The sequence below is a fragment of the Vanessa atalanta genome, chromosome 3 (genome assembly GCF_905147765.1).
Source record: "Vanessa atalanta chromosome 3, ilVanAtal1.2, whole genome shotgun sequence".
NCBI lineage: Eukaryota > Metazoa > Arthropoda > Insecta > Lepidoptera > Nymphalidae > Vanessa > Vanessa atalanta.
The window spans coordinates 10,001-62,722 of NC_061873.1; the positions used below are offsets into that span (position 1 = coordinate 10,001).

General features: G+C 37.8%; 5 protein-coding genes across 7 annotated transcripts; all 5 read right to left on the minus strand.

Moving 5' to 3' along the window:
* Positions 1-2,761: 2,761 nt before the first annotated feature.
* LOC125077066 (lipase 1-like) lies at positions 2,762-6,291 on the minus strand. Its single transcript, XM_047688859.1, has 5 exons — positions 6,125-6,291; positions 5,455-5,656; positions 4,970-5,340; positions 3,937-4,098; positions 2,762-3,756 (listed from the first exon to the last, which is right to left on the minus strand). The coding sequence occupies exons 1-5, from the start codon at positions 6,266-6,268 to the stop codon at positions 3,346-3,348; spliced, it is 1,290 nt and encodes a 429-aa protein (XP_047544815.1). The 5' UTR covers positions 6,269-6,291; the 3' UTR covers positions 2,762-3,345.
* A 10,111-nt stretch (positions 6,292-16,402) lies between these two features.
* Positions 16,403-21,835, minus strand: LOC125077356 (signal transducing adapter molecule 1). Its single transcript, XM_047689280.1, has 6 exons — positions 21,573-21,835; positions 18,940-19,364; positions 18,558-18,849; positions 17,982-18,092; positions 17,367-17,904; positions 16,403-16,528 (listed from the first exon to the last, which is right to left on the minus strand). The coding sequence occupies exons 1-6, from the start codon at positions 21,613-21,615 to the stop codon at positions 16,522-16,524; spliced, it is 1,416 nt and encodes a 471-aa protein (XP_047545236.1). The 5' UTR covers positions 21,616-21,835; the 3' UTR covers positions 16,403-16,521.
* A 4,665-nt stretch (positions 21,836-26,500) lies between these two features.
* Positions 26,501-33,219, minus strand: LOC125077328. 2 transcript variants are annotated; one of them, XM_047689244.1, is made up of 6 exons: positions 32,652-33,219; positions 31,170-31,350; positions 30,499-30,744; positions 28,415-29,854; positions 27,024-28,193; positions 26,501-26,934 (listed from the first exon to the last, which is right to left on the minus strand). In XM_047689244.1, exons 1-6 carry the CDS (start codon positions 32,761-32,763, stop codon positions 26,709-26,711), a joined length of 3,375 nt encoding a protein of 1,124 aa, XP_047545200.1. In that variant the 5' UTR covers positions 32,764-33,219; the 3' UTR covers positions 26,501-26,708. The 2 variants fall into 2 exon arrangements, with proteins under 2 accessions (XP_047545200.1, XP_047545201.1); XM_047689245.1 differs by having other exon boundaries at positions 31,256-31,350; positions 32,652-32,674.
* Positions 33,220-37,664: 4,445 nt separating this feature from the next.
* LOC125077426 lies at positions 37,665-50,909 on the minus strand. Of its 2 annotated transcripts, XM_047689380.1 has the most exons (10): positions 50,514-50,909; positions 46,394-46,485; positions 46,171-46,223; positions 45,537-46,014; positions 44,801-45,434; positions 44,302-44,709; positions 40,624-40,899; positions 40,240-40,454; positions 38,547-39,761; positions 37,665-38,216 (listed from the first exon to the last, which is right to left on the minus strand). In XM_047689380.1, the coding sequence occupies exons 2-10, from the start codon at positions 46,396-46,398 to the stop codon at positions 37,940-37,942; spliced, it is 3,561 nt and encodes a 1,186-aa protein (XP_047545336.1). In that variant the 5' UTR covers positions 46,399-46,485; positions 50,514-50,909; the 3' UTR covers positions 37,665-37,939. The 2 variants fall into 2 exon arrangements, with proteins under 2 accessions (XP_047545336.1, XP_047545335.1); XM_047689379.1 differs by lacking the exon at positions 46,394-46,485.
* LOC125077427 lies at positions 50,554-51,165 on the minus strand. The gene is made up of 2 exons (XM_047689382.1): positions 51,068-51,165; positions 50,554-50,993 (listed from the first exon to the last, which is right to left on the minus strand). Exons 1-2 carry the CDS (start codon positions 51,148-51,150, stop codon positions 50,657-50,659), a joined length of 420 nt encoding a protein of 139 aa, XP_047545338.1. The 5' UTR covers positions 51,151-51,165; the 3' UTR covers positions 50,554-50,656.
* Between the last annotated feature and the right edge of the window lie 1,557 nt (positions 51,166-52,722).

Genomic DNA, 52,722 nt, shown 5'->3' on the forward strand with positions numbered 1-52,722 from the left:
GTTGCCTGTTCCAGAGTCGGTACCCCCATTTGTTTATTCATACTCAAAATGGAAAATCCAAAAATATTGTTCATCCAAATGTTTTGAATCAATTTTTTGAATAGCTAGGAATTGAGTAAATATATTATTTTTTTTTTTAAGAAATGAATAGATGATTCTAACTCATTTTTTGTATTATATCACTTTATACGAAGCGAAGCACGTACCGGGCCGCTAATATATATATTTATTTTTTTATATGTTATTAATTAGTCACTTTTCTTGCAAAAACAAAAAGGTTTTAGGTAAGGAGTGTCAGTACTCCTAAAGATGTACATCATTCTTTATAAAATAAAATAATTTTCTAACAGATTTATCTTGTGTTAATCTACAGGGTGGGCCAAAACGTTTGCAAATAGCAACACTTGATTTCTCAAAAACAATGACAGTTACGGTCTTGCGGGTGACGATTAATTGTGCGTTACTTAATGCAATTTTAGTCACGATGAAGCGCTTCACGGAACAACAGCGTGCTTTTTGCGTAAAACAACGATTCCTACGTTACTGTACGACTTACTTTAGAGTAGAATACGGATTACAACGTGTAAGTAAGTGTCCAAGTGTTAATTTAATTAAAGCTTGGCTCTGGCAATACCAAGAACTAGTCTGCGGCGAATTTTGCATTTGGACCTTAAACTACACCCATATAAGCTTCATATTGTACAGGAGATGAAACCAAACGATTACATTCAGCGTAAATTATTGACTGTATTGTTTACAGAGGAGGCCCATTTTCACATTTATGGTCACGTAAATAAACACAATTGTCGATATTGGAGCACGGAAAATCCTCGCCTTAAGCACCAAAAGCCTCTTCATTCACCTAAAACGACAGTATGGGCTGCCATATCAGCAAAGGGCATAATCGGTCCATATTTCTTTGAAGATAATCAAGGAAATAACGTATCTGTAAACTCAGTGGAATACGTGAAGATATCGCGAGAGTTTTTGACACCACAGTTACTTGAATTTGATGGATATAACAGCAGGACTTGGACGCAACAAGATGGAGCAACATGCCATACCTCAAATGTAAGTATATCGGTGGTCAAAGAAATATTTCCTAACAAATTGATGTCTCGCAGAGGTGATATCCCATGGCCTTCAAGAAGCCTGGACCTCACACCTTGCGATTTTTTCTTGTGGGGATAACCTAAGAGTCAAGTGTACTTTAATAAACGAACGACTATATCCCAATCAAAAGAAAACATCCAAGAGGAGATAACCGCGATGTGTCAGCGAGTTTTCCATAATTTACGTAGTCAATTGAAGGAGTGCCAACGACGAGACGGAGCACATCTCGATGATATAATTTTTAAAAAATAAATTTCAATAAACGTTTATTTATTTATTAAGTTAAATAAATCATCAAAAAAATAACACGTGTACTTTTATTGCTACTCATACTTCAAAAGTGCAAAAATTTATGACCCACCCTGTTTTTTAGACTTAGCTCGAAGTCACGAAGAGATAAAATATTGAAACTTGCACTAGATGACAAAGAAAATGAAGTTAGAAGTAATGAAAGAAATGTCTCTGTTCCTAGGAGTAGCTCTTATCCTCAGCTTATGTCACTGCAAGTTATCGCTGAACAACGGGCAAGAGTGATCATTGAGTAAGAAAACACCATAGAAAACAAAGAAACGTTTCGGGTGATATCATTCAAAGTACAAGTCACATTGAATCCATACTGCTAATAGAACGTCATAATTTAAGAAAACAGACAAGTAGGGAATATATCGATAGGGGAAATAGCTTGGCGAATTTGCTTAGAGACTACAAAAAGAAATGTGAGGAAGGAGTTTGTATAAAACACCACTCGTTCCCAAGACAAAGACAGTTTATTAACTTGTATTCCGAGTCTTATATAATTTCCTTTGACAAAGGATAGCGTGATTCAGAAATATGAATAAAATGAACCACGACATCTATTGATATATAACATAAACTAAATATATGAAAATTAAAAATTAAACACAGTTAAAGCAGGCGAAAACCTTGCTTACAGAAGAGTTTTCAATCAGAATTTTAAAATCAGTTTCTTTGTTCCTAAAAGGGATGTGTAAATTATGCTCCATTTATAAGAACTTAAATGCATCGGAAACAGAAGCAATTGAAAAACATATAAAGAACATCATGATGAAAACGGCTAAGTAGATTGGAGAAAGAAGAAAGTTAAGAAAATAATTAATGCTAAGTTTGTGGTAGCATAGTACGATTTGCAAGGGGTTTTGTCTCTTACTATGTGCAAAACATCAGTATTCTAATACAAGTCCAAATTGAATGTGTGCAACTTCGCAGTTTGTCATCTCGCAAGAGGTCATTGTGAATGTTACCTGTTTTATCGTATTTAGAAAATAAATCGGAATCTTTACATGATGTCAACCTGGAAATAGTATTTTATTCTGACAACTGTTTCGGTCGCTGAAAAATTAATACATGTTTTTAATGTACATATATGTACGCTGTCAGCAACTTTTAATTTAAGAGTATAACTCATAAGTTTTTTAATCATAGAGGCATGGGCATTGGAAGCAATGTTTAAGTGAGTAGCATTCCAATATTATTAGCTGATTGTTTTCTTAATTTCAAATAATCTCATTAATTAATATAGAACTAATTTTAAAACAGTAAAGTGTCAGTATAATTTAAAATATTGAATAACTAATCACTAAATTAAAGTACAAAAAACATTTATACGCCCCTTTATTAAGAATAATAGTCGTTATAAATAAAAAATACATTCGTTCGAGTAAAGTAAATATTATTTTTTATATTAAATATTGGTTTCTTCACACACAGTTTTCCTGTACAATTTACTTTTTTATGATAGTGACGATATTGCATATTAAGTTATACACACCAATTATTTCGATATTTGAAGTTAATTTCAAAAACAATACCTGTCGATAGTTATTGGTTATATCATAGACGACTAAAACAACTTTGGATTTAACGCCTCACTGGATGTGGGGCCTTACTTTCATAGCAATCCTCTGCGATTGGTAGTACACCGTATGAGAATATTAAATCGTTGTTGTTCCAGTGTACCACGAGACGGCAAAGCCAAATAAACAAATTCAGCAAGAGCAGTGCACTGTACGTAAAGCTGAGGCTTGTTTATCTTTATTCCTTTTCGATTGGAATAGACTACAGGTCTTACTTTCTTAGTTTAGGTCGACTGTACAAAGTATATTGTTAAAACTGCATTTGAATGACACTTCAATTTGATTCTTATTTTATTGTTGTACAAACGTACATACTCTACTTTTGATCCAGCACATTAATGTTGGAACCGATAAATATTTACACTTGTGAATCCCGATCCAGCGATCTCTCAGCGGATCTCATCAAGTCGACTAACTTGTCGTACAGCTGCGTCCTGACGTCCCCTCCCCATATAAAGTCAAAGTGATTGAACGTTTCTCGTTCGATGGGATAGACGCCGATCGTGTTGCCGAGTCGTTCGCCAAGAAGAAGTACGTCTCTGTAATCGCTCTGAACGTCGTTTTTGCCGAAATGCAAGTACGCCGGTGCCGATATTTTGGACAAGTCGTACTCGGGCGGTGTCAGGCTGCCGTACTGGGCGAGATTGGTGACGGGGTTGGCATTGTTGTAGCGAGCGAAGCGACCGAAGCGCAGCACTTGACTGTAGTGGACGATCTGGCGGAGGGCGGCCCCGGCCGGGTTGTGGCCCACGAACACGGGCAGCATCGTCTGCAAGCATACGCCCGCATTAAAGGAAACGAAGAAATCCGATACGAGAAACTTTTGTACTATCAATGTATGGCTTAGTAATGCACAAGACTCGCATAAAGCTGCATCTGATAGAAAACCTTTTATTATACTAGATAATTGTCAGTATATTATTGATGTAATTTGTAAAGAAATATGTACTTTGTTGAAATTCTCGATTTCTCCAGTGCCGAGAATAGCGGCGATGCAGAGCGGTTGGAGGAAAGACTGATCGTTGCAGAACGTTAACCCTAACGCGGTGAAAATCTGGCGCCAACCCTCTCCTCCCATTAGTTCTCCGAAGCCCAGGTTAAATGCTACGACCTATCAGAAAACAAGAAGAAAAGTCATTAGAAAAGAAATAACGCATTTGACTTAATTAAATCTGCAAATCGATTATTTTTACATGGCAATACTTTTATGTAACATAATTATTATTATTGAAAATATTTATACCTATTATAAATATTTTCAATAATGTGATGTCTATCCCTATTACTACTACATGCCTATCCTCGTCCAGTAGCTATACATTTTAAAAATTATATACCAAGGCGTATTGTAATCACAGATTTAGAGTGGGCTAGATACCGCACGTTCATTGTATAGTATGGAAACCGAGTGTGATGATTTTAAAATTTTCATGTTGTATGAACTAAAAGGAGCAAACGTTAATTAACATTCCAAAAAATATATATTTATAAGTCTGGTTTATATAAATAAATAATAATAATAAATATTGGACAACATCACATACATTACTCTGATCCCAATGTAAGTAGCTAAAGCACTTGTGTTATGGAAATCAGAAGTAACGACGGTACCACAGACACCCAGACCCAAGACAACATAGAAAACTAATGAACTTTTTCTACATCGACTCGGCCGGGAATCGAACCCGGGACCTCAGAGTGGTGTACCCATGAATACCGGTGTACACACTACTCGACCACGGAGGTCGTCTAAACTACAGCAGAAACTTCGAATACGCTCGGTTCAATGGCTGTGGTATCTATTAATAGTGGTAGTTACAAAATCAACAGTTTCGATTCTTGGCTAGGAATTTTGATTTTGCGAAAGAAAATCAAATGATGCAGTTTAGTTTTCATCAATCAATCAATCAATCGGGACTGAGACTCGTACGAACACCACGCTCAGTTAAAAGAAATAAAATATATACAGAATATAAAAATACCTCCAAAACATTCTCGAATTGGGCCATTATCTCTCGTAACTTATTTTGATTGTTCTCGACAAACGCAGACGGCGCAAGAGCTTGGAAAGATATAAATCTATCGTTGTATTCAGGCCTCAAAGAGTTCAGAACGAGGAATGTGGTCGTTCCCTGAGAATAACCGATGTAGTGCATTTTTTGCTGGCCGGTGTTTACGACGATGAAGTTAACGATAGCGGGAAGATCTAGATTGCCTATTTCGTCCCAGCTGAATTTCCAGAACTGGAGCCCCTCGCGGTCGTCGGGATCGAGGAACACATGTCGACGGGAGTAGTAGTTACCACGCGCGTTGGGGAGCCACACGTCGTAACCAGCCTCCGCGAGCACGTAAGCTTAGTGAAAAAATAACAGAGGTTACTCATCAACACCATCATCATTTATAAGATAATAACGATAAAGAATTATTCGAAAGAGTGTTTCCATACTGGTCGAACTGCGCAGCTTACCTAGGGCGTTACCAGGGCCGAGGACGAGGAAGTCGGCCGAGGAGCATAAGAGTCCGTGCATGATGAGCGCGACCGGGCGCGGCCCGGGCCGGTTGTTGGAGTCGCGGCCGTGCGGGATGCGGTGCGTCTGCAGGACGTACCCGTCCGCCGTTACTATGTTGTGCACCTCCACTGGGTAGCCGTACTTGCGGATAAGACCTGGCTACAACCATAATAACATTTGCCTTCATAATTGTAACAATCTACGACTTCTATTTTACTCGAATGAAATTAAATATAATGTCTACTAGGTTAACAAACGACATTAAAATTATAATTTAAAAAGAAAATTGGCCAAATGTTTTATATTTTCTAAATTTATAAGTTATGCCGGAATTTCTGTCCCGCCGATGCACGATCGAAATACCAACTTTGAAGTAATATACACGTACAAAATACAAATTAAATGTTTGGGTTACCATGAAATTGAATTATTTTCTTCATTTTATAAAATTCACGTACTCAACAGGTAGTACAGAAACAGCTTACACAGTTCGGTTTAATTAAAAGTAAGCGACCTTGTTTAATACTATGTAATGATTATAAAGATTTCTGTTAAATATTTGAAAGAAATATAAATTTCCTGTCTAATATCAAAGTAACATAACGATATTTAACGATAACAATTTACCGCATCGAGTAACGCATCCTGCACGATGTTGTCGGAATGGCGCGCTGCCGGGTCTGCCTGCAGTAGTTCCTTGACGAGCTGCGCGTTGGGCGAGGTCTGGGCGCTCGCCGCCACCGAAAATGCCAAAAGTAACACGTACAACATCGTGAAACGATCCCGCACAAAGGTGCTTTGAACTTGCTGTCGATAGTAAGACCCAATTTATTCAAACTTTATCGATTCAAAGAGATTAATTTATTATCTATTTTATAATTTAAAACATTTATTAGATTACATAGACGGGTATTTTAAAATGTTTTTATATTTTAGGTTCCGTAGATATCTCAATGATATCGTCATCCTAAAATTAAGTCATTATTTCCCCTTTTTGAATGAATATAATTTGATAAAATTTACTTACAAGTAAAGCTAAAACACCAGCCTTTGGAAAATAGTTCCCCAAAAAACTCGGCAGTTCCACGTTTTACTCATTAAACATATCGCAGAGTATTATTCTTATATATATTATTATTATTATTATTCTTCATATTTATTAAACATTTTTTTTATAAATTTAGTTGTTCTTTACTTGAAAACAATCGAAACATTTTATAGTTCTGCGTGTACATATCATTGTACAAGTTTTTATCGCTCTTTAAGGAGACGGTCTTTGGCTACGGTTTTCTATTAAATTAAATGTCATACGGGACGTCCGACTTCAGCATAAACTTCTGGATCGACCTCTCAACGACATAATTTTGAAACCTTGCCAAGGGCGTTCCTTTGATTTTAACACTAAGGGAAAGAGATAAATCGGTTAAAATGTCCTACGTACTGGAAATGTGGCAGATATTGTCCGAACACTTTCTCGGCATCTGTGTAACCAATACAAAACACATACGTGATATGATGGACAGAAAAATGATTTCTTCTTTGTCGAGTAGGATTGACTTCATAACGTACTTGTTAATTACGGGTAGCTGAACAGGTTTTATAAGTCTTCATACAATTAACCCAAATTCTATTTATATTAATACTATATTAATGAATCCAAATCTGATACGCATCAAGGAGCCTAGTACGTATTATTGTTATACTGATAAAGACACAGTACATAAACAATTGTAATCAAACTGATTAAAATTGTTTCGAATTTAGGGTTTTAGCTTGGCTATGTTTTCAAGTGTATAATAATTTAAATGTCACTTACATTTAAATTAGTCTACATAAATTTTTGGGGTTAAACCACTTCTTAACTTGGAATTGTATAGAAAATCGTTCAACATGATTAGAAGGCGATAATTAATGTATAACGCTAAAGATCTTACCCAGATGAAGGAATGAGCAAACTAAAAAAACATCTTCTCATTTATAATATTATAATGACATAGAATAATAGGTACTGTTTTGATTTATTTTCAAAAAATATGTGGTATTTTAACGTGCAATGTTTTCAAACATATTAAACTTTGGTACATACAACGCACAAGTACAGGTACGCGGGGAGAAGCGGAAAAAGTAATTATTGCTATTGAAAATTTAGTGTAGTAAAAAAGTTAAAATCGTTTACGAAAACTCTTAGAACAAGCTTTTTACAGAACCCATTAGGTACATTTTTATATAATACACTGATTTTTACGTTTTTGATTAAATACTAATTAACAAATCTTAATCTTACCGCGTACCTAAAACATTGCGTCCGACGTCACGGCTGTTAATAAATCATTTTTATCAGCTGGTTATTGTTATTAATGATTTTTCAATAATCGTGAAATTAATCAGTGCCAATATTGTAATAATTATAATAAATTTTAACCTAATTACTGCACTCTGCACATTATCAATCAATGAAAATAATATAGTTGGTTCGAATAGGTTTTCACGAGCACTTTTGCGCCTACATCTTATAAGAATATGTTTAAAATAGAATTAATTTGCCATTGCCATTTGGGCCATTAAAGCCGCATTTAAAAAAAATATTTAAATAAAACTACAAGAATAAAATATTTCTTTTATCGTTACCAACTTCTAACTTCCCTCCCTTTACCTTCTCCTCTTTCACTGAATGTGATGTTAAAAGGAACATACTGTCCGTGTCTTCGAATGCCGTTGGTACTGACTGCATAAGCCGTAACATGATCATGCCCATCCTAGATATTATTATCCATATCTTAGTCCATATCCTTAATTACTCCATCACCTGTAATAAATTCCCGGACACATGGAAAAATGCTCTAATCATCCCAATTCCGAAGAAGTCGAATGCAATTAACTATTGTGATTTCCGACCGATTTCCATCCTACCGTTCCTATCTAAAGTCCTTGAAAAGTTAGTATTCCACCAATTAAACCTCTTCCTTAATCAACATTCACTTCTTAATCCTTTACAATCCGGCTTCCGTGCAGGTCATAGTACGGTCTCTGCTCTCATTAAAGTTACTGACGATATTCGGTTAGCCATGGACAACAAACAACTCACTATTTTAACACTTTTAGATTTTAGCAACGCATTCAACCGCGTTGATCACGATATTTTACTGAGTTTGTTAAGTTCCTTTAACATATCTCCATCAGTGATTGAGTGGTTTCTGAGTTACCTCAAAGGCCGTCGACAACGTATACGCCTTAATGAGACGTTTTCCTCATGGTGTAATGTCCAGGCAGGGGTACCTCAAGGTGGCGTCTTATCTCCCTTGCTCTTTGCTATTTTCATTAATTCCATTTCTCAGTATATTTCTTCCTCCTACCATATGTATGCAGATGATATTCAAATTTATCGCCACACTACGCTTGAAAATCTTCACATTGCGATTGAGAGCATGAACTACGACCTACAGAAAATTCACGAATGGAGTAAACTGTACGGACTTGTTATAAACCCCGGGAAATCACAAGTCATTATTATTGGCAGTCCGGGCATGGTCTCTAAGGCTAATTACACTGATTTACCGTCTATTGAATACAATGGTACTTGTTTACCTTACTGTTCCGTTGTGAAAAATCTAGGGGTGTATTTAGATCAAACATTATCCTGGTCACATCATTTGAAAGAACTGAGCAGAAGAACCTACGCTTCACTGAACTCGCTACGACGGTTTCGATCCCTTCTACCAATTCCTACCAAAATTATGTTAGCAAATTCTCTCCTCCTACCTATTCTTGATTATGCCGATGCAAGCTATACTAATCTGAACGAGGACCAACTCAATAGGCTTGAGCTACTTCAAAATATCGCCATCCGGTTCATATTCTGCCTTCGCAAATATGACCACATTTCTGTATTTCGTTCAAAGCTCAAGTGGCTCCCTATTCGTTTTCGCCGGAACTTGCATATTTTGTTTCTTCTGTACTGTGGGCTATTTAATTCAAGGGCTCCTTCTTATTTAAAGGAGAAATTTAAATTTCTAGGCGATCCTTCTCTTTTGAGATCTTCCCGGAGTTTTACACTTAAAATACCGGCACATAATACAAAATTCTACAGTGACTCTTTTACCGTTCAGGCAATTAAGTTGTGGAATAATTTACCGTTTAATATAAAAAAAATCTAAAACATTATTAATTTTCAAAAATTCCCTAAAGAAATTTTATCTTGAATCTGCATAGAGACGATTTATATTAGTGCTTATTTATTAGTTTAGTTATAATTATTTATTAGTCTATAATATTGATATATATATATATATATATATGTGTGTGTGTAAGCGTGTGTGTGTATGTATATATATATATATGTATGTGTATATGTATATGTATATATATATAGTGTATATATGTACATTGTATAAGTATTTACATGTAGATATTTGTATGCAAGTGTAGTTATAATACCGCATTAGCACCACCTACCCAACTTCCATACAACCTCTCTCTTTATTGGGTTGTCTGGAAGAAATGGCTACTTAGCCATAAGGCCGCCCGTTGTACTCTACAATAATATTTAAATTCTTCTTGTAACATATTTTAATCTGTATCTTGTGGTGTACAATAAAGTATAAATAAATAAATAAATAAATAAATAATAAATAAATATTTCCTCGACTTTATTTTCGTAAAAAGTAGAGGAAATTTATTTCTTGAAAATAACATCACTGAGATGCGAACAATCCTCAATTCCTCGAACCTGAATCTTAAATTTGTGAAAACTTGCACAATGCTCGTGGGATAGAGGACATTTTTTATTTGCAGGAAAAAAGCCAAATAAACAACATTGGACAGCAAATTGACACGATATAATTATCTATGATATATACTATAAATTTGCAAAAAAAAATGCGTTTTAAACGTCGACGAAACTGTTATCGGAATTTTGGAAGTAAAATTAAAGTGGAAATAAGTGGTGATACCCTGTACAAGATAGCTTGATGTTTTTGACAAATGTAAATTTTTCTGATCGACATAATTTTGCAATGATGAACGTATTATTTTATTAATTTAATGATTTTAAAAATTGTAAAAATATTTTAAAAAATACATATAATACAAAAGTTCCTAAAGATTCAAACGTTATCCGAAAATTTTAAGACTTTTTCTATCTAGACACGCGGTAGCGTGTCAGCCAAGTTCTAGTAACAGAACTGGCTAGTAGCACCGTGTGTAATATTACACGAACCATTTGGAGCCACTTTTAACCTCCTCATAACTCAAAAACTATTTGACATAGATGTGTCAAATTTGGCTCATATATTAAGACTCGCGAGATACATATGTGTTCCAAATTTCATAAACGCATCTCAAATGGTTATTTAGATATTAACGTCTAAAAATCGTCATTTTTATCACTGACTGACCTATAGATCAAAACTATATCCTACTTCCAGGTGACCTAGAAAGTTCAAATTTGGCATGCAGGTAGATAATTAGGCCAATATAAAGGAAAAAATCTGAAACTGGTAATTTTTTATCATTTTATTATAATTTTTCATTTTGTTGGGTCTATAGGAACACTTATATACTTAGTTCCTGTAATAACTGTAATAATAAAAAAATGATGTAAGAACCAGCAATCAAAACTTATGACAGCCGGTCTTCAAGTGGATTTTAAGGTCTTCACGTGAATATATAACAAGTTGAATACCACCCTTAAGTTTTTTATTACTTATGAGTATAGCCGACTTTCGTATTTATTACGTTATTAACTAGCATTTAGCGCACATCAATGGTGCCAAATAATTATACTTAAAAAAATAATAATAATAGGCATTTCGGTACACGGCGCGCGACGCGACGCCGGAGCAGCGGGTTAGGAGCGTTGCGATTAAACCTTAACGCGGACGTGTCTGAGCGAGTGGCAACCGCGCTCATAAGAATTATTTCAATACCTTCCGATGGAAACTGCCTAGTCTATTCGACTGCATATTTTTTGTTTGAGTATACTAGTATACAACAATAAAAAAGGTTTCGTGAGATTGTAGTAGAGTATGTATATCGTAACTGGAATGATTTAAGTTTGTACTCTAGCGCTACAAACGGGGATCCTTATTGCTTGGAAGAACAGTATCGAGCAAGCATGCTGATGTCAGCAAAGGACTGATGAATAGGTCCAATGGAAAAATAGAGAAGGTACATTGGGGACGTCGATAACAGCAATAGCGCACGTAAAATAACAATTCAATTTAAACATAATTTAATTTGCGAACTAGAAGTCAAAACCAAGTTACAGATATTAAGTAATGTACATATATGTTCAAAGGAAATAATTCTCTATTTGCTTAGCATATTCTACTATTATACACAAATTACAAGGCGTTCGCCTTGACGGTGCTCTTTTCGACATAGGCTCCTCTATATTAAGTAAAGAGCAGGCTTACGTTGGCCTCTCTAGAGTTAAAACCTCAGATGGAGTACATCTTATCAATTTAGGTCCAATTCAAATCAAGACACAAGAGAGCTCTATTGTAGAGTACAACCGTCTGCGCACGTTATACCACCCCTACTTGGCCAAATTAAGTATAAACAGAAAACGCGTAAAAAAAAATCCGGACACTGAATGGGCAATTCACTCGAACATTTCAGAGGTACCTACAAGAAAAATAAGAACGTATCAAAAAAAAGACAATTATACCCCGTAAACGTAGGAAAATAGAATAGCTTAACAAAAACCATTTGGTATTAATTTTGTTATTAATAAGTACCTATTAATAATTTATATACAAAAAGTAGTGATATCCCATCAAAAACATAAATGTAAAAATGAGAGCCAAGTTAAATATTATGATATATACCTTGGTTGTTGACTTCAACGACAAAAGAAGTGAGATCTAAATTTTTGCCAAGTTAAATAGCCCTTCTGAAATTTATTTATAACTACATAAAATAGCATTTCTTCTTATAACTTGGGATAATATATTGTTGCCTAAGGTCTGACTTGGCTAGTTCTTATATGTTTATAAACACAACTTGTAGTTTGTGTTTAGAATAACAAATTATAACTCAGAACATCTAAGAAGAATGGAGGACAGCTCAGTATTGCTTAGTTAGTATATACGTACATTAAGAGCTGTGATGGTCCAGTCACTAGAAAACATTAATCTTAACCAGATATTGCGAGTTCATATCTAGACAAGTACCATTGAATATTTGCGTGCTTAATTTGTGTTTATAATTCATTTGTAAAGGCTTAGAACTTACGAAGGCTATAATATAATTCTTTTATGAGAACTAGCCAAGTCAGACCTTAGGCAACAATATATTATCCCAAGTTATAAGAAGAAATGCTATTTTATGTAGTTATAAATAAATTTCAGAAGGGCTATTTAACTTGGCAAAAATTTAGATCTCACTTCTTTTGTCGTTGAAGTCAACAACCAAGGTATATATCATAATATTTAACTTGGCTCTCATTTTTACATTTATGTTTTTGATGGGATTATATATTATTGCTTCAAAGTAAAATTTAAATAGAAACACTGAAAATAATAGACGCTTGTACAATGTTACATCAGTCGGACGGGAGAGACCGCGAATAACAGGCAGTAACTGCTACAAATATAGATTACAAAAATCCTTATTAAAGATCATTGTTAAGTTATTGTTACGAACGAGGTCTTTTTGGTTGGGGTCTCTTCGGCTAGTGGTTGGGGTCTCTTTAGCTCTTTATAGAAAATAAGTTAAAAAAAATTGAATTCTAATTTGAATTACGCATTCCATCGTTCCAACGACTGTTATATATGTTATATATATGTTACATATTATATTTTCTGTTTCTCATCACTAGCCCGCCTGTTAAAATGATCAAGCTAACTTGAACAGAATACAAGTGCAATAGTGTTGAAATATAAATAAAGATATCTTAATCATAAATTCTTAGAAGTGCACAATATAGCTAAATTATTAGCAAATCGCATGTAAGACGCAAGGTTTGTTTATCTTTTTTCCTACTTCTATTGGAATAGACTATATGTAGGTGACGATTGACACGGCGGCGCGGTTAGTAAACTAATTTTGTCAATTTGTTTTAATTTCTGTGTGAAATAAAATAATTATTCGAAAATGTCATTTCATTTCGTTTATTTCTATGTTCGATAATTTTATGAGATCTTTTAATTTCATCCATTCTTACGAATCTCGCGCGACGAGACTGGAGACTGTGTGGATTTTATGATTATGGAAATATTTGGCTTTTTTGAGTAATTATTAACGAAACAATATTAAAGTAAATAACGTTGTTAAATGTAATCTTCTGCCATTTAAAAACCAAAAATAAATATAGTATAATAGAATATAAAGAGACAAGTGCTTCAGGTGGGGCCTTGTATGATGCGCAAACTAAAACCTTTATGAAATTTTAACTTAGTAAATACCATTGTATAATGTTTACAGAATTACAAGCTATTTCGAAGGCGTTGTCATACATTGACTCTATTAAATCCCAGAACTTCGTAATTTTAACAGACTCCAGAAGTGCTCTTGGAAATTTAACTAAATGCACTATCAATGTTCGGGGTACTTCAATAGCTTACACAATCCTAGATCAAATACATAAATTAAATAAACCTACAAAATCAGTTCCCCTTCATACTATACCATCTCATACTGGAATAACTGGCAATGAGATAGTGGACCTTGCAAAACAGGCCAGTGTCGTTGGTATATCAATATCTGCGGACCGAATTTTCTCTGATATGATTTGAATATATAAAGAAAAATATGTGTTCAAGTTGATATGGTATCGAACAATGCAGCCACAACCTCGAAATGAACCCTGAATAGATAAATGTGACCTTAGTCGCCAAGACCTCATTACGGCTTTAAGAATTCGCTCCGAACACCTTCCAATGAACTCATTTGCGTATTTAATTATTGATTATTGATGAATACGCAACGGATTTTGATGCGGTTTTTTAAAATAGATAGAGCGATTCAAGAGGAAGATTAGATTTCTAATGTGAAAAAATCTGCATAATTAGTTTTGATATAATATTATTTTGTTTGGATAGGCTTTCCTGATTATTATTATGTATCTTAAGAATAATTAGTTTTTTATTCTGGCTTTTATTAGTGCCAAAAAGGCACAGATAGTTTCGCCAATGTCACGTGCGATGGAGAAGATACGGTAGAGATTGATCGGTGCGGTCGAGATTACAGGCTCAATTTAATTTTGAAGGCATAATAGTAGTAGACGGAATAAAACCCACAACCTAAAACAATACAATACTAATAATTAGATAAAAAAAAACAATTAGTTTTATCTTATAAGGTAAAAGAACCACGGCGACAGTTAGTAGGAGTTATTTATTATGTAATGTAAGTACAAAAATAACGTAATACACCTATATTAATTACTTAAACTTTGATAGTTTTTTGACGACACGTTACTTTGTTTTGTTTTTTATTTATCTACGTGACATGAATTCAGATGTTAACAGATGTTAACGCGGCGCGGATGATTGTATGCTTATACCAACTTATTCCAAAAAACTTTTCGTTTACTTTAAGCCAGTCCAGTTTCCAGCATTATGTGTCTCTGTCGCGTGTTAGCAAAAACATCTGCTTTATTCCCCGTCGGCACTCCGCGTGATGTCGAGTACAGAGAAGCGTTGTAATTATGGTAATAGATTTATTTATTTATTTAATATTTGGGAAACAAACAGATATAAAATATAATCTAATTACATAATACAACTCAAAGTCAAAGTCAAAAATCTTTATTCAATATAGAAGTGTTTACACTTGCTTATTGATTGTCAAAAATCTACCACCGGTTCGGAATTTAGCACCTCGGACCTGAGAAGAACCGGCGAAAGAAACTCAGCGGGATATATATATATTTTTTTTTTACACAATTTAAATATCACATTATCCAGAAAACTTGGTCTCTCATAGATCGGCGTTTTGAAAGAGCTAATAAAGGTTCATGGGTAGAATCGCTAGATTTAAAAGACAAATATTTTAAAAATTTGTTTTGGATCTTCTCAATTTCATTTATATGAATATTGTACTGAGGATTCCATACCGTAGATGCATACTCGAGTATAGAACGGACGTACGCATTATAAAGCAGGTTAATAGTAGAAGTATTTTTAAATTCAGATCCTGTTCTCATGATGAATCCTAGCATGCGATAGGCTTTTGTTGGAATACTTCTAATATGAGAACCAAAAGAGAGCTTGCTATCCAGTGTCACACCTAAGTCTCTCACCTCGTTCTTCCTTGATATGTCGTTATTATTGACAGTATATTTATAAAGCAAAGTTTTACGCTTACGAGAAAAAGAAATTATAGCACATTTGTTTATGTTAAGATGTAGATATAGACATAATTTGCAGTATGTCTCTAACCTGTTTAAGTCAGATTGTAGAGCATGACAATCATCTAAAGATTTAATAGATTTCAAAATTTTTGTGTCATCAGCATATAAAAGAAAATCTGAAGACACAAAAACACTATTTTTGTCATTTATAAATATATTGAAAAGTAAAGGACCGAGGTGAGAGCCCTGAGGAACCTGAAGGAAGATATGATAATATTTGTGATTTTAACGACAACTTTTTCCTACATATTTTCGTTCGGTTATCATAGTCATTTTAACTTAACTTTAAAATTGGTAAGCTGGTTTTTATTGTTGCCGAAGCTCTCAAGTAAATTATCTATCGATAAAAAATTCGTAATCGGTCCATTCATTCGGAAACTACGATGCCACGACAGACACACAAATGTGGTAACCATATCTATTGTTACCGATTGTTAAGTTGGACTCGAAGTGACGCGGAGGGGTCGCGGGCACCAGCCATTAAGTGATTGCTCAGTTTCATTTGTAACTTAAGAAACGAAATACGTGGTTTTAAATGAAAGATATTTTTGTAAATAATTTATATATTAATATACTAGGTACATACGCATCAATCACAATAGTTTATATTTAGAATTTGAAGGAATGAAGAATTTATTTACAGCTCGAAGAACTCATCTCCAGCTCGCGATCAGCACCTGCAACGGGATGACGCGAATGTAACACAAATGGTAACATATTCTAGCACTCTACTTTGGTTCGACCGTCAGAGTACCTCAAATTAAGTTAGAATACACTTCACTCAAGTGGGCGGTTACAAGCACTATTCTGATTGCGATTTAAGTTGATAACACGTAAAATTCATCAAACTAAGAAACATCGTCTCGATAGGTGTCGGATTTATGAGGATCGATGAGTCGGTGACCTTTCGATATTCGACTGTAATTCGAAGGTGAGAACTTAAATACACCTAATTGGTCGTTTCCAGCGTTTTGTGAGCGCAAAAGTAGTAAGCGTAATGCTAACGCGAACGCCAAATCTACGTTATAAATTAAAGTAGAATTCGGTAAAGATATTAGAGTGAGACCAATGCTTAATAGATAATTTTCATTTATTAGTGATGACAAAAATAAAAAAATCACGGTGAGACCGTATTTTCTTAGCTCGGAGGATGTTTGCGGTCGAAAGTGATTTCTGAGAAGAGCTCCACCGAGCCACGAGCGGAGCACTGCACGGGAGGGTTTCCCCCTTTCAGCGGTACGGTAAAAAAGTGTTCGGGCAGCTTACGACCCATTATTGTATCCACGGATATTAAATGTTCAAGTTCTTGAGAACAGCACTCGGTGAGACATGATCAAGTCTAAGGTTCAAGGGATTTAACACGATTTTTTTAACCATATAAAATGTTAGGTGTTAGATTTTCCCTTAAATGAAAACGAGACTATTTTAATTATTTTTTTTTTTCAGTAATCTACTGATCTCCGTAATACTCACTGATTTTTTTGTTTTTTACATCTGGATGAGAAGCATAAATACCTGGGTGGCTGAGACTGGTGCGGCATCTGTGGCGGCAGAGCGCCGAGCGGCATCGCGCCGGGGGGCAGCGCGCCGGGGGGCAGAGCGCCGGGGGGCAGAGCGCCGGGGGGCAGAGCGCCGGGGGGCAGAGCGCCGGGAGGCAGAGCGCCGACGGGCAGAGCGCCGACGGGCAGCGCGCCGTGGGGCAGGGCGGCGGGCGCGTAGGCGTGCGGCGCGTAGAGGCTGGGGGGCGGCTTGGGGTCGCGCATGAGCTCGTGGTAGAGGTTGAGCGCGTCCACCAGGTCGGCGCTGAGCTGCGTGAGGCGCGCGTGGCGGCGGTCGGCGCGCTCCAGCGCCGCGTCCACGAGCGGCCCCATGGCGTGCACGCGCGCCTCCAGCCGCGCCGCCTCGCCCTCCGCGCCCGCCTCGCCCGCCGGGTCCGCCTCGTGCAGCAGCGCGAGCGCCTCGTCCATGAGCGCCTCGTCGATGCGCGGCGCCGGCTCCGCCTCGGCCGCGAACTGCACGCGCTTCTCCGCGCCGCCGCTGCGACTCTCGCTCTCTGCGGGCCGACGGGCGCGGGTCAGAGAACGCCACGGAATCTGTGCAGCTGTCGCAGTGACTGGGAGGGGGTCTCACCGGTTCTCGGTTCGGTGAGATCGTAGGTGACGAAGTTGGCGGGAAACAGCCCCTCCCCGCGTTCGTTGTAACCTTTCCACCAGTTCGGGTCGCTCGAGTCCGTCACGTGAACTGAAATTCGAAAGTCATCATCATCATCTGTCAAAAACAAAAATATCTGGGAAAAAATTCATCCATCGATCGCTCGGGACACACAGACTTAAGTTAAAAAATAATTTTATCAAAATCAATTGGATGGCACTTAAAACCATGTTTATTATGTTATAACATAACATAATATTAAGAATAATAATAAACAAAAAAAATAATATAAATGATAATTTCAAAGTTTAAAATCGATTGGGAGGTGGCAGCACTTCAAAATCCACATACTGGGCCGTAATCATCCATATGCTAAGTTAGGGTTGAGTTTGAGGGGATTTTTTTCCTAAGTGACCGACATTCCATTCTTTCATGTCGGTGCCCTTGTTACACAGGAAGGCAAAAGTTTCATGTCGAATACGATCGTAGATATAAAGGGTACAAACTCATCGGTTACGGTAACAAGCGGACGAGGCGGATGACAACGGTTCTTACCAATCTCGCCGGCGAGGAAAGTCAACTCGTTGTCTTCTGCAGCCTCGAAGTCGTAAAGCGCACGCACTTTGCGCGCGGGCGGCGCGGGCGCCGGCGCGTCGGCGTCCACGCGCGGGTACAGCGCGCCCCCCGCGCCGCCCGCGCCCCCCGCGCCACCCGCGCCGCCCGCGCCCCCCGCGCCACCCGCGCCGCCCGCGCCCGCGCCCGCCGCCGCCGCCGCCGTCTCGCGCAGCGACAGCGCGATGGCGCGCGCCAGCTCCTCTTGCTCGCGCTTCTCCGCGGCGCTCGCGGCCTGTAATAATCATTTGTGATATTTAAAATGGGAACATTTTCGGACGGACTTACGTTTAGCTATATATATGTATAGCTTCGCGTCGAATACCTGAGCGTCGGCGGCGGCCACGGGAGCGGCGGTCGGTCTCTCGCCGGCTTCGGCGCATAGTTTTGCATGTAGCGAGGGAATGAGATCGAGCTGCGGATCGCTTCGGAACTCTCCCTCGGCCCACTTGCGGAGCATCGCGCGTAGTTTCTGCGCGACTGTGGGCTGCGCTCGCGCCACCAGACGGCGGAACTCGGCTTCGAAGTCGCGCGATGCTACCTCGAGATGAAAGAGGCGGCCGCAGTTGGAGACGCAGGCGTCGAGTAGCGTGGCGGCGTGCATCTGCACGTGCGGGTCGGCGTGGCCGAGGCGCCGCAGGACGGCGCGCAGGCAGTCGCGCGCGTTGGTGGCGTTAGCGCCCGCGCGGTCGCATATTTCCAAGATCAGACCCCATTCCTCACTTGTATTATTTTCGCTAGTCGCCCTCTCTGTTGAAATACGAGTTACGAGTGAGTCTATCACACTAGACTTAATTATTAATTATTACAACTACATATTAAGGTTATTTTTTATCACCCAAAATTGAGTAGCTTTAAAATATTGTAATGAAAATAAGTTAAATTCAGAGCAAGACATTTTCTTTTTTTTTTATTGTGCCGATGTATTATTCCGTGTCCGACACATCATCGCGATTTAATTCGATACCAACGCCATCTAGCGAAGCCATAGAACATGAACATACAATTATATGTGGTTTAATATTTCAAGCAAGTATTGAAACCAAATAGATATTGAACACTATGTTAACTGTTACTCACACTTACACCATCAACGTTAATTATTACGTATTTACGATTAATAGGTATCAAGTATTGATTTAAAGTAAAATAAATATTTAAGTAATTCTGGCAAATTTAGGTAATTAACGACTGCATAAAATCCTACCATTTTTAGGCATTGCTGGCCTTACCAAGTCATGAAACTTGTCAGTGCAACAAACTCTGTTGCCAAGTCATAAACGCATGCTTGTTTATTATACTTTTTTCTTATAAATAGCTATCCCCTTTAGATAATACTTAAAATATAAGTACAAAATAGTCTTTTCATAATAGAGTATGACAGCTATATTGTCGCTAATAAAAAACATAATGAAATGACTTGCTTAAATACTTTTTATTTGAAATTAATAACCAAAACCTGTAAATATTGTATTCCAATGTCAAAATCTTCTTTAGATAACTAAGACTGAAATCGTATTGCTAAAAGAAACTAAACAGATCAATTTTGTTAAACTATTTTTTCTACAACAAATTTATTTACATTGTGTTTAAACAATCTGGTGTCTCATGCGCATGGAGTGGTATCAGCTAATGTCTTTTTACTAATATTTACTGGGATCACAAAATAGCTATTACAGATGTAAACATTTGGGACTGAAAACTAGAATCGGTATTTGGTTATTAATCTCATGCTTGCTGGATGATGCATCAATAAATTAGTTGTTAGCATTAATCCGCAATCAGTAAATTAGCCTATTTAAAGATTTACATCTCAGGAAATTTCAAGTCTTAATAAAATTGAAATAATACAATGTTAATTTCTAAATTTGTACGAGTACAATTTATTTTAAAATAACTCGAAATACTAATTTTCTATTTAAGTCTACTCTAGTGTTAACATGCCCTGAAACATGCATGCTGCGTGTCCCACATGTGCTGTCCAATGTACTCTCTTCCAATGGAGCATCTTGAGACGTCATTTATTTTTAAAATCACTATCATCACACTCTTGGGTATGGGCCTCTCTGAGCATCCCATCTGCCTCTGCCCTGCGCAATCTGTTCAAGCCACTTTAACATTGCCATTCTAAATATATATATTTGATTACAAAATAGTATTTTATGATCTTTTTAGTGTGAACATAATACTTGAAAACATTCATTAAAATTTATGAAAAACAACACAAATTAAATATTTCGTTACTTTAGTCTTATAGCTTTTTTATAAATGGCTCTCAACTGTTTTCCATAATATCTTTTTCACCCTATGCCCTATCAGTTATACTGTATAAAATACAATACCTAAAAACTCGTTATTTTATACAGAAATAAGTTAGTTATTTTTTCAAAATTAAATCAATTTTATTTAAAAAACACTTCCATGATAAAAATGAAGATTTTTATTGTGTACTAAATTTTTTTATTATAATCTAACAGCCGAGGAATATGTTTTAGCCTTATTGTTTATAAAATAAAAAATCAAAGGAGCTCATTAATTTCACACAGAATTGAAGAAAGCAACACTTTATGGTATTTTATAAAAGCAAAAAATTTAAAAAGCCTAAAATAAGCTTAATAATTAAGCCATAAATAAAATTTGAACAAATGATAAGTTTGATGACTCACTTTAGTTAACATTACCACAAAATTTATGAAATTGTCATCTTAACTTTAGGTTTATAATATAATTTACTAACTTACTTGAATAATTCTGTAGATTATAATGTTCTCTGACGGATTTGAGATATTTAAAATCAAGTAAAGAAAAGTAAAAATGAATGAAACAAAAACAAAGCAAGATATACAGTCTACTCGTTACACGAGATAACGCGGTTATTGACATCAATATTTATCTTAAGAATATTTTCGTATTCAAGCTCAGCCCTTTGTAAACCATCTTAAATAGAAAAATACATACCCACATCCTGATCAAACGGTGATGAAGTTCCGAAAATTCCCATTGTTATGAACGTACTAATTATGAGCTGTTGATCCTAATAGTCCAAGTAAAAATAATATTTTCAAATTTCAGTTACATGGAAGGTGATTTTACATTGCATTTATTCCGTGTTATTTAAATTTTTACGCCACTATATACTATATCTCGGGCTGATTTGATTAATTATAATTAAAACCACTTTTACGCCACTGTTTGATAAAAAGTCAAGTAAATTGTCACGACTCACTGTCAAGTGTCAACTGTCATTTATATCGATACGTTCTGAATTACATATCAAATGAAGAAATTAACACTAAAACCCATGGCAAACGTAGTTCATTACAATTAATTTATTTATTCTTTAGTCGGGAAATAAATACTACAAATATAAAAAATAGCAAGTTGACATAAAGAAATCCCCGCTTCCCTTAAAAACTATCATAAATAAGAAGCAGAGAAAATAAATAAAATGTCAGCACCTGAGATTTTCGTTCCTTTGATTTGAAATGAAAACTGTAATATTTTGGCAAAGAAGTGGTAATTTTTATGTAAAAAATAGTAAAAAAAATCCAGCGTATACCAGGACTTTGGAAAGTCGATAGCACGATAGTGAGCTCTGGGGCTGACTTCTACCAACTCACGATCGTGAGTTTTTAAGTTTTGATGAGATTTTAATGCAATGATGGCGTCAGCTTTCCTAGAAATTATTTGTAATGAAATAAAAGGCATCTAGTTATTAGAAAGGACTTATTTAAACATTATAGTTTAGGTATAAAATTAAAGTTTTGTATTTTATTGTAATACAAATTATCTTTTGACAGACGACTTAGAAATTAAAAGAAAAGAACCAAAATTCAACAGTTTTACGAAATAAGCAAATTTAAATAAACTCATGTAACTTAGGAAACAAAAACTTAATAAAAAAAAAACAAAGAAATAAACTCAAAAGCCTTTCTGACTGGAAAAAAATAATATTAAACTTAATACTTAGATAATCTTTGAAATATACTTCTAAATCACAGTGTTATTATAGGAAACGTTGTAAAATTAGTAGACTAGTTTCTTTGGTGATACAAATAAAAACAGTCTTTATCACGACTCATGCACAAGTAAACATCACATTTACGGCACCTAATTTTAGAGCGAGATGAACAAATCTCTGAGCGACATTTGCGAGGAGCTTTCAAGTCGTCAAATACAGGAAAATGTTCATATCCATCAAACCTCTTTCCCACAGACGGATGATTAGCGGGTTTGTATCTGTCCGAAGTTTGTGCCCGCGTTTCAAGTAATGGGGATGAATCGCGCCGATCTCTGCCAGGAGTGCAGATGAGAGTCTCAGCTACTTCAAATCTGAATGAAAGGAGATCTTGAATTCGACTTTTTGGAAGGCCTTTAGCCAATAAGTCAGATCTGTAGAGACGCCACGAATTTACCATTGCTAGGTCTATAAAGTGGAGTATGACCTTGAGAGTCCATTTTCGGGTCTTCATGAATGTACGGTAATATTCCATAGATTGGTCCAAAACATCCACTCCACCCATAAAAGAGTTGTAGGATGTTACAATTTTTGGAGCATCAACATCAACGTAGCATTTTTCTGATTTATTGTAACGCTTTACTATGTCGATTGTCGTACCCCCAGTACAATTTGATGCTGTCAATACCGCCTTGCTGTCCTTCCATTTGACCAAAACTACGTCGTTAGCCACTCTTTGTTCAATTTCTCCTCGTATCATTTTTTTGTCATCTTTGAACTTAAGCTGCTGTCGATCTGGTACACGGTTAAGCATAATTGTTCCTGTGCCATGATAGCCCAATTTCGTCAAATTTTCCAACAAGGGAACCGTTGTGAAATATCGGTCAAAAAAAATGCAGCTCCCGCGTGGAACACTTTGACTCAGGCGAAGAACTACAGCCGGTCCAAGCCCCAAAGGATGGGAAAGTGCGGAATTGTTGCCGTAATAAATTTCAAAATCCACCATTAGCCCTTCACTGGTAGTAACCACGAAATTCTTAAGACCCACTGGGCGAGGCTTGTTCTTTACTAGCTGGCGAAGATGACACTTGCCTGTGAAAGGTATCATTTGTTCATCAATTGCATACCTGCCCGGTGTCTTTTGAATTTTGTTGCAGCCTTCTCTCACAATCGCGATTATTGGCTGAACCTTCCAGAGAGGATTTATTGCTTCCGAGATGGGTGGAGAGTCGGAATCCACGACGTGCAAACTGTTTCTTAAAGTTGTCAGTCTATCTCGTGTCATTGCAGAAACAATCATGTCAACTTTAATACTTCTGCGCCAGTACATTGCAATCCTGGGATATGAAAGTATACCCATCAGTAGATGGATACCAATCCATTTTTTTATTTCCTGTTTGGTGGTATTTAAGACTCGTCCAGTTTTTCTTAAATAGTACAAGTTTGTACACAATGCCATGCGCTCGTAAAAATCATCTTTATAATAATCATTATAATATTCCACCGGCGATCTTATTTCATTGGGTTGTGGATGACCTGAAAAGTTATGTAATTTATCGACGTAATCAATTTTCTTCCATAACCTTTGACGAGCAGGCAATTTCACTTTAATAGCCTTTGATTTTTTTGTTAATTTTGAACTAGGCGTCTGCTTTGACTTTTTCGAACAAGATAGGCCTGCTTCACTATCATCCATGTTTTTAGACGTAGACTTCCTTTTAGACACTTTACCTTTGTTTTTTTTCAATTGCCCAGTTGCCACTGATGGACGAGGCGAAGAGGATAACTCGACTTCACCTTCTTCATCATTTTCCAGCTGCGAAGGAATGAACTCTTCGTCGTCGTCTTCGAAGTCCAACTCGGAACAGTTACCATCATTGAGGATGCCCAAGATGAGATCGACGTTCAATTGCACGTCTGTCGTTAAAAAAAAAATCGAAAAATAACTTAAAAATGAATGAACTCACGATAATACGTTGGTACAATTGCAACCCAACAATTTTGTTGTAAATTAAGTCGGTATTTACAAGAAATATAGTGAAAACTTATAAATATTCAGATGTGTCATATACTTAATAATGTAATACAATCAAATATCAATGATTTCTTACAAAATTTGCAAAAAAATAAATATTACTTACGACGTCCAGTGACTGGGTCAAGAAACGCAGCCATCTTGCCGGCGCGCTCGCGGCTACTGATCGCGCTAGCCACCAAAACCGTTTCCTATTGGATAGATCGATGAGCGCACGACCATGCGAAGTCGGTTTGACGCGGAGAAACGAATTTCGCGCGAACATATAATATTTCAAACAAGAAACTCACGATCGTTTCATTCGGGTGCGAAAGGGTTATAATAAATATTATTCTTTCTTGTATATAAATATACTAAGTTCAAATAGTGTACTATTAATTAGGCATTTGTTTTTTTATTAAACTATTTGTTATACATTCTAATTGTGTAAATATGGTAAATAAAGTGAAACGCGTGAGGAAAACTAAAAAACGTTTATATAAATTAAGCGCCGAACATACATATGAACGATATTAAAAGGTAAGAGTATTTTATTAGTAAACATATATTTTTTTTATAAATTATGAATATTGAAAACATCTATTAGAAAAAATGTACAATAAGTTCGCATAGAATCAGATTTTTCGAGCTATTATTTAAACATTACAGTAGAGTATTTGGTCAAAGTGAGAATAACATCAATTGAGAGTATCTACATTCGATCCAATTTGACTCATTTACTCGAAGCAATTTGATATTTCTCATTAAGAGTACTATTTAGATTATTATTTATTATTACTAATAATTATTATTTATTACTATTAATATTTAGATACATATATTTTAAAAACATACCTTTATAATTAATAAAAATATATTTACTAACATATATTTATTTTTTACAGAATAAAGAAAGTCGAAAACAATAATACGGAAGCTATTTATATTGCGTAAGAGTTGATTTTATCGATTTTGTTTATAATAGGAATTAAAGTTATGTATGAACTAATTTTAATAATAAAAAAATAATTATGTGTAATGACCTCTACACTTTACACAAAATAATTCACTCGAAAATAGATTCTTCTACCTTTGTCATTTTATATTTATCTATTTTGTCTATTCTATGTATGTAATAAAATCGTAACTGATCGAAATCTGTACAAAGAAGATATTTGTGAAAAAATAGTACTGGGGATATTTGTTAATGCGAGAGATTACCAAAATATTATTTTTAGAATATTTGTCTGTTTGTCTGTTTATTTATTCGTTTGTTAGCGCTAATCTCGGAAAAGGCTTAAGCGATTTGGATGCGGTTTTCACTGAATTACTGTAGTAATAATAGTAAGTAAATACCTTGGAGTAACATATTATAGCGTTTGTTTTATTAAAATCGGGATGTTATGGAACCGGGGCTGTTGAGTGACTGGATAGCATTTGGACGTTGCAGCATATATTATTCAAAGATAAAAGTAGCCTAAGTTACTCCTTATTACATCAACATCGGCCAGTGAAAGTCCCGTCAAAATCGGTCTAGCCGTTTCAGAGATTAGCCGGAACAAACAGACAGACAGACAAAAAGGTTATTTTAGTATATGTACCGTGTATAAATTGCATTTAGTAAAAAGCGGTTATTTTAATATTACAAACATACACTCCAATTTTATTATACGTATGGATTCAATAATAGACTATAAATATTTAATAACTTATTGACAGATAATTCTGAATTTATTATCTTTTTTCGATAATTGTATTATTTAAATTTAATTTATTTTCTTAGACTAATAATTCAATTGGATGAATGTATTGTTATTAGTTTAATAGCTTTAAATATTCAATGTTATTCAGAGAATTTAAGTATTATTATTACATAATTTTAATTTATATATTTACTGTATTTTATTATTTTTTGATTATTATATTTAAAAAAAACCCCTCACTGTATTAATATAATTGTTAAGAGCATGCCGTGTTCACGTGGTTAGGAATGTAATCTAGCTCAAAATTCTGTGAGTCCGTAATTTTAATGTACATATTTTCTGATTGAAACAGAATAGTTTGTGTACCTATGAATAAATAAATAAACAGGTTACATAGAAGATATTGCTCTCTTAAATTTTTAAAAGTCTTTCGAGATAAAAGTACAAGAAGTATTTCGTCTGCTCCTTTCGATTTCTTCGAAAGTTCTGTCCCTTTTAATAAAATGTAAATTAGTTTCGGGCATATCAGGCGTCAGAAGAGCTGGAGATATTACGTGTGGGTTACGTGTTAAAAAATCATGAACAAAGGCTGCACTCGGTCGAGCTTTCACATCTTGCTGCCAGCATGCCAACAATAAGTTTCGTCTGAAAATATATAAACGTACAAATTTTGATGTTAAGCTGTTGCATCAATCAGATAAATATTAAAGGCATTTTTCGCTTTTGATACTCACGTATGTTTTGATGTGTCTGGAGGAAGTGGTGGATACCCACCCGATTTAACATAGGCAACTACTTGTTCGAGTGGCCAGTCACTATACGGACGAGCGCCGAGTGTAGACACCTCCAATATTAATACACCAAGTGACCATATATCTGATGCTGGTGAGAATACACCTTTGATTAGGCTCTCAGGAGGCATCCATAGTACAGGAAACAAGGTACGACGAGTCGTTATGTATAGAGTTGCTTCACTTTCTAGCTCGCGAGCCATTCCAAAATCAGCTAGTTTTAGTAATCGATTTTTGTCCACGAGACAATTCGCAGCACGCACATCCCTGTGCACTAGTCTTTTATGTGCAAGATATTCGAGTGCTCGAGCTGCTTCTCGTGCGAATCGGGTAAGTTCACCATCAGATACTTCCATTACTTCCTTAGCAGGGACTTCATGGCGTCGAGCACTTATAGCAAATTGTCGACGGAACGTTAAATATCTATGTAAGTCGTTGTAATGTGCATGTTCCATTAACACAATTGGAGGTCCTCCACCTATACAAACACCGACAAGGCGTATAACGTTTTCGTGGCGCAATGGCGCGAGGATGCATGCTTCACGTAAAAACTCATTTTCCTTGTAAAGTCCAATGCAACACTTCGGTTCTTTTGCAGCAACTAGGACTATTTTATCGGGTTTCCTTAATTCTGCAAATCGTACTTTCCCATTACTACCAGATCCAATAACGTGGAAAAGTGTGATCGAATTACGCTGTACTAAATACGTATCCAACCAAGATACGACTCGTTTACTTTCCTCTTTTTCACGACGGCTTATGCTTGACAGTCGAGCGCGTCTAGCAACATATATCGATATGATTGCAAATGTAAATATAGCGATAGTAATGCAAATCGTTAATAGATGACAGCGAGGTGCGAATGGATCCCCTGTTGTAAATGTTATACAGTAGTATCTGTCCATTGGCTGCATCCCAACAATTTGAGTACACGTAGTAGAGTTGTTAGGCCAAACGTCAACTATACCTTTGGGAGTGATATACCACAAAGCGACTGAAGAACCTGTGTTTCCGTGCCATTTTTCGATAAATACTAACTTTTCACCAGCTTTACTTTTAAGCTCTTGTGCGGTTCCATTTACTATTATTTTTTGCAGACTTTTTGAAAAATTCCTGAAATAATATATTATTAGTAGAATATTATGACGAAATTTTAAAATATAGTACACTTGATATTTAAAAAAAATGTCCCGCTTCAAGCCCAAGGTATCCTCTCCTTTTCATGAAAAGAGTTAAAAAAAATTATGAGCCAGTGAACGATTTTTTTCAACAAGCCTCATAGTACGTAAATATGGATTACAAAGCGCTAAAAGATATTTAAAATACACACTTACAAAGCATTATCGAGGCCGTGAAGATCATATATTTGCGAAGGATATTCTTTAACAAAATTAGCAAATCCTTGACCAAGAAACAGGAGAGCGTCTGCCAAAGACGCAGAATTTGATGAACCAGTAAGACCGTTTTCGTGAGTCTGCCATAGTTTACGAAGTTCGTTTTGCATTTCTATTGAACCGCCTGCAGTAGGTCCTCCTCGCCATGTCAACCCTAACGTAAAGTGGTACATTTCGTCCCAGTCATTTTCAACATTGCATTTTGCCACTCTCCAATCTCTCACTATCCAAACAAAACCAGCACCTGGTGTCATACCGAGGTCCAATGCAGTACATAAAATAACACCAGAAATATTTGAATTTGTATTAACAAAGAAAATACGAGCATCTAAAGTTCGGAATTTTTCCAAAGTGACTCGAACACTTTGTAAATTGATAATTTCCTCTCGGATGAGTAATTTTTTTTCGTTGAGCAGCATATTAATAATTTTTTTTGAGTAAGTCGTGTTATCAGACAGTATAGCTACACGCATCCAGTTGCATCGTTGAAGCAATTCTAAATAAGCATGGGTAAGATTCATTAAGGATGCTGTGACTGCGTGCACTACAAGTTTAGTATCTAAAGCTACTTCCGGTAAGGTTGGACCTGCTAGCAATAGCGGTAGTTGGCCATATTCAGCGGCATTTGCCACAGCAGCAGTAACCATCCAACCCCATGCTATGGCACCTGCTATTTGCTGTTCGCGAGCCAGTGCAATGATTTTCCATGTAAAATTTTCACTATCAAGGCAGTCAACCAATGTTGTCAATGTTAAGTTGTAGTGGACTTCTTTTATATTAAGTAAGGACCCTGCTATCTTTAGAACGTTTATGTGTTCTTCTAAGTCTGGATCGTCCTTGCAAAGAAATATTTTTATTCTATAAACAAGCGGTAGTTGACGGTTATTATTTGCAGTTAAAGTCCAATTTTCAATCTTATTTTTATTTTGAAAAGCCCACAAACAAGCTGCTTCTTCAATATTTTGTAAGTATATTTCATTTTGGAGTATTTCCCAAAGATCTGTAGTTTCAGGTGCAAATCGACTTACGAAATTCGATATTGGAAGTGCAAAACGTTTCATAAACCCTCCATTACCGACACGAACAGCTATACTAGAGTCAAGCACGTAAGAGCAGCGATTAGAAGATTTAACACATAATGGAGGTTTTACACGAAATACTTTTGGATTGCTTTCCCAAATGTCTTCATCAAGGAAAAGGAAGGATTTGTTTTGTTGTTGCAGTTCTAAGATTTTTTTTCGCAGAAGTAAGTCAGTTTCGATGTACACAATTTGTAGCGGTATCTCCGAGTCTGTGATCCACCGCTGCAACTCAACCGCGACTCCGATATCGTGTTGACTTTCATTGCGCGCTAACACAGCAAAGCATTCCTCGCAATCCCTGTGGTATTTGTAATATATTTATTATACATTTTTAAAACCTGAAATTTTAAGCTTTGGTCAAAATATTATTATTTTGACATTTAACAAGATTATTATTATATTATATTACATGCGTCGTTAGCCCAACCTATACACTTTTATTTATAGATTGTCGTCGTGTCTCGTTTAATGACGATAATGATAACAATTATAATTGCATGCAATAGTATATTAAAGTCTTCGATCAATTGTATCTACGAGTACAAGTTATTCCGATGGATAAGTTCTGTAGAGTGGGGGCCTCGCGTTTCCCATTTCAGACGGCCCTCGGGGTGGATAGCAGCCGGCTTGGCCTCGCGCTGTCCTACTCACTAGTGAGGAGTGGGGGACGGGTGAGATCCCCTTCGCCCCCTAAGGAGAGCTCCACTGAGCTACGAATTTGTTTGTGGTTTATAGACACGATCCTGCAACCGATCCGTGCCATCGTATTGCATATAATACGTAAATCTATGGTTTGGTTATCTTTACATCTTTTTCGAAGGGAATAAGCTATACTTTCTTTAACTATGATGAGAAAATTAATAAAAAGCATTTTTTGCTACTAGAATATACAGTAGACTTTAAAATTATTAATATTGTTTGATTCCAGTCCAGTCAACTTACGTATTTTGTTTTGAGATGTTTTTAGATTCTATGAATCTACATTTATTTAGAATAGTTGCAACGCTTGAGAGACCTAAAGCTGAGTTGTTAATTAAATATTCGCACTCCTCAAACGGCACGTGAGCCAGCAAATGTATAGAAAAATCAGATGCTGCCGAAGTGAGGGCGGTCACCAAATCGACGTGGTGCGCCTCGGCGTTGCATCCGGAGCTGGGCATGTAGGCTACCGGCGCCACAACGGCTATACTGCAACAAACGAAACGAGATTACATTTAAATATCAATATCAGCTAAGATTGGGTTTCCAGACTGTTAAGAATTTGTAGATAAAAAATGCACAACGTATGCGTGGGACCTCAGGTGTTCACGTGTAGCGTCTTAGATGAACATTTACACCATCTACCATCTTATTTTGTCGTTTTGTATAATTATTGGTGTCTTTATTAATATATAAAATCTTTTCATTCACTCTTTATCGTTTCTTTTTTCTGCATTCATGTCTGCGTTAATCGAAATGCGTCTAAACGCACACATATACAATGTAGTTCCCAATTTTCTTACATATAGGTACGTAAGATAGTAGCGTTTCAAAAATAAAGTAAATGAAACTGTTTCCAAGTATTGCCGTGTCATATTAAAACTCTATAGAAGAATGTGACATTCGAAAAATACCTTGGCCAATTAGTCATTTGGGTAAGATTGCACAGATCGGCTGTAGCTAGTTTGAGTCGCGCCGAGAAGCCTAGGATGTCTCTCACCGTCACCAGTAGCAGCGCAGCTGCAGCGCGCGGCGCCCCACCCTCGCCGAACACCGTCACCGGCATCTCTTCGCCTTTTACTCGCACTGGAACATCTGCGGTCAACATCATTCATCACGTCCGTTGTATCCACTGACCCATATAAGGGTCTCTAGAGAGCCCCTGGGAATATTTATAGTACTTAATAGTTGTAATATTTGTACTTCATGTCATACGTGTAAATCTTAATAAATATTAAGCAATTATTTGTTCTAGGAAAAAGCAAATTTGAAAAAAAAAAAACTTTTTGTTCATTTTTTTTTAATTTGCTTTTTACGTCTGAGTACACAACTGAAGACAACAGGATAAAACAAACCAAACGGGTTTGATTTAGAAACTTAGAAGTAGTTGGAGGTGTGCAGGCAGCTGTCGGGTTTCAGCTGAATATAAGCAACTAATGAAATGTGTGGGGCATGCGACACGATGCACGGTGCATGGTGCGCGCACGTAGTAAACATAATCAAATAAAAATGTAATGCAATATGTCTTGTAACAAACGATAAACAAACATTTTTTATAACAATAATTATGAAATGGTAGACACTTTATGTTTTTAGTTATTATACTCCCTGTTTATTTATTGTTCGAATGACTAACGATTTCGACGTCGAGTTGTCGCGCGGATAGAGCACGTGGTCGCTACCCGGAGAGCGCGTTCGCATAGCACGTATGAGTTTCCATGTGCTTAATTTGTGTTTATAATTCGTCTCGTGCTCGGCGGTGAAGGAAAACATCGTAAGGAAAAATGACCGTGTCGGGCTAAATTCAGCCACACGTGATAACTAAACTATCTATTAACTAACCTAATAATATTAATTTAAATATAAATTTTTGCTTTATACACACAACCAACAGGCGAAAATATTGCACAAAAAAATGTGCTTCATTGTGATCCACGTAAATGAAGTGCATTGGGCACTACTCATGAATGCTGCGAGTATATTTATTATTATGAGTAGTATATAGGTATATGTATGTGGCTGAGAGTTTATTCATCGAATCTTTGTCAATTATTTAATAAACAACGTATTCCTACGTCTACATGCACCAATTACTAGAGTCGTGAAATAATCTATACATATCAACGAAATTAAAGTGTATGTATGTAAAATATTTTGTCTTATACCTACTAATATTTAATTTGGAAAAAACAGACAAAGCAAGCTCAGAGCCCCGTACAAGCCGGTTGTATCGTTGAGAATTAAGATGTTATATCTCTCAAGTTGTACGAAGTATTCCTGTTTGATTGAAGAATAGCAATAGAAACACTGCGCCCCCTAATATAAAATTGTTTTGAGTAAGTAAGATCGTAAAGGGGAGATTTATTTTATCTATTATGCGATCCAACGTGCCTCACCTCGATGTGCGAGCTGCCACTGCGTCTGCAGGTCGGAGCACGGGCTCGCACTCAGCGCTGAGAGCGTGAACAGTGCAGATAAAGACACAAAACAACCTCTCGAGTTCCACATACTCCCGGTACTAATTAAATAATATTGATTGGACGTTCGGATAGGATAACCAACACGTTGACTTTCTAGGACATCCTGTCAATCTTACTATTGATATATCAAACAGTTTAAATATTGCTCATCCCCTATTTATTATTTAAATTTATAGTCAATGCAGGGCGTTAACAGCACGAAATGAGAATATCAGCGATTATTGACCATCTTACTTTTGATATGTTTCTACTTATGTGTTAGTGCCCCTCCCCAACATGGGAGATGGGCACTCATAGTTCCTTCGTTTGGCTACACCTATCTGTTGCGATAGATATATCTATGTTCAATATGAGATTTCGAAACTGCATAGAAATTATTACGATTGTGCGTCCGAGCTTTTTAGATGAATTATCAATAACACACCGATAATATCAAAGTTAATGTTTTAATATAGTGTATTGTATATTTATTTCAGTGTTGTGTAGCTTTGTTAGTAATTATTAGGTACATTACATGTTACATTAACACATTTGTTACGCTCGTGACTCGGCTGTTTTTTTTTTTTATGGCATAGGTGGCAAACGAGCAGGAGGCTCACCTGATGGAAAGTGACTACCACCGCCCATGGACATCTGCAACACCGGGAGGCTTGCAGGTGCGTTGCCGGCCTTTCAGGAAAGAGTACGCTCTTTTCTTAAAGGTTCCCAAGTCGTATCGGTTCGGAAAAACCGCCGGCGAAAGCTGGTTCCACAGAGTGGTTGTTCGAGGCAGAAAATGTCTTAAAAATCGCGCTGTTGTGGATTTTCGGACATCTAGGTGATGCGGGTGATATTTGGAATTTTGACGAGATGTCCGAAGGTGAAATTCAGCAGCCGGGATTAATCCAAACAATTCCTAGGAACATTCCCCGTGATAAATTCTGTAGAAGATGCAGAGCGATCCAACATCTCTACGCAAAGCCAAAGGATCAAGCAGATCGGAAAGGGCTTGATCGTCGATAATTCGAGCCGCTCTACGTTGGATACGGTCAAATGGAAGGAGCTGGTACTGGGGAGCACCCATGGCCGGCATGTGAGGCCGAATTTGCGCCTTGTATAGTCTTAGACGATGGGCCGACGTGAAATACTGTCTTGCCTTGCTGAGCACACCCAGCTTTTTTGATGCCAATTTGGCTTTGCCTTCCAATTGACCGCGGAACTGAACGGTGCTCTAAACATCGACGCCAAGTATTCCGATACTAGCTGTGGCGGCTAACGGAATGTTCTCGAATCGTGGAGATACGACAAATGATGTTTTTTAGCAGTTAACGCGCAAACTTGCGTCTTTTTGGGGTTGAAATGGACTAGGCTTAGCCGACCCCAGTTCGAGACTTTGTTCAACGAAGACTCGATGTCAAACACAAGTTTGTTCCGGTTTTCTTCAACGTTTTCCCGAGAAATATTAGCACGGCCGGTGTATGAGGTGTCTACGGTGCTGTCGTCTGCATAGCAGTGAATGTTACTGATTTGCAACAAGTCATTGATATGCAGAAGAAACAGAGTGGGTGATAGAACGCAGCCTTGTGGAACACCAGCATTGACGAATTTTAAGTCAGAGCATGCACCGTCGACAACGACCTTGATGCTCCGATCTGCCAAAAAACTGGTAATCCAATTGCATAATTTCCCGGGAAGCCCATAAGAAGGAAGCTTCGAAAGAAGCGCTTTGTGCCACACGCGATCGAAGGCCTTCGCTATGTCCAGACTGGCTGCTAATGCCTCCCCCTTGCTCTCAACTGCTTCCGCCCATCTATGAGTAAGGTAAACTAGAAGATCACCGGCTGAGCGACCCCGACGGAAACCGTACTGGCAGTCGCTAATCAGCTGGTACTCCTCTAGGTACCGCAGGAGCTGGCAGTTTATAATGGACTCCATTATCTTGGAGAACAAGGAGGTGATGGCTATAGGCCTATAATTGGACGGGTCTGAGCGGTTGCCCTTTTTAGGGATCGGATGTACCAAAGCAGTCTTCCAGGAGTTCGGGACGACGCCGAATGCATAGGATTGCCGGAAAAGACGCGTTAAGACCGGCGCCAACTCGGGAGCACAAGTCCGTAGCACGATTGGAGGAATGCCATCGGGTCCATTTGACTTATGAATATCCAAGGAAAGAAGTGCTTTACGAACTGCACTTTGCCGGAATTTAACCTCCGGCATCGTGGTATCACACCGCGGGATTGTTGGTGGTGACTTTCCTCGGTCATCCAGAGTCGAGTTCGCCGCGAAGAGAGAGCCTAAAAGATCAGCCTTCTCCTTCGCTGTATGGGCCAATGACTCACCGTCCTTGTGCAGAGATGGTAAGGAAGGCTGACAGAAATTCCCTAAGACAGCCTTGGCGAGAGACCAGAACGCACGTGTTCCTGAAGGGAGGCGCACCAGTCTCTCGCCAATTCTGCCAATGTACTCCGTCTTCGCTTTAGCGATCACGTTTTTGAAGTACCTAGAGGCAGAGTTATATTCCTTTCTGAATGCGCTGGTATTTACATCACGAGACGCTGATGCATTAGCCCAGTCTTGGTAGAGTTCCCATTTTCGGCGCGAAGGCGTTTTGCAGAAACGACCAAACCAGGGCTGGGACTTGCCACCGATAGGGACCGCAGAATACGGAATGAATAGTTCTATACCCTGAAGCACCACATCGGCGACAGAGTCAGCAACAACGCTCGGATCATCCGGCGAGAAACAAACCTGCCCCCATGGGTAGGATGCAAAGAAGGACAGCATCCCGTCCCAATCTGCTGACCTGTAGTGCCACACTCGGCGGCAGCCCACGAAACGAGGTCGTGAGTACCGCGCAACCGGGACTGTACTTCGGACGAGACAGTGGTCCGACGAGCCCAGAGGGGGATCGACGGTAACCTGGTAGCCATCCGGATGGGAAGTCAGCAGAAGGTCCAACAGGGAAGGTGTATGATCTTCCACATCTGGTATTCGCGTTGGCGAGGGGACTAATTGTGTCAAATCATATGCTAAAGCGAAGTCGAGAACAGATCTACCCGCATGATCGGTAGTGCGCGATCCAAGCCATTCGGCATGGTGGGTATTAAAATCGCCAAGAATTACGATCTCTGCGGATGGGATCTGCTGCAGCACGGAATCTGTAGCCATTTGGACGTGCTCAACCAGTCGGTCGGTTTCGGCATTACCGCTATGGGACCTATAAAGGCACGCGTAGATTCGCGGATGGTCGTCGCAGTCTACACGCAGCCAGATAATCGATAGGTCCTGCCCTTCAAGGCTGCCGAGGCGTCGAAAACAGATATCATCTCTGACGTAAACGCACACCCCAGCTCGTGGTACAAAGGAATGTTCCAATTTGTACCCGGGGTAAGAGAGAAAAGTCGTATCGGCAGGAGAGGATATCTGGGTCTCGGTAAGAAAGAGCAAGGCCGGCTTCGCCGTCTCAAGGTGGAAGTGAACGGCGTTCAAGTTTGAGTTGAGTCCCCTTATGTTGCAGAAGTCCACGGTGAGGGTGGTAGGGGTTGCCTTATGATGCCTGCTCCGCTTGCCCCGAACAGTGGCGAGCGCAAAATTGCCCCCCCCAGAATTCGGAGGGCAGCCTGGGCATCCCTGCTCAGGTTGTGTACGTCCTGAGCATGGATGCCCAGAGAGAGATTCTCCACCGCAGTCGCTGATGGTACCCTCCTGGGGTAATAAAAATAAATTCTGCACAACCATTATGTTTTGGGGGGGGAGGGGGATCGGGCCTCCGGGACTCTCACATACCGGACGAAACGCAGTAGCATAGCTACCATTTCACGTCGATTTTAAGTGAGAGAGTGGTACTTCACCGGGCGTGCCGGCCCATTCGGCTGCAACCCGAAAGTATGCAGTGTGGCACTACCACTAGTAAATGGGCTGTGTTATTTAGTTATTAAAACATAAGTAATTCTTAAGAGGATAAAGCAAACTTAGTAGGTCGGCAACGAGATATTTATATTATTTTATTTTCGGAACAAAGTTGTTCCGAAAATAAAATATCTGTCATTAAGTAATTTTGTGTCCTGACGTCCTGGTCACCCTACTGCTGATAACTAAACCTTCGGTTATCTCTTCCTGTGTCGCTCTACGTTTTACCTTATTTTAATTTTAAATAATTTTAATTTTATATTAACGTGCCCTATTTCATATATCATTGAAATAATGTAAAGTAACAATACGTAAGTTTCTAATTATTGTGTGTGATCTTTGGACACAGTACGAAGTAATGTCCGTAATTAATTACAATTAATTGAATACTGTTCTCGTTATTAAAACATCAAAACAAAATATACGTAAGTAACTTTGAATTTAAAAATGTATTTTTTGAAACGAATACTTTTTATAACCAGGTGAGTTTTGTTGTTTGTTTTTTCGCGATTCTGGCAATTACTACTGATCCCATGCGGAACGTTAATTTTAGTTTATATGTAGTTTAATGACAGACATTGGCTGTATGGCATTTTAATATGTTGCATATTTTTTGGGATGTAGCACACAGTAACTATTTGTAATGTAAAAATTGGCAAAAAAGTTGCAATAATAGATCTGCCAAAAGTATTTGGTTTCATTAAAGTATTAAAAAGTTCATGGTCTTCTTACAAGTATATATAAAACATACATATGTACATTCGCCATGAACGCATGAGCAAATCATATTAAAGAAATTTTGTGGTTAAGTATGAGACCATATTTTGATCAGTAGTGTTGCAAGTTTAATTAAGTAGTTCTTAACGAGCTCCAATTAATTATACTTTTGTGTCAATCGTTTTGAGTACAGAGATACAATTAAATACAAATAACTCATCAAGTTCATTCGTTTAATAAGTTGCAATATTTGCTGAACTTTCTGTACTCTCAGTTAATGGAAATTAAAATAATAATAATTAATAAATTTAATATTTTTATTTTATTATAAAATAATTCCTTTACATATAATTACACCATACGTTATTGCGGCCGATCACTCTGGGTGGACAACAAACGCTTCATTCAAAATGGAAATATCCTTATCCACGTTTACACACACACATACGTATAAATAAATATTATATTCTATTTTTTCATAATAAATTATAATAACTTACATAAGATAATATCTATTACATACAATTGACTAGAAAATATCGGAATGATAAGATATTCGAGGTGCGACCAGCCATTTAATTGTCCCTGCACGAGCAGTGTCACGTCAAAAACCGGTCCGTCTCGCGGGGCATGTCAGCGCTCAGGTACGTGGTGTCGGTGGCCTGCGAAGCGGGTGCCGCCCATGACACCCAGCGAGCCTCGGCGCGCTCCCGCGGCACGCGCCAGGGGGGCTCTCCGTCCAGCGAGAGCGTGTCGAGCGGCACGTCCAGGCACGGCGCCAGCAGCCGCGGTGCGTCCGCCAGGAAGGCGGCCACCTCGGACGCCGTCGGTCGCGCCTTGTAGTCGTGCTGCCAGCAGGACTTGATCAGGCCCTCGCTGAAACGGATGCGATGCAATATGTTACGTAAGGTTACGTTCGTAAACTACCTATGGATGCCTGTGAAGGGCATTCCTCTTCTTGAGAACATTTAAGCTGATTCATGTGCATTTAACTGAATTTTAGAGTACAACTGGTTTTCCGATGTCACAATTTGTTATTCATCGCAAAGGATGAAATTAACCCAAACTACAAACTAAGCACAAGAAACCTCAAAGATGTGTTACAGAATTTAAGCCGAAGATTTACGGTTAAAGTTACGGATACCCTATGTAACTAGAATTTACCATATATTGATTTCTAATACATTATTATAAAACAAAACTTACAGTTGGGGCTTCAGTCCGATCGGTAATTCAAGGGTCTGGCCTCCTTTCACTCTCGTGAGTACTTCGCTGTTGCTGAGGCCTTGAAAAGGTAAGGATCCGAACGTTACTATTTCGTACAGCAACACGCCGAAGGACCATACGTCGGACGCGGGCGAGAACACCCCGAGTGCGAGACTCTCGGGAGCCATCCATCGCACCGGAAGCATACCCTTTCGGCTAAATCGGTAGTAATCGTTCTCGAAAACTAAGCGAGTCATGCCAAAGTCAGCCAGCTTGACAACTCGGCGCGCGCTGACTAGGCAGTTGCGCGCCGCCACGTCGCGGTGCACGTATCGCAGCTGCGCCAGGTACGACAGCGCTCGCGCCACGTCCAACGCCATGCCCGTCAGGCGTCGCGCTGATACCTGCTCCTCCGCGTCCTCGCCGGCTGCACCCGCGCACGCTAGGTGTCGCCGCGCCAGCAGGTAATTCTTGAGGTCCCCGTGTAACATGTACTCCATGACAGTGCACACGGGCTCGGTCTTAGTAACCACGGCAAGGAGCCGGACCACATTCTTGTGATCGAAGCGTTTCATGGCTTCTGCCTCCGACAGAAAATCGAGTTTCTCCTCCGTACTTGCGCCCGCCTTTAGTGTTTTCACGGCGACAGCGGTCCACCCGCGATCTTCCGTCAGTAGAGCGTAGCCACCGTAGACCGTTCCGAAGGCACCCATGCCGAGTTTTCTATTGATGACGACGCGTTCTCGAGGTATCTCCCAGCGGTCGAGACCGATAGTCTTGGGCAACATCGAATGTAGTCCCAGTGCCTCCAGTCGGGAACGGTACTTGCGTTCTGCACGCCTCTTGCAATAGAACGCTATAGCGCTAATTGCTGCAACTGCTAACAATAACAATAAGGATCCAAGAATCACGAAAGCTGTGCGACAGTCGCAGCGAAAAAGATTTGCTATCGGTTGTAATGCACATTGTTCTCCGCCATCGTCTGGTATTCGGCCGTCTGCCGTCCGCCAGATCAGTAAGTCTTCGTGCAGTTCGAGCCGGTCGCGCTCCCAGCGTCCGACCTCGCGGCGGGCACGGCCGTCCCACTGCAGCACCACGAGAGGCGCCGCACGTGCGTATGCGGTACCATTGTCGTCATCCTTGCCAGCCGCCACCCAATTAAATTGTCCTGTTAGTCCTTTAAAATCAATTTTCGTTGCATTTGAAACCAAGGATCTAAAAAAAAAATGAAATAAAGATTTACCACATCAGTAACTCAATAACTCATAAAATAAATAGCATTATTAATCTTATTTCGAATGGGTGTACATTTATATGTAAAATATATAATAGCTGATTTTAAGCTGCCATGTCTCATGCTTAGCATCTCAGTTCCCAAGGTTGGTGGCGCATAGGTGATGTAAGGAATGGTTAATATTTCTTACAGGGCCTTTGTCTATGGGCGGTGGAGACCACTTACCATCAGGTGGCCCATATGCTCGTACGCCAACCAATGCCATATAAAAAAAAATAATGTTTAGTTTGAGTTTCTAGATAAATCGGTAGTATTCGGTCTCCAAAGCTAAGCGAGTCGTGCCGAAGTCAGCCAGCTTGAAAACGCGCAGTTGACTTAGCACATTGAGTAGGCAGTTGCGCGCTGCCACGTCGCAGTGCACGTATCGTAATTCACTCAAAATTAAGAAGAATATCTTACCTAACGAGCCCGAGATCATGTAGGTTATAGAGTGCTTTGGGTTGGTCGGTGAACAGGCGACCGAGCACAAGAGCCCACAGTCGCAAACTGTCGTACAGCAGCGCGGCGTCCGGGCCCACGCGTGCGCACGCACCGCCCATGAAGCCACATTGCGTGCGCCACCTAGCGCGCCATGCGCCGGCGCTATCTTCGCCTTCGCTCATAGTGGTCTTGTTCTGTCGATTGCATTTTTTATTTTAAATTTTATAAAAAGATTTAAGTAATAAAATGTTCTTAGCCAAAAGAACGTAAACTATTTACTCTCTTTTGGCTACCTACATCGCGGAATATAACGGTTTATTTACTATAAATATTAGGCAAATAATACTAATAATTAAAACTAACGTTTTCAGAATTGTCTAGCCACGGTAAAGCCCACTCAGGTACGACGCTCACGTGCCCGTCCAGCATCTCTCGAAGCTGCTCCCGCGAACAACGATCAGTGCGCCCAGACCGAGTCAGTGCGTCGGGAGTCAGCGCGGCAGGCAGCAGCCACACGGCCCCCGCGCGCGGCGTGAGGCCGGCCGCGTGTCCCGCACACAGCGCCGCCCGCGCCGCACGCGCATCCTCCACGCACAGGTAAATCACGCGCCCGTTCACCTCCACCACTCGTTGCGCCCACTGCCAAAGGGTAGTTACGAGTTATACAATATGAGAGGAAATACTAAAGGACGTCTTCTTCGCAAGAAATTAAAGAATGGTATAATTGCAGCTAATTTAGTAATATAATACCATGCCTGAATATAATAAATCGTACGTCAGTTCTAGTGAATTTACTTGCTTAAATTTGTGATAATAGAACTATAGTAAATAATTATCAAAGTAAAATATGGATTAAATTTTATTCATTATTAAATTTTTATATAACAATTTCGATTATGAATAATACTAATGATTTTTTTTTTAGTAAGCTATAATACCTCCTAAGCTAAGATGAAAATGTTTTTGTCACACAGAGAAATTTATTACGAATAAAACATATTTTTTCAGGGGTCTTTTGGGATTAAAAAAAGTAGGTGGTTGATCTTTAAAGTAGGATACTTTTTAAAGTAGGATTAGTAAAAACTATTCGTGTCGTGTTGGTAACCATCCCATCAAAAACATAAATGTAAAAATCAGAGCCAAGTTAAATATTATGATATATACCTTGGTTGTTGTCTTCAACGACAAAAGAAGTGAGATCTAAATTTGTGCCAAGTAAAATAGTCCTTTCTGAAATTTATTTATAACTACATAAAATATCATTTCTTCTTATAACTTGGGGTAATATATTGTTGCCTAAGGTCTGACTTGGCTAGTTCTTATATGTTTATAAACACAAATTGTAGTTTGTGTTTAGAATAACAAATTATAACTCAGAACATCTAAGAAGAATGGAGGACAGCTCAGTATTGCTTAGTTAGTATTAACGTACATTAAGAGCTGCGATGGTCCAGTCACTAGAAAACATGACAGACAGACAGACAAGTACCGTTGAATATTTGCGTGCTTAATTTGTGTTTATAATTCATTTGTAACAGGCTTAGAACTTACGAAGGCTATAATATAATTTGTATATGAGAACTAGCCAAGTCAGACCTTAGGCAACAATATATTACCCCAAGTTATAAGAAGAAATGATATTTTATGTAGTTATAAATAAATTTCAGAAAGGACTATTTTACTTGGCACAAATTTAGATCTCACTTCTTTTGTCGTTGAAGACAACAACCAAGGTATATATCATAATATTTAACTTGGCTCTGATTTTTACATTTATGTTTTTGATGGGATATCACTACTTTTTGTATATAAATTATTAGTAGGTACTTATTAATAACAATATTAATACCAAATGGTTTTTGTTAAGCTATTCTATTTTCTTATGTTTACGGGCTACAATTGTCTTTTTTTTATACGTTCTTATTTTTCTTGTAGGTACCTCTGAAATGTTCGAGTGAATTGCCCACTCAGTGTCCGGATATTTTTTACGCGTTTTCTGTTTATACTTAATTTGCCCAAGTAGGGGTGGTATAATGTGCGCAGACGGTTGTACTCTACAATAGAGCTCTCTTGTGTCTTGATTTGACTTGGACCTAAATTGATAAGATGTACTCCATCTAAGTTTTTAACTCTAGAGAGGCCAACGTAAGCCTGCTCTTTACTTAATATAAAGGAGCCTATGTCGAAAAGAGCACCGTCAAGGCGAAGGCCTTGTGATTTGTGTATAGTAGTAGAATATACTAAGCAAATAGAGAATTGTTTCCTTTGAACATATATGTACATTACTTAATATCTGTAACTTGGTTTGGCTTCTAGTTCGCAAATTAAATTATGTTTAAATTGAATTGTTATTTTACGTGCGCTATTGCTGTTGTCGACGTCCTCAATGTACTTTCTCTATTTTTCCATTGGCCCCATTCACCAGTCCTTTGCTGACATGAGCATGCTCACTCGATACTGTTCTTCCAAGCAATAAGGATCCCCGTTTGTAGCACTAGAGTACAAACTTAAATCATTCCTGTTACGATATACATACTCTACTACAGTCTCACGAAACCTATTTTATTGTTGTATACTAGTATACTCAAACAAACAATATGCAGTCGAATAGACTAGGCAGCTTCCATCGGAAGGCATTGAAATAATTCTTATGAGCGCGGTTGCCACTCGCTCAGACACGTCCGCGTTAAGGTTTAATCGCAACGCTTTTATCCCGCAGCTTCGGCGTCACGTCGTGCGCCGTGTACCGAAATGCCTATTTTTTTTTTTTTTAAGTATATACATATATAGATTTTGCACCATTGATGTGCGCTAAATGCTAGTTAATAACGTAATAAATACCAAAGTCGGCTATACTAATAAGTAATAAAACGGAAATATTTGGATTTAAAAAACTTAAGGGTGGTATTCAACTTGTTATATATTCACTTGAAGACCTTAAAATCCACATTAAGACCGGCTGTCATAAGTTTTGATTGCTAGTTCTTACATCATTTTTTTTATTACAGTTATTACAGGAACTAAGTATATAAGTGTTCCTATAGACCCAATAAAATGAAAAATTATAATAAAATGATAAAAAATTACCAGTTTCAGATTTTTTCCTTTATATTGGTCTAATTATCTACCTGCATGCCAAATTTGAACTTTCTAGATCACCTGGAAGTAGGATATAGTTTTGATCTATAGGTCAGTCAGTGATAAAAATGACGATTTTTAGACGTTAATATCTAAATAACCATTTGAGATGCGTTTATAAAATTTGGAACACATATGTATCTCGCAAGTCTCAATATATGAGCCAAATTTGACACATTTATGTCAAATAGTTTTTGAGTTATGAGGAGGTCAAAAGTGGCTCCAAATGGTTCGTGTAATATTACACACGGTGCTGCACGCCAGTTCTGTCACTAGAACTTGGCTGACACGCTACCGCGTGTCTAGATATCTAAAATTACCTAAAATCACTGCAGTTGTTTAGGCTGATAATACATTAACGTTTTTTTTTAATATGTGTGTGCGAACTGACTAATGGGCAACCATTTTGACAGTAAGTGATCACCACGGCCCAAGGATATTGGCGCTTTCGAAATATTAATATTCGTTACATCGCTAACACCACCATCACCATCCACTAATCTAGGGAGTTAAGAAGTTATGTCATTTGTCCTTGTAGTTAAAAAATAGTAAGTATTGCTGTTTGGCGATAGAATATCAGCTGACGTGTGATGGTACCCAACCAGACGGGCTCGCACTATCCCTACCATCAAGAGATTTATGAAATACTGATTAACTAACATACTTCCTTAGCTCGTTACCTGTTAAATTACAAATAAAATGACCATGGTATCATAACTAAAATAAAAATATATAATTGAAAATATGCTATTTTTTTACCTCTGCCGAGGAACGTGTCGTGTATCGTGTCATTCTGCAACAAGCTAATCCAGGTGATGTATTTTCTAGCGTACAATTGTTTAATAGTTATAATATGATAAGGGCACCCGCTTTTTGATTTTTGATTTTGATCTTGATAAGTACCTTTGTGAATATTTCAGGATCGTAGTCCGGTCGATCGTCTGGTAATTCGAGATGGGTCACGATGTCAGCCTGAAGGCGAGCGGCAGCTAAGGAGGCTCGAGTGGCAGGTTCGCTGAGAGCGGCCAAGCGACGCCACCGAAGTTTTGCAAATATTGAGCCAAAAACGGACGCGTACATGCGTGCATCTCCAGCAGCCAGTAATGCCAACGAAGCAGTCGGGAGCGCTTGTGGTGTATACGCGATGGCAGGTAAGCGAAATTCGAGGCCTTGGCGCGCCACATCGGCGAATGCGGACCCGCATGCGGGGCCGGCCACGGCTGACAGCCCGTCGTACTCACCCGTAACGGGGGCGTCGTACAGATATTGAACGGCGCGGGTCGCATCACAGTGATCGTCGTAAGTTTCCGTCTGTTGAAAATGAAACGTATCGGTTAGTCGTTACAACGGTAACAAGTCGAAAGAGATATTTTTAATTATAAATATTTATTGGTTACTTTACCTTAAATCGAATTGATCCCGACCAATTTTTTTCAAGATCAGCTTCCGCGAGAGCTGCGGCAGCTGCAAGTGATGACGCGTCATAGGTTTCGCGATGCGTCGTATTCGGTAAAAGTACAGCGACCCGAACTTCTCGGATGACATTTTTGGCAGGATGAGTGACAAGAAATTGATTTGCTGCCATTTTAGGGTCTGTATTGCGAGCTAAATGAGTCAGTTCGTGCAACTCTCCTGTGTTTAACCGCAGTTGTAACAGTGCCAGTAGCGCTGCACGAGAACGAGATAACGCCCTGGCGTTTACCAGCTTCACGAGACGACGACTTTCAAAAGGACATTCGTCGGCGTCTGAGTAAGCGTCACAAGGCGGAGGGCCGAGTGACGACATGAGGTTATGAGGGTATTCACCGAGATCGATTCGTTCAGGATCCCAATCACAAATTAAAGAACGCGTACCGAGTGCTCTCGTCGTGGCGGTTAATGGGGCTGCCATCGGGCGAACGCTCGCATATAGACGATAAAAGCGTATCACATCAAACAATAAGCGCGCTTCCCCCGCGTCTCTGCTCAACAACGTTGCGCATTTAATTTCATTCGGTACACACCACTCGGGAATTAAAACGTCTTGGCGGCTCTTTCTGAGAATTGAAAAAAATAACATAACATTATTTATTTATATTTTATATAAATTATATTTTTATTTATTATATTTAAAAAGTATTTAACTATATTGTACTAACATTGAAGAGCTGTTGTTAGTCACGAGAGTTTCGTTCTGAGCGGCTGCGAGGTCAGCAGGAGAAACGTAATAATTTTGCGCAAGGTTCGAATCGGAGAGATCGAGCAAGGAGCGGGCCGGTGGAGCCGCGATGCAAAGTCGACGCACTGGAGGCGCCACATCTCCCAACTCGTCGAGGCCGGCCTCGTGCAGCAACCATGCCGCTGGTGCGTTAGCCGCCGGGACGGTCAGGAAAGCAACGTGCAAGCTGCCTCGTGCTAACTCGGCGACTATTGCGTTGCGGCAAGCGCGAATATCAGAGGTGCCCGGAGACAAGCAGGCCGCCGGTGGTTGCACGGCCCGCGCTTTCTCACCCACCGCTCGCAACCTGAGGACGGCCAGCTCCGCTAGAGCTGGTGCGTCGATGGCACTCTCTCCGGGCACACTCGCTGTCACCGCCAAAACCAGGCCTTCATTTTTGTTTGTATCGGCTCGTCCACCTAATTATATGACAACAAATTCATTAGAGTAATAAATCTTACTTAATAATCTTAATAATATTATACGAAACTATTTTTTATTATCTTTCATCAAAACATTTTTGAATATTTATATTGATGTTACTTTAAAAAAGAGTTTTTATGGAATTTACTCACCATTATGTGGATTTAGTAGCAGAATTAACAGAAAATAGGCAGCGTGCCGGCTCCTAGAACATAGCATAAGAAAAAGCATCAAATTGATGTTACAGTTTACAGTTTCACAAAAGCTTCAGAAATGATTTCCCAAATATTCTTAATAAAAGTAAATATTTATATCGGGTTTTTACACGTAAAGATATTTTGCAGACATTAACATTAGGTATCTCCGATGACAAACCTCATAATAATCAATATTCAAAGTATCACCGCGGACGCCGGCCGTCGCGCTGTCAGGTGACGCGCGCTCGCCGTTGGCGCTGCGACTGTGACCTACTCAAAAAATTAATATATAGCCTATTGGCTATATCATACTATAATTAAGACGTGGATATATACGTGAAATGGCTTCATTTGAGTTGCGCTGATACCTTTTTTCTCGTTAATAGCTCGCGAAAACACTTAAAAATACAAATACATATGTTAACCTCTTCTTCTTTATTCTTTAAACCAATTAGAAGTAATAGAAATAAGTATGCGAAGTACCTCTGATTTTATTGTTACCCTAAGTGATCTATCAGGACTTTTTATTTACATTGATATAGTAAGTACCTAGCTCAAGACTTGAGTTTGTCTACGGTCTTTCTAGGTATGGACTTGACTCCGATAAATCAGTGTTACACCCAATTGTAAGCCCCATTGTGTGCAGGGAACCTAAGTTGTGCCGTTTTTGCAATGACAGACATAATTACTGCTACGCTGGTTTATTTTAGTAATTTTCATGAAAATATGTCATATGGAGAGCTGTTGTAAGGTAATGCCGCAGGTATTGAAATAGTATTTATTCTGCGGAAAAGAGCCATATATCCAAACTATTTACAATATTAGCTCTACGATATAATTACGAGATTTTTTTAAGAAACAAGTGTATTAATAATGATTGCTTCACAATATATTTATGATAATATAATGTTGATACAGACGAATATATATAAATATTCCATAAAAGCTGATATACATACTATTATTACAAGAAATAAGAATAAACCTGTAACCCCTACTTTCCGTTTGCATACGGTACAGAGAACGTTTTTGGGCAATGGTATACGCATATATAATAAGATACCGGGAAATGTAACCAATTTACCATTTACGAAATTAAAAAATTAATAAATAAGTCTTACTATTCATTAAAAGAGTACTTTTTAGAAAAAAACGATTTAGGCTCAGGTCCCATCACAGGACACTGATTATTGTAAAAAAACAGCATTGTAAATGTGTTTATTTGAAAAGAGCAACTATACGAGTTTCTTGCCGTTTATTCTCGTTGGAGACTGCTTTCCGAAACGGTGGTAGTTTTTTAATATCGATCATTCAAAAACGCTTCGTTGTGAAGTTTACTTGAATAAAATTGATTTCATTTCATTAAAGAATACTTTTTATAAAGAAACGCCTGGATTTAGGCTCGGGTTCCATCACGGGACACTAACAAAACTGTGAAAAACAGCATTGTAAATCTGTTTATTTGTAAACAGCGAGTTTCTTGTCGTTTCTTCTCGCTGGAGGCTGCTTTCCGAAACGACGGTTGTGTTTAAATATTGACGATTCAAAAACGCTTCGTTGTGAAGTTTACTTGAATAAAATTGATTTGATTTGATTTGAATTGAATATTTGCGTTGCCAACAATCTCCACGATAGACGGATAGAGAGATCGCTGCTTCCTACATATGTATATTATGCTTCAAATAATATAATTATATATAATATAATATAATATAATATAATATAATATAATATAATATAATATAATATAATATAATATAATATAATATAATATAATATAATATAATATAATATAATATAATATAATATAATATAATATAATATAATATAATATAATATAATATAATATAATATAATATAATATAATATAATATAATATAATATAATATAATATAATATAATATAATATAATATAATATAATATAATATAATATAATATAATTATATATAATATAATTTAAAATTACTTTAATTCAATCAAAAACGCCGAACAAGGTTTTTATCAAAAACCAAAATCTACGCGGGCGTAGCTGCGGGTTCAGGTAGTTCTCTAGATGTGTAACTTTTTAAATAACGGCGGGCGGCTTTTTACAAATTTTATTATTATTGATATTGATGATGATTGATGATTAAATAATACATTTTATAAAAATGTATAAAAAATGTACATTTATTTTGAAAGAGTTCTTGTAAAGCTTTTTCCTAGTCCAAGGCGGCACTTTGTTGAGGGACCGTAGATTCTGTGCCTTACACTGATATGCGCTACTAATCAAGGATTGTAAACCATACACTTACACTGACTTACTCTTTTAGTTTCAAGTAAGTGCAGAGCTATAGCTTTAAGTCGGTGGTAACGACTACCGACCCAAATGAGCTTATACATAGCCCTACAGCCGGCAACAATTAGAATTTCAGAGTACAGAATGAAATCTGAATTATTTCAATTCATCAGTTCCAATCAAATGCTTTACGTATTAAGTTTTCTATATTTATACGTAAAAAAACTGTGTCCCAAACTGACGGTAGTTTGACTTTGGTTCATGTAAATAAAATAATTATTAGTAAAATATTAATAAAATTGAAGGGATTTTAACTAACTCTACTCTAACGCGTTAACGTCACACGTAAATGAGCATTAGATTGCGTTTAAATTTGAATTGATTGAAACAATGAAGTTATTAATTGGTTATTTTTTCTCAAAAAGTTTTTATCTCATTCGATTTCTTAGCCGCCAAATGGGAAACGAAAAGATCCCGAAACTCAAAAAAACATTTAGAACTTTCACGGCGCTGTTTCTTCTACTCTTTCGTCAAATAATTAAAATTACTTAATTTCATTATTTCAGCCGACTTGAATAAGAAGAAAGTTCAATTTGTTTTTTTTTTTTTTTGTGAATAATAATAAAATATGAATAAAATATTTTAAGTATTTCATCGAACTAAATTACTAAGTAGTTATACGAAAATAATATTTCGAAAAAAAACAGTCGGCATAGATTGAGAAATAATTAAAATATATATGTTTATGTATAATATCTAACGAATAATAATTATGGTTGAATATAATATAGTAATTTATAGACAATAGTATATCTCATATATATTATATAATAAATTCAAATAATTTGTCCAAAAATACATTAACTTCCAGGCAGGATATATTATATACATATATAATTGTATTTCCCTACATCCCGAACCGGTGGTAGCTTCACTTATTAAAGTTATTAAAATTATTATTTATTTTAATATCAGTATTAGTAGTAGTTCAGTAGTATCAGTTAGAGCAGTTCTTATAAACTCATCTCATAACACACAGCTTTGTCACATCGGTGGCTGTTTACGGTAAGCTACGGGTAGTATTGTGTTATTCGGTCCTCAGGACAGCCCCTCAGTAATGGACAATTTTAACAAAATCGACTTATGAATGACTCTGGTACTTCTGGAGGGAAGCGCATTCAAACAAAACACTGTGATACCTGTGTATATCTTTATAGACTTTGACATATATTGTGTTATATCCTTGTGCCAAATTATAAAGAACTACCAGTGAATTTTTATGGTGTCTTAAACAAATAGTCATTAATAGTTAATAAATAATATGCAACATTGTGAGTTCCACAGTCTATAAATAAAATATAATATCAAAATCCGTTGGCATTCACTTTTGATGTTCCCTGTGATATATCGGAGCCAATCGCGGCCAATTCGTTATGCGTACTATAGAGAATAATTGATTTCGAAGAATTATTCAAATACACCCGAAACTGTTTTGATGTCGTAAACACACCTCCTCGCACATTAAGTCACAGTGAGGAGTGTTAAGTTGGGAAAGCATCTTGGTTAGTGATGAGTCGATACTAAATCATACCACACGTATAAATTGCGAAACGGAGGTCTGGACTGTGTTCATTCTCCCCATAAAATACTTATCATACAAATTCAACCGATGTATTTCTTCGCGCTTGCACTAAAGATAATTAATCTATGTTTCCAAAGGCGTGTGTTTACAATACTCTCTGAGTAATGTACTAACAGACACAACTCCGCCAAAGTTGCTTTTATAGGTATGTACATATGTCTGCTGATATATATGTTTATTTTGTTTGTCAATTTGTTGTCCAAAGGGTTTTGTAAATACGTCCGTTAGAGTAATTAGTTGAACACGTTAAGTTATAGTTTTGCAACATTTGGTTCTGCATTTCCTTGTATTCGTATGTTATGTTCTGTTTAAACATCTGATTGACACCGTGCGACATATAAAGTAATAATATTGTGCATATAAGTAATTTGAATTACCTAGAAAAATCAAAATTGTGAAAAATCAAATCATCCGCCGTCTTGCTCATCACTTGGCACATTTATTAGCACAGTATGAGTTACAGCGAGGCATGGAACACTTCTAATATCACAAAGCACTCAATAATTTAATTTCAGACTGATCACACAGAGCCGTCGGCGTTCATGCATGGGTTCTTCGTTGTCTTCGTGTCGATTAGTTTGAACTCGCCGGCGCCTCCTTCACGTAAAGTTTTATATGATTGCTGACCACCTCCGGGAGACTTGAACTTGAACTGATTATTTCTGCGCCGCGACAAGTTCGCGCGCGACGTGGGCCGATAGCCGCGAGTCAGTAGGACACACAGTCGTACGGTACGCGGCACTGATCTCCGTCGCTGCGACAGTGTGGCACTGGCATCACGCACGGGAGAGCGTCGCGAGCGCTGCGTGTGCGACCTCGCCCTCCGCACCGCGCACGCCCCCGCCCCCGGCACTCTACTACAAAAACAACATCATTAACAACGCACTACTAGCTACTAGATCTGATTAATTATAATTGTAGCGGATTCTACCACAAATTGTCGAATGCCCAGCTGAGAGCTACGTCGCTTAACGGAGCGCTGTTCCCGTTGCTTGCTCCTCCATCTAAATCCATAAAAATAACAATGAACTGAATTACTTTACGATACTTTTTGGTATTAGTCGTTTACATGTAAAACAATGAGCATTTAAATTTATGCTAGATTTGGTCATTAGATTTTTTTTTTATATTAACTAAATAAATTAACTAATTATACTTTGTTTTTATATAGAATAGGTAGGCGGACGGGTAAATAGGCCACCTGATGGTTAGTGGTCACCATCGCCCATAGACATTGGCGCCGCAAGTAATATTTCCTTAAATGGCAAATATCTGAAGACTCGGATGTTATGAGTATGTACCTTGTGCGTGTTACTAGTGTAACTACATGCCATGCACAGGGAACATAACATCAGCTCGCTCACACTTCAAACCGGAATTCATGAGTAGGTGGTACAGCCCTACCACCAAATCGATTATTGCCTCGATCGCGATGGTTGATTTAGATAAGCAGGAACGTGCGAAAGTGTATTAATGGATACATATATTTGGTAAATTTATTATTGTTTTAGTAATTTAGTAAAAATAATATTTTTATAATTAAAAATTTCACTAGTGTTGGTATCTACAAAGATATTCTCAAACGTAATGTTATGGTATGTATTGTTACAATGGGTCAAGCACCCTTTGAATAGTAAACTCGTTTCGCTTATAATTAATTAGTTATAAGTGACGTTAATACGACGTCTTCGGAGGGCCGAAAACAACTTTTATGTAAAATTAAAGATAATGAACAGTCACGCTTCCTGTAGAAGTGCTCATGTCGATTTAATGTTTTCATTTAATTAATTAATTATTCCAACTACTTATTTTAATTAAATATACATTGTTGATTTGGTGAAAAACTACCTTGCTTTACAAATATTAAAAAGTGTTTATTTTTCAAAATAAATAACTAACACACGAACAAGGATATAAATGTACATGACTGTGGATACTTCTTATAGCATCTTCTTCCACTTAGTTCCACGATATTGTTGATTATGACTGCTTTGTCGACTGCTTCTTTCAAGGGAAAAGCTTTACTTCGCCTTCAGCAGACCTCTTTTTGTTGTCAACGGTTTTATATAATAATTTAATTATGAAACTTATTTTTTGTTTTAATTAAAACGTGATCTTTAATAAGATCCATTACATTCACTTCGTTTCCACCGAATAATTTTCAGTAAAAGCAAGTTATGTCGGAAGTCGAAGGCGGAGCTAAGAAGTGGGCAATGTCATACTCCCGCGACTAAAACACACCTAAACCCCATAGGATTGTTAGACTCATGGAATTGCACATTGCTTGTGCATCACTTTGAGTGCAGCTTGTACGTGTGATTGACCGGAATTGGTTGACGACATTTTTTAGATGTCGATGCATTAAGAGGTCTCACGTATCATAATAATTATTCTGAATGCTAATAGATCTTATGACGCCGTGAGACTGATAGCACTTTGAATTGATTTCAGATATCGATGCGGGGTTCAGTTAATTATTAATTTCAATCTCAATTTTAATCAATTAATAATTCAAGACGGAAGTCCATTTTTTATGTAGTCGTTTTAAAAATCTCAATCTTAGAATACGTCGTCACGAATACGTCT

Coding starts and splice junctions, on each gene's coding strand:
- LOC125077066 (XM_047688859.1), bottom strand. CDS start 6,268: ATGTTGTACGTGTTACTTTTGGCATTTTCGGTGGCGGCGAGCGCCCAG. Junction 5,341..5,454: donor CGGCCCTGGTAACGCCCTAG/GTAAGCTGCGCA, acceptor TTTTTCACTAAG/CTTACGTGCTCGCGGAGGCT. Junction 4,099..4,969: donor AATTCGAGAATGTTTTGGAG/GTATTTTTATAT, acceptor GTTTTCTGATAG/GTCGTAGCATTTAACCTGGG.
- LOC125077426 (XM_047689379.1), bottom strand. CDS start 50,575: ATGTGCCAAGTGATGAGCAAGACGGCGGATGATTTGATTTTTCACAAT. Junction 46,015..46,170: donor GCTACTAAATCCACATAATG/GTGAGTAAATTC, acceptor TCATATAATTAG/GTGGACGAGCCGATACAAAC. Junction 45,435..45,536: donor ACTAACAACAGCTCTTCAAT/GTTAGTACAATA, acceptor TTCAATTCTCAG/AAAGAGCCGCCAAGACGTTT.
- LOC125077427 (XM_047689382.1), bottom strand. CDS start 51,150: ATGGATTTAGATGGAGGAGCAAGCAACGGGAACAGCGCTCCGTTAAGC. Junction 50,994..51,067: donor TGGGCATTCGACAATTTGTG/GTAGAATCCGCT, acceptor TTGTTTTTGTAG/TAGAGTGCCGGGGGCGGGGG.
- LOC125077328 (XM_047689244.1), bottom strand. CDS start 32,763: ATGTGGAACTCGAGAGGTTGTTTTGTGTCTTTATCTGCACTGTTCACG. Junction 30,745..31,169: donor CAAATGACTAATTGGCCAAG/GTATTTTTCGAA, acceptor CGTTTGTTGCAG/TATAGCCGTTGTGGCGCCGG. Junction 26,935..27,023: donor CCAGACACATCAAAACATAC/GTGAGTATCAAA, acceptor ATATATTTTCAG/ACGAAACTTATTGTTGGCAT.
- LOC125077356 (XM_047689280.1), bottom strand. CDS start 21,615: ATGGGAATTTTCGGAACTTCATCACCGTTTGATCAGGATGTGG. Junction 19,365..21,572: donor ACCGTTTGATCAGGATGTGG/GTATGTATTTTT, acceptor GTATTTCAACAG/AGAGGGCGACTAGCGAAAAT. Junction 18,093..18,557: donor TTTCCTCGCCGGCGAGATTG/GTAAGAACCGTT, acceptor TTCGAATTTCAG/TTCACGTGACGGACTCGAGC.